Source organism: Indicator indicator, chromosome 4 (assembly GCF_027791375.1).
Source record: "Indicator indicator isolate 239-I01 chromosome 4, UM_Iind_1.1, whole genome shotgun sequence".
NCBI classification, from domain to species: domain Eukaryota; kingdom Metazoa; phylum Chordata; class Aves; order Piciformes; family Indicatoridae; genus Indicator; species Indicator indicator.
Window position 1 is genome coordinate 29,340,800 of NC_072013.1, and position 71,763 is coordinate 29,412,562.

A 71,763-nucleotide genomic window follows, 5' to 3' on the forward strand; every position below is an offset into this window, starting at 1 on the left:
CTGCAGGCTGCTAGGAGGGCAAAGGTGACTTTGAGTTACCCCAAATCCTGATGCAGAGCCAAACCCCAGTTCAGACCAGTGCCCACTGGTGCTACAGCCCCTCTGAGCAGTGGGGAAGGGGGAAGCCCAACCAGGCACGGTGAAACCCCCAGCCAGGCCTGGACTGTTTTCTTCCTTCAGTCACCTTTGGGCCCTGGCAGTAATCTCGAAGCATCTGCTCCAAATCATCCAGGATTACAGGAATTAAAAAAAAAAAAAAAAAAACCAATTAGAGGTCCAGGGTCCTATAAGCACAAATCCGTTTAACCTTAATCCAGGCTGCTGCCCCTTCCCAAAAGGCAAAGGGACCATCCCCACCTGCTGGTTTTTGTATGCTCCAGCACCACCTCCTCTCCTCAGACAGAATTTATGTATTTTTTCCGCAGAGGTAATGCCAGGGGACAAGTTCATGCTACTGGAGAAACGGCCTTGGGGTCTGAAATCAGCTGCACAGACACAGGAGTCAGTGCCAACCTCTTTCCTTGTTTACACTGTCAGAGGCTCCCAGATGACTGGAGATGCAAACAGGTGCAAACAAACCTAAATAATGTTATAGCACCCATCAGGCTCTATATGCTAGGCACTGATTTCTCTCCTTCTAGCTTACTATCATGTCTAGTCTCACCAAGACCATCTCAGGGCTTCTGCAGGCTCTGCACCAATGTGGACCAGGGTTTTTACAATTCCACTCTCACTTGCCCACTGTTTTGCTGGCAATTCAATGTGGAAATGAACCCTTCAGATACAGCACTGCAATGAGAGTATTTCTTTAGAGTGAGGGTAGAGATTGAAAATCCATTAAAGGAATCTTTTTCTTGTTTCAAAATCACCCCTGCTTTTTTCAGTCCTGCAACCCTGGTTTTTCAGTGTCATTAGGTTCTTCTTCAGGTAGCTCAGTCTTTCACCTGCAGCCCTAAGCCCCATAAAATTAAAATGCATTATCCATGAAGTGTGGCCAGTGTGAGTTACAAATTCTCTAGATAATGCATTTTAATCAACACTGGATGTCTCTCGTGTGATGGCCTTTGGATCTGCTGGTGTATTTTGCATCAAGCAGGCATTTATATTGAAAACAATCAGAGCTTTCACACAGCCACAGAATGGTGGGGGTCGGAAGTGAATCCTGAAGTTCTCCCCCTGCTAAAGTAGAGTCACCCAGACCAGGTTCCACAAGAAAGAGTCCAGGTATGCTTTGAATATCTCCAGAGAAGGAGACTCTACAACCTTTCTGGGCAGCCTGTGCCAGTGCTCTCTCACCCTCATAAAAGCTTTTTGTCATGTTCAGATGGAACTTTTTGTGTTTTGGTGTCTGCCTGTTGCTACTTGTCCTTTCACTGGGCACTGCTGAAGAGAATCTGACCCCATTCTCTCAACACTCATCTTTAGATATTGACCAGCAATGATAAGATCTCTTCTTAGTCTTCTTCTCTCCAGGCTGAACAGTACCAGGTCTCTCTGCCTTTCCTTGTCAGAGAGATGCTTCAGTTTAAGGGAAAAAATCTTGAATTAATATTCAAGAATTCATGGGGTTTATGTGATTCTTAGACATGGGTGATTTGTTATAGCAGAAGATAAACAACCCTTTGTTTGTTTGTTTTTCTTCTTAGACATGATGCAAAAAAAAAAAAAAAAGATAATCACAGCAGAGATGATCACCTTCCAGACAGGTGATGCTGTGACAATTAGCAGAGCTCAACCTGTTAGGATATAATCATTTCTGCAGTTACAGACACTGATTGGTCCAGAGTGTTTGTGAGCTCCACAAGAACTCATTGTGCTGAACATAAGCACCACATTCAGCTATGCTGAGATACTACACTTGGCAAAAGTTTCCACCATTGAAAGGAAGATTCACAGGAGAAAAATCCTCTTCTGGCTCAGAAAGTCCCTGCCTGAGGAGAGGCCTTGAAAGATCACAGTGATTTCCTGCTATTTTCTGGCATCTCTTCTGCTGCTGTCAGGTCATTCCATCCTCTGGGCTTAGTATGGATGAGGGCAGGCAGGGGGTGTGAAGAAGGTGTGTAGCTTTAGCAAGGGCATCTGCATGGCAGCAGCATGTTGGTGTCAGGTCTTTTTATGAGCCTGAAGAGTGATATGGGGAGAGGGGCTCTCAGTGGGTGATGAGAGGAGGTTGGGGAAGAAAGAGAAGAAAGGAGAGGCTGAAAGGCTGCTAAAGTGAGGAGCACATGGACAAGGAAGGGTTTGTCATGAGCAAATGGGCAGTCACTGCAGAGCACAGGATCCACCATGAAAACACTCGAGTGCTTCCCTCCATGCTTCAGACTTGCCCCAATTCCTGTTGGCTTTGGGGTCTGGCACCTCTAATGTCTCAGTGTCGCAGGGATCCCAGTGCCCTAGGGTGGGTGGCAGAGGCCACTAGGACACAGTTCAAACTGGGGTTATGGCAGGGACACGAGCATTCTGTGAGCATATTTAAGGCTAGGCCATCTGCATGCTTCATCCTTGAAGATAAAAGCTTTGTTTAACCCATCATGTCAATAAAACCCCCAGTTTACAGACTTCTGCAGACTGTTACTAAGAGCTTTGTAAGTCTGGTGTATCTCTGACTTAAAGGTCCAATCACATTCCTTGGAACCTGGAGGTTTTACCTTAGGCTATTAGGAAATGCCAGCTGGATATGATCAGTTTTGACTTGTGTGAACAGCATCCTTTGAAGGATTCTCCTTGTGAAAAAAATGAGACAGCTCATTTTAACAAGATGAGTTCCTGAAACCTCTCAGAGATAGAAATGAGATACAGAACTATGACCACAGAACACCCACAGGTGTGCACTGCTTCCATCATTCAAGATGTTAGCAGTTGAAAATGTTTCCAAACTTCTGCTTGATGGTTAATTTTTGTTTGAATGATATGCCACTTGGACAGAGAAATCTGGGTCAACACCTTTTCTTTTTGACATAGCAGAAGTCTTTTACTTTTTGATACTCATCATGAGATGGTTTCCTTCTACCTATTATGGGAAACCTCTATCCCATTTCACCAAGCTCCAGGGAAGTGAGGTACTCTCTGGGTTTTCTCATGCCTGGCAGCACAGAATCTTCTGGAATTACAATGCAAAACTGCAAAGGTTGAAAGATATTTCTCTTAGGCTGTTTGTGCAGATTGTCACAAAGATTTTAATGTCCAATTAATTAAGCCCCAGAAACTTGCAACATCATGTTGTTGTAGCAGAACGCAACCTAATGGCCACTGAAGTTAACAGGAATCTGTTTGCTAATGTTAAGATGTGTTTAGATCTGGCATGAATTGACAGCATGATGGAATGTAGAACAGCTAACGCCAAAGAAAAGAGCATTTAATTATGCAACAAATAATTAATGTAATTCTTTTAAAGAAATGAAAGAAGCATTTCATTAATTACACCTACTTTGCGAAGTAACAAAGGAGTCATTCTGCTCCATTGTTCTTTGTGTCTTCTGACACTTTGCTGACGTTCCCTGGTATTTCAGTTCTTCTCCAAGCCTCCATTGCTTAAATAAATATATGCAGTGAATGCAAATAGGATTGGCAGTGCCAGCACAAGTGACTGGGCCAAGGCACTGGGCCAACACACCATGCTCTCCTGTGCACCTGTTTGGAAGGTGAAACTTACAGACCTCATAATGGCTGAGTCAGTTTAGTAACAAAAACAAACCTGAACAGCCAACAAGTATATCTACATCCATATGTATTTACAGTGACATATAGAGGTGACATGTGAACAGCAAGCTATAATGCCTGGAAGGCCGTGAGAGCCTTGGCAAGGTGACTTATTCCTAACAAAGCAGAGGACACTGTTAAATAAAGGTAACAAATGAAAATCATGCTGCAGCACTGTTAAGAAGAGCTTTTCTTCTGCCCCCATCTCACACAATGTGGATGTGACCTCGCAGCCCATCTTCTTGGCACGAATACCGCATTGACTTCAGAAGGACCAAAGGAGAGGCTGGGAGCGCTGCTTATGAAGGTCATGATTTGCAGGATCAGGGTAGCACAGTCCTGCTTCCACACTGCAGGAGAGCACAAAAAAAAAAAAAATAAAAAAGGCATTTTTGCTGAAACAGTTGAAGCAGTGAGGATTTACTGAACCAGTGTTACACTGTCCATGCAGCTTGCTCAGTTTGCTGTTGCTAGCAATTCAGATATTGTCCAAGCTGTCCTGCTCATCGGTGCATGAACTCTGAAAACACTTAGCTGCTACCAGCTCTGTGCATTATTTCAGCTGGAAGAACCATGGTAGGTAAAGTAACAATGATGGATCTAAATGATGATAAAGTCTCCCTGTTGAAAATTTAAAGTGCTATACAACTATTTTTAGTGACCTCTCCAGCTGAGATAATGCAGAAGTCTAGCTAGATATGAAAATCCATCTTAGGTGAATTGATTCTTACAGTTTGCAAATCAAGGTGAATTGTAGGAGATTAATGTTCATGCTCCAATACAAGAGAGGTCATATATATAAAAAGATATGTTCTCTACATGTAAAGAAATTACTTATTCAATGTCTAATGTGAATGTAATGTTGGTGTTTTGGTCTGTTTGTTTGTTTGTTTTTTCCTTTGAGTACATTTAGTTCCCTAATGGACATTGAGCTTATATAGAACACTAAGAGATCCCTCCCTCATATTGTCCTCCCTCTCCTCCCTTCACATCTGTATATGTGTGTGTGGGCATGAGAGAGGGAGAAGACTTTTGTCTTTGATTTTGGAAAACAAACATTTCCTGACTGGGGCGTTCCAATCCCACACTGAGACAAAGCATTTAAATTTGATTTTTCTGAAATCAAAGACATTTTTTAAAAATGGGGTTTTTATAAACAGATTTTTTCCACTCTTTGAGCGTGCTGAGTTCTTGGGTCAGCACTTTCAAATTCAGTACTTCAAAATGAAGCAACTCTGTTTTTGTGGCTTCTTAAATAAAAGAGTTGAGCACCAGCAGCTCTTGCTTTGCAAGGAGATGCAGATCACTGGGGGCCTTTGCAAAATGCAGCACATATTCCAGGACTGCTACAGCAAATTCTTTACTTCTCAGAACTCATTTGTCTCAGAAGGGCTCCGCATCCAGCAATGCAGCTTGCTCCCTTTCTCATCCAAACCCTCAGATGGCTATTAGCAACATCAATAAGTAATAGAAAAAATACTTGTCTCTAAAAAAAACAAGCCACAGACAGAGCAGCTCATTCACTTTACTTTGAGGCTGCATTATAAACCTTAATTTTTTATATTTCTTCTGTCTAAAGCCCCAGTCTTACAAACACTTAGTTTTGAGATGAGACACTTGAAATTCAGCTAGTGATAAAGGATGGGTGAAAGGCAAGACCTAATGCTGCAGGAGCCCAGGGTGAAGAGCCATATCCATCAAGTCCTGCACACACGAAGGATGCCACCCTAAGGACGATTTTTAGCAAAGTTCCTGTGGGTCAGCTCTTTAGCAAAGAGCTTTTGGAACAGAGAAATGAGTCTGCTGACACGCAGCTTCTGGAGACAGTGAGTTCCCAACAGAAGCACAGTCAAAAGTAAATGGCAGAGACTGTAATAGGAATGTTCATTAAATTGTATAGTAATAAAGTGAAAAGTTACTGGGGAAAATAGCTTCTAAAAGTTGGAAACTGGTAAGATCCACCAAGGGGCCATGAACTGTGTGTTCCTAAGCATCACTGTGACTCCAGTATTGCTTCAAGAGCCATTGTCTGTAGGAGACATCCCATCACAGAAGCCCTGAAGCACTTCTGACCCACGAGTGACCCACCAAACAAATCTGCTGGGAAATACTCCAGCAGTTGAAGCTTAACAGCCAAATTAGTTAGGACCACTCCTTCAGCACTTGAGGATGTCAAGGGATAGAAAGAATCACCAACTGAGTGGGAGCAATACTCAGAAACTCAGCTGTGGCCTCAGGAATTTCAACCACCTGCAGTCAATAGTCAGAGACAAGCTTTTGCAGATGGTGAACTTGATTAGGGAGCTGATCTTGGTTAAAACTGCCTAGATCTTCTTGCTGCTAAGGATGGAGGGGGAGGAGAGTGGGACTGTCTCTCCAGGCAACAGAGCCAGATTAATGGTGCCAGATTATTGTGGTAGCATAACTAGAGTGGGATTAGGTGCTCTGAGTCACCTACTTGAGAACTTCTTGTTCCCACTGACAGTGCTGCCAGCCTGCAGAGATCAGCTTCCTTCATGTCAGTTTTGGGGACACCTGTCCCCATAGCAGCTCCAGGGACCAACTGCCAATCTGCATGGGAGCAGGCACATGAGAAAGTGATCGCAAGCCAAGGTCATTTTGAAGAACAACCCACGGGGCTTTCATACTGACTTAAGAGTGGTTTCCAGCATAAATGTCCTGACAGAGATGTTTATGAGAAGGCTTTTTTTCCCATCTTATAGAAACAGTTGCATGTCCTTGTATTTCTTTGAAGTGCCTGAAAAACGCTCTCCCTGTGTGTCTATGTGTGGCTGGCTTCACTGTACATTTATCATAGGAGAATTTTCCTACAATAGGATCTTCCAGAAAAAAAAGCTGTCATTCTGGCTACCCTGGTATTAGAACTATGCCATATGAAATCATTTTCAGAATTGCTTCTGAAGAAGCCACACATATATTTCAGTAGGTGAAACTGAGAGACATGGGGTGTCTCTCTTCTGAATGGAGCTACTAAAAGTCATTGAAAGAAGATTCAGCACAGCAAAAGTCATCCAGCTGAAAAAAAAATCATGTTCTGCTCTCCTGCTGTAGAACTTTCCACTGAAATCAACTGGTCTTGAAATAGAGAAAGTAGAAGTAGAAAAGAACTCCTCACTTGTCCTAGCAAAGCCCCAGATAGTGTGTCATTGCAGGTTACTATGGAGTTATCAAATAAAGGTCAAGAAGCTTGTTCTGCTGATCAATACCTCTGTGTGTGGATGCAGATGCAGACCTCAGTAGTGGCTGTCTCCTGGAGGCTTCCCTTCAAAACTTGTGAAACAATGCAAATAAGAGATGGGTGCTCAGGACAAATGGACTTTCCCTTTCTGCTCCTGCCACTTGGTTATGATAAACTCTCTTTTCACATCTTTGCTTTACATCAGATTATTAACAAATAACCACGGGGTGGGGGTGGGGGGTGGGGGGAAGTATCAGGAGGAACAGCTTTAAATGGAAATAAAGAGATGTGTCTAAATCCTTTAGGCTGTTTGGGATGTCTCAAGTGATTTAGTCCGGCTGTATCTGTACATTAAAACGTACGAGGGCACTGAGGTTCAGCACTTATCCTATTAAAACGTTAGAAGAGTCCCAGGGTTGCTTCAGACCAAGCAGAGCTGTCCCACATTGTCCCCAGGGAATGGCTCAATAGCTAACACACTGTGTGGAGCCTTTCCCATCAGCAGTGTAGACACAGACACCCTATTTGGAGGGTGAAAGGGCTGAGAAGCATGGAGCAGGGCTCCCAACCAGCAGGCAGCAGTGCTAGGATGGGTCATTTAATAGCACAGACATGGCAAAGTGCCTGCCTGCTCCATGGCAGGTCTTTGCTGTGACAACAAAGAGCTACAACCCTGCAAGATGTTTTCCAGTCAGAAGTCTGTGTTGGATGAAGACATGCTAGGGGAAAGACACCACCCTGTGAGTCTGGTCTTCATGTAGACACCCTCCTAACAAGGCTGTGCTGGTTGTCTGAGGGTGAGCTGCAAATTCAGATTGGAGAGACAGCAAGCTACCTGTCTTGTTTGATACCATCTCCACCTTTATTCAGCTTGGGATAGGCACACTGGGGATGGAGTCCTTGAGGACCCTCCAAGTCCCTCCTTGGGCATTGCTGGAGAGGACACACCTTACCTAGCCGTAAGGGGGGAATGTGCAGATCCCATCTCACCCACACCAGCCTGTCTGGGATAGAAACAGTGGAAATGGTGGTGAGCGCTAATGCCCTGGAGCTGACTCCAGTAGGATGGAGTAGCACCAGCTCTGCTAAAGTGTAAGGAGACAGCTAATGAAGTGTGTAGGGTTGTGGGTCCGTGGTTTTTCTCCCTCACCTCTGAGAAGAGGCAGGGAAGATAAATATGTGAACCCATTCTGCTTTTAGAAGGTTTGAAGCTGGAAACTTCCTTCCAAATCATATTTCTTGAAGGGCAAGATGTGTGCCAGAGGGGTCTGTGTCACAAATCAGAAGGTAGCAGAGTTAAAATGGGCTTTCCAGGGAATTTCTGCATTTTGGGGGGCCTTGGAGTAAGTGTGGCAAGTGATGAAGGGAGGGGAGCCATCACCTGGCCTTTTGCTGCACATCCTGTCCCGAAACAGAAGGAAACAGAAATCCAAGGGCTTTATTCATCACCCTGCTGCTGAGAATAAATGTCGACAGAGTGTAAAGTGCTGCATCCCTTGAGGAATCTAAAGATGACATGTTCCTTTCCTTGATTCCTTGAGGTCTCACCCTCTGGGCACCTTTGGGGCAGGCACACCAAGGTCATCCCAGGTTCTGAACTCTGTTGTGGGTGCTGGGGCTGCAAGGTGGCCTTGGGAAGGGGACAGGGGAAAGGACAGGTCAACATTTGGTATCTTCTGCACTCTATAGTGTCTTTTCTCTTTGGCTCCCACACCTCCATCCTCCCCTCCAGAAAATACACTTAGATCTTCTCCTGGAAAAGAAAGAAATAGCACAAAGATGGAAAAGCCAGCACCCAGCATTGCTGAGAGGCAGGTCCAGCCATTGCTGGGCAGTATTATGCTCTCTCTCAGGGTATTACCCTTGCATTGGCCAGGGGTAACTGGATCTGTGATAGAGTCTGATCCTTCCAAGCCTTTAATTGGATACGTGAAAGGTCCAAAATGCAGCTCACTGTCATGCTTCCCCCAGCTATGAGATGCACAATCTTCTTGTCACACAAGAGCACTTCTCAATGAACCCAGGCCCCTTTCTAACCTCTGATACCACCCAGCTCCCAGGCCAGCAAGTCAAAGCAGACCCTTTGCAAAGGAGCCCTCTCAGCTAAGCAGGGTGCTGGTGGAATATTGAATAGCTTTTCAGACATCTCCCCCCTTTTTCTGTTCTGCAAAGAGAATGCTGCCATTAGATGAGAGGCAAAAGGCAGTGGCAGAACAATTAAGGAACAGTCACTGCCTTCTGTGGGATGGAGCTGCGGGACAGGACTGGGATGAATGTTCTGCAGGGTTCATGCAAACTGGAGCGTGAACATGGGCATGTGGGGAGCACCTGTGTGTGCCAGGCAGCAGCTGGGGCAGTGCTCTTGGCCTGGAGAGGCTGGTGTATTTTTTCCAAGGTTCCTACAACTCCCACCCCTCCCTCTACCTCTGATTTGCACCGCAAACAGCAGCAGCCCTCCTCCGCAGCACTGGGGCTGGGACAATATGCCGTGGATAAGTGGGCCTTCTGTCTCCACCCCACCCAGCTGCACCGGCGCCAGGCTCTCTCCGACCTGCAAGGCTTTTGCTTTTTTTTTTTTTTTTTTTTTTTCCTCTCCCCTCTTGTAAAATCAATTTGCTGACAGCTCACTCATTTTTCCCCCTTGCAAACTTATTAGCTATTCAGCCCCGGCGAACACTCGTAAGCATCCTTTGTCCCAGGAAGGGCTGGAGACCCCTTCATTAGCAGTGATTACTCTGAGCAGTTTGACAGCCTCCCAGCCCGCTTACAAGACTTTCCCATTCAGCTCTGCCCGGGGCTGCCCCGCTTCTCAAAAGAAACGGAAATATTCAAACATTTCTTCCCTTCTCCCTCCCCACCCCCGCCTGCCACCAGCTGAAGAGAGGAAAAGCTGTTTCTCTTCTCCTCCCTCCCCATTCACTTCACTTTTGATACAATATTTTCCCTTCTTTATTAAACCAGAGAGAGAGGAATCAAGGCAGACTTATTAGCGACCTTTTTCTGAGCGTTTTGTTTAATGTAAATGCAAGCTCCTCCTCCTCTTCCCCTATTATTATTGTTGTTGCTGTTATTATTATTATTATTATTATTATTATTATTACCACTACTACTACTATTTTTAAACCAGACGAAGGCTCAGGAGAGTGACGCCTTGGGCTGATCTTCAGGTAAAAGAAATGCTGAAAATGCCAGAGGAAGGCTTTGCCTTTTGGTGCGAGGACGGAAAGGGCAGAAGAAAAAAAAAAAAAGGCCAGGGGGCTGGGGGGTGGGGAGAAGCACTTTTCTTCGTGGGTCTTATCGGTACAGCCAAAGGCGGCCGGCTCAGCCCCGCAGAGCTCCGGTGAATAGAAGGGCTGGGAGATGCTCAACTCCCCTGATCCTCCCTCACCATAAAGGCCCTCACACAGGGCTCCGTCTGGCTCGGAAGGGACTGGTTTGTCCTTTCGCCGCGGCTGGGGCACTGAGCATCCGCGGAGGGTCCCTTCACAGCCCACTCGAGAAATCTAGCATCCTTTATGTTACTTAAACCCTTTGTCGAAATACATAATATTCACGCAGCTGCTTATTGTCCAAATTCCTGCTTTTTTAGTTAGGAAAAAAAAAATAAATCCACGCTATCAGAGTCTGGGCGCGTATGTCTCCACCTTTCTCTAGGTCTTTTCCAAAGCTTTAATTTCCCACAAGAAGCATTGGCTACTCTGCTCGGAGAAAATTGCAGTCCGCTTCACTGATTCCCGAGGAAGGGAAGAAAGAATACGCTGTGTTTCAGACGATTCCATTCTGAGGGTGAAACCCGCTTTTGCTCCTCAAAAAAAAAAAACTCGTAGGCGGGAAGCACTGCTCGCCTGCAGACCCACCAACCTCAAAACCGAAGCAAAACTCCCCACCTCGTTTGAGGATCCTCTTGCACGGCTCTGTTGGGGACAAACCTGGTTTTAAGAGGCAACAAAACTAGCGTAGGGCTTGGGTACAAAGTGGCTGCTCCCTCAAGTGGGTACCCCTCAAAAAGGTCTGGAAACTGTCTCGTAGTGGATATCCCTCAAAGGAACTGGAAACCAGCCCGCAGGTGAGTACCCTTCAAAAGGAGCTGGAACCCCCCGCACTGCGCCCACACCGCTGCTCCTACACTCACAAAATACAACCTATTTACCTCTCTCACGACACCTACCCAGGGAAATAGTTGCTTGTAAACGAACTTAAAAAAAAATCAGGTAATAAATATCTGTTCCCTGACCCGTCACTGTGATGGTCTGTAAGGAAAACCAAGGCACAAGCACTGGGCAACGCAGCTCTAGAAATCCGTGGTGCGAAAGCCTTTCAGGCTTTAAATGTAAGCTTAGGCAGAGGGGGAGAAGCCACTGCTGAGATGGGAATATACATCCCGATAAAAGGCAGCACGACTGAATTAATGTCACGGAGCTGAGATGGGCCCCGTGCCCTCTCCGTGCCTTTGCAGGGGAGCTGGAGCCGAGCGGAGTCGGGGCGTTCCCCGGAGCCGCTGCGGGTGAGCTCTGTCCGGCTTCGCCTCTTAAATAAAACGAACCGAGCAATCAGCTTACTAAGGAGGCATCCGTCTGAGGACAGAGCAGTAAACGCGATGAGACCGAGTAGACAAAAAAAGCACAGCTCAGGCGATTTAAAGATCAATGTCAAATTGTATAATATAAAATCCTTCTGCTAGGGGAAAAAAGCTTAGCACGCTCCTTAGACCTGGTCTTTGGTCTCCTACAGCAAAACCGTCCCAAACAAAGAGAGGGAGGAGGATGATGAGGACAGACCCTGGCACATCGCAGGGGCAGAGATTTGAGGTTATTTTGCCCCCGATCCGCCCCTTGCCGGGTATGAAGGGCTCTTGATTCCCCGTCTTTGCATTTGTCCTAGCAGGAAGTAAATACTTTTTATTTTTTTTTAATTCGTCCGTGTCCGAAAATTCGCCGCTGGTAATCCCAAAAGCCCTTGAGAGAGAAGCTGCGGCGATGCTTTCTCTTTTCCTTCCCCTGGCACCCGCATCCTCCGCCAGCCTCGACCCTGTTCCCCTCGCCTCATCCCGACTCCACCCCGGCTCCCTGCCTAGCGAGAACATCACCCCCCAGTCCCGGGGACCCGGCTATTTCGGTTCCTGCCGAGCTGATGCTGAAATACCCGTAGCCTCGGAAATCTGCTCTGTGTAAACTGGTGGGCTTGAGACCGACACCGTCATTTCAACGCAGATGCGCGGGTCGTTCACCAAATATTTTATTATGGTTTTAGGTTGCTTCATACAGTTTCGTCCTGCACATGCTCTACAAGTCACCTGTGCACACAGAGAACAAGCCAATAATAATAATAATTAATAATAATAATAATAGAAAAAAATCTACGATAGCAATCCCTTAAATAAGTAAATAAACATTATATATATATATATAACCCCCAAACAAACAAAAACCCAAACAAACCCAAAACTTTAAAGTAAAAACAAAACCCAACCAAAAGAACAGCGTCTTTTCAACATTACAGACCCCGCAGGTAAGGGCAGTCTCTCAGACATTTTTCGACTTAGTATTGGGGGGTTTTGTCTATTTTTTTACGTTTTGTGGGCTTTTTTTTTTTGGTGGGCTTTTTGTTTGTTTGGTTTTGTTTTAAGCATCAATTTTGCAAATCCTTCGAAATGAAGGCGACAACCATTTTTATCACGTTTTTAAACACAGTCTGCTGCAGGCCCTGGAGGGAGGCGTGGGCGAGAGGCGTGTGGCTGGGAAGCGCCCAATACCTTGGGTTTGGGGACCGAGGTTGGACGATTACAAGCCCCACTATTCCGGCCGTGTGGGCAGGCAGGCACCGGTTAGCTGGACCTCCTGCTCCCCCCCAGTTTGTCATGGCGGTGGTGTCAGATGTCACATTCACTGTCGCTGGATGTGATGGAGATGGCAGAGGTGGCCGCTTTGCTGGAGAGGCTGGCTGCGGGGCTGGAGGCGACCCCCCCCGCCTCCCCGCCGCTTTCCTCCTCTGCTTGCAGCGACCGCACCGAGCCCTGCGTTAGGACCTGCTGCTGTAGCCTGCAAGGAACCGGCACACACAGCATCACCGGACCTGCCGAGAGCACCCCTCTTTCCCCCCACCGAAGGACTCCCACCGGCACCCCCACCTCCAGCTCACACCAGTAAGCCCAGTTTAGTGGCGCTGCCTGAGAAACTGGGTGCTCACCCCAGGGCTAGCCCCACTCCTGGGCCTGTGGGGAGAGAGCGTCTGTCCCCCCACTCTCAGCAGCCTGCCCCCAAACTGGGACTCATCCGAGGGGTCGGTAAATCGCTGTAGCATCCCCCGGCATAGGCTACCCTCCAGCAGGCTTTACATCTTCCCTCGCAGCCGATGAAAACGGGATGAGGGTGACAGCCCCATTCCGAGGCTACGGAGTGAGGAGTGGACACCTCCCCCCTCAAAGGTTTCTGGAGAGGAGATAGGGGAGGCTGTGCGCCCTTCCCCGCTTCCCGGGGCGTCTGCTAGAGTTGGGACAACCCTGCGCATTTAGAGATGAGATTTTGCGCCTTTGAAACGAAAAAAAAAAAAAAAGGGAGAAGAGAAATTAGAGAATTATTCCAGGAAGGGTTCCCGGCGGAGGTTCAGGACAAGGCAGCTCACTGCAAACGACCTGGGCCCCAGACGGGCATTGTAGTTTTTGCTTCAGCTGGACATATATGAAATAGGTATATATGTCCGGTCAGAACTTTGAAAGGAGAGGTTGTCTACTCTTAGCCACCGAACATGGCCTAGCCGTCGCCTGGTCCGGCCGGAGTCACGGCAGCTTCGCCAGCCGCGTTGCCCGCTCCTCCAAGAGCAGCCAAAGCGGAGCCCAGGAGAGGACCACCTCCGTATTGGGGGAAAAAAAAAAAAATCCCTGTGCTCCTACTTTATCTCGCTGCATTTCCCTGGCAGAAATTTACAGGGCTCGTTTCCCCGTCCCCCGAGGCGGGGCTGGCCACAGCGCCCATCCTCATACCGGCCTCCAAGGCCTGCGGGGCTCGGCAGCGCGGGAACAAGGCTCCCCAAATTGGGGGGAGAGGGGGAAGGAGGGGGCCCTGTGCCCCGATGGGACGGGCAGCACCTTACCTGTTCTTGGCGGCTGCTGCCCTGTCCCTTTGCCTGCGGTTTTTGAACCAGTTGCCCACCTGCGTGGGGGTAAGTCCCGTGGCCTGAGCCAGTTCCCGCTTTTTGCTGGGGTTTGGGTAAGGGTCCTGCAGGTACCACTCCCGCAGCAAATGCCTCGTCCGCTCCTTGAAGCAATGTGTCTTCTGCTCGCCGTCCCAGATGGTGCGGGGCAGCGGAAACTTCTTCCTCACCCGGTACTTGTCCACCGGCCCCAGGGGTCGGCCTCGCAGCTTCTCTGCCTCCTGGTAATGCGCTTCCAGCCAGAGGGCTTGCAGTTTGGCGTGGGACTCCTTGGTGAACTTGTGGTTCTCCAGAATGTGGTACAGCTCCCGGTAGTTCCCCGTGTGAAAGGCCACGATGGCCCGGGCTCTCAGCACCGACTCGTTCTTGTTGAGGGCCTCGCAGGCCGCCGGAGCCACGGGCAGGGACCAGAGGAAGCGCCCCAGGCGCTCGATGTCCCCGCTCTCCTCCAGGGTCTCGCATACCCCGGCCACCTGCTGCGGGCTGAAATTGAGGATGGGCAGCTGGAACATGGAGGCGGCGCCGAGCTCCGCTCCGCTCTCAGCGCACCCTCGGAGATGCCCGCCGCCGCCCCGCACACCCCCGCGGCGGGGAAGCGGGCAGCGGCCCCGGCGGCCGCCCCTCGCTCTGGTTCTGCTTTCTCCGGGGTCGGCGGAGCTGCCCCGGGAGGGACGGTGGAGGGCGGAGAGGCGATGGGGAGCGCTCGGCGGCTCCGGCGACTGGGGGCGGTAGGCAGGGGCGAGGCGGAGGAGGATGGAGCAAGGGGGGGAGGGCGGGTGTGGGGGGAGGGAGGGAAGGGAGGAGAAAAAAAAAAGAAAGGGGAAAAAAAAGAAAAAAAAAAAAACAAAATAAGAAAAAAAGACACTTGCCCAGCTCAGCGCCGCCACTGCGCTGCTGCGGGAGCGGCTGATTTGCTGCCGGGCTCGGCAGATTGGCTTTCGGGTTTCCATGGTGGGGCTGCCACTCATTGCCAGCCGCTGCCAATCACGGCGGCGGCTCCGCACCGCGGGACGGCGGCACCTCCCCACCCAGGTTCCCCGCCCCGGCTCCCCGTCCCGCTCCCCGGCGCGCCCTGGCCCTTTCCCCGCGGGACCGCGAACCCGCCGCCCTGCTCCTTCGCTCCGGGCAGGGTCAGAACTGCGACGCGGGGAAGGGGACACCCGGCACCCGCTGCCGTTCGCTGCCAGAAAGTTGGAGGGAGCGGCTCCGCTATGGGATGGCCGGGAGCCCCCTGCACCCTCCTTCGTAAAGCGATGGGATCCAAACAGGTGCTGCACACACAGAGCTCAGATCGCCCGGGGCTGGAGAGGGCGATAAAGCAGGGCTGAAAAATCAGATGAAAAACCGGCGGCAGCGCAGTGACTGTGGTGCTGGGAGTGACAGTGACAATGGATGCGGCAAGAGGACCGCAAGAAGAGCCGTGATATAGGGAAAAAATTCTCCCTCTTCCCCCTAGAGCTGACTTCCCATCTCTGTTAAGACGAGGAAGCCCAGCGCCCTACGCCGTTCAGCTTCAGCTTTATTATATATATATATATATATATATATATATATATATAAACATTTAAAACCTTATTGTTTTCGGCTGAGTGGTCCTGAGTAGACGCCGAGAATAGTCGCGGGGAGTGAGAAGTCATTCGTAGGTCAGGCCAGCGACTTAAAGCAGATTTGAGGAGTCTTTTGAAATATCGATCACCTAGTAGGAATCGTTCCCCATGGGTTTTTCCCCCTCTGCGCCCCGAAGTAGCAACCACAGGGCTGGGGACTAGGTGGGCGCACTGTTGCCCCTTCGGAGGAGCAGGGAAAGCTCCAGCCATCTCGGGGCAAGGATGGAGTCACTCTCTGGGCTGCGAGGATACCGTTTGCTTTCTAGAGAGAAGAGGTGGGGAGGGAAACCAAGAAGCTAATCTTTATTCTACATATTAGGTGCTCAGTGGCAATTTCTTCCTGGGAACATTAGAGACTACGCTCGAAAAGGCAGAATATATTTTGAATTAAGCTCAATACGTTCTCTCCTCTCCATTTCGCAATTTCAATTTTTTTTCCTAGAACGCTTGTCAAAGAAACGCTTTTCTTAATTTGATATATTGCTACTGTTTTTCATTTTCCTTTTCTTCCTTTTTTAAAAATTCCTTTTTCCTTCTTTTTTTTTTTTCTTTTAAAATTTCCTTTCTTCCCTTTTAAAGAAAGCTCCTTTGCTTTGCTCCTTTGCCCGTAGTCTGAAATTAAACAGATTTACATTTTCTCCAATCATTTCTCCACAGAAATGGAGCTGGACTGGGGCTTGCTGTCTTTTCTTTAGTATCAAGTACAATTTGTCTTTTGCTTGTGAAGATTTGGTAAATCAGAAGGCAGATAGATAGCGCAGATGGTCGGAGGTGTCGGGTCAGATTATGGTATGCCTCAGTACAGTGCTAAGCTCATTCTGACGGAAAACCCTGATATTATTTTCACAGATCTACACAGTTCACTTGAAAAAAACCCTTGGAGCCATTTACATCATTTATGTGAAGCTCACAGCTAGCGGGATGGAAAAGCTTTCAATACTGCTCATTTTCATAAAATCCGACAGAGCTGGGGAGATAGAAGCACAGGCAAAACTCACGGGTTCAGAGACACTCCACGGAAACTTAAAAAATGAAACAAGAGACTCTTCGGCTTCACTTTATAGACTCAGGTTTGATTTACCCATCCGCTTAGAAAAAAAAAAGAGGAATAAGAAAAAAAAAATCAAAGAAAATATAATCTGTAAATATTGCTGAGGAAGAGTCCTCTTACACTCCACCCCTGTCTTCTCTATCAAGGAAGAAACAGTAATTGGGGAAGATCAATGAAAAGCTCCCAAATAACCTTTCCGGGCAGGGATAAAGCCCCCAAACCTCCTCGATGTGAGCATCAGCCGTCCCCAGGGAGTGAGTGAGAAGGTGGGGACCCCGCGAGCAGGGGAGCTGCCACCCCGCAGCCCCCCTCGGAGGTCCCGCAATCCCGGGACAGGGGCCGATGGAGAACAACCTCTGCTTTGAAAGATGTTGAGAGGGGGAAAGCCTGTGTTAATGGCTAGTTAGCTAATTTAGACGGGCCCGATGATGGTGATGATGGCTAATATTATTGAAGGTCTTTTTCCCTTTAAAAAAAAAAAAAAAAGGCACACACAAAAAAAGCACGCACATGATCGGGAGAAGGGGTTACTGGGCTGCAGCCTAATGATCATGAACAGAGTGAGACAGGCTCCATAATGAAAGCCAGGACTGTAGGCTAAAGAAATGAATCCTCATTAAGAGCAGAGAGAGCAGCTCGCAGAGGCGAGGGCCTGTCCCCCAGGTCCCTAGCCTTTGTTCCTCAGAAACCGGCCCGGATGGGGAGATGCTGGCAGCTCTGCTAGAAGGGGAGAGGAAAAGAAAGAAAAAGCGACACCAAAATGGGCCCAAGAATTCTGTATTAGCCATTTCAAGGGTGACATGAGGCGGGAAATCAGCAGCTCTGTGCCATCTCCAGCTCTGAACATTGGGCTCTATATTTGGGAAAGTGGCACAGTCAAGGGAAAACAGCTTGTTCCTGGCTAGGAAAGGACATGGGGGCTCCTTGTTCTCTGACACCAGTGCAGAGACAGGAATCAGCTCCAACGGGGCCCCCGCGTACTTTCCCCACCCCCTCGGGAGCTTTATTCGTGGCCGAGAACCCGGCAGGTTCCCCGTCATTTCGTCGCTCCGGAGGAGCTTTGCCGGACGGGGCTTTACTTCCCCAGTACGGCCGGGAGAGATCCCCAGGATCGTCCCCTAGCCTGTGGGACCCAGGAGAGGCTTCCCAGGGATGTCCTGGGGTGTCCAGGTTCCTGAACTAGTACCTATGTCTCATCACAATTGCCTGCGAGCTTGGGTGTGCACTCGTGTGTCTCTGCTTCGTTTGTTTTTTTCCTCTTTTTAGTTCTTCGCCCCCCTCCCCCCCCTTCCCTCCTGCCCCAACCTCGTATATTAGTGACACTACTCGTGACATTAGTAACCTGCAATGATAACTACCTTAATTTAGGCGACGACTCTGAAGCTTGCTAACAGGTAGAATGAGGCGTTATCCCTGCAGAGGTGAACCCAATGGAGAGGGAGGAATGGTTTTTAGCACCTTAAAAACGATTAATCAGAAACGCTGTCAGGAATCCATGAGGGCTTGCATTGACATGGTGTGCATGGCCTAGGGACAGGACATCCCTCTCAGAGCCTTAAAGCACAAATACGCTGAGCAACATGTCCGTACACCTCTGTATCAGCAGTTATCAGCTCCCCTGAGTCTCACCGTCGTGGTCCCTGGAGATCATTTTATCCAGATGCAGTTTTCATGCACAACAGCAGTGTGGATACATTTTAAAAATCTTTGACTTGCGTTAAGTATTGCATTAATAAAAGACCCAGAAGTCCTAATTTAAAGGTTTCTCTAGGCTTGCCGGAGATGTGGGAGTTCACTAAGTGGTGCTAAGCGAGTCTGCAGCGGTGACCGGGGGAGGTGGAGGGCAGGCAGGCAGGTCCTCGGGTCGGTACCTGGGATTTTTGGCCTTGGATCGGTACGGGCAGCACCCAGCCTGATGTTGGGGAGCGCTCCGGGTCGGGCAGGACTTGAGGGGGCATTGGGGAGCGGCGCAGCTCCCCGCCTTCCTCCTGGCTCCCCCACGTCGTCCCAGGGATGCTCAGGAGGAGCAGAGTGCCCGCTCTCGCTTTTAGAATAGGTTACTGAAAATGTCACGCTTCCGGCAGCGTTTCCCACCAAGCCACCGGGAGCAGTGGTGAAGAGAGAACCTTAAACTCAGGGTGATGTGGTGGGGTATGCTTGGTAGGGAAATGACGCCCGTTTCGATGTATTCTGTCTGCTTGCATTTTGCATTCTTAAGAGTGTCGTAATTGTTGAAATAGCAGCTATTAATCCCTCCATTCCTTCCTAAAAAGTTATGCTTAAAGCGCAGGGTGGGTTCTCACTGAAATTGTTAATACCCATCGAAAGCACAGAAGAGTCCCTAAAACGCTGTCGAGCCAACACAAATGTTCACCCGCTTTCACTCTCAGAACATGTATTCATTGCATCTTAGTCCTTCGGCGTGTTATTTAAGTTAGCTCTAATACGAAGTATCAGATCATGGCTAGTATATTTCACGTTAGAACAAAGAAATACTGAAAACTAAATAATAATTAAAAAACAAACAAACAAACAAACAAACAGCACCGGAATTATTTTGATACTGGTAAGGAAAAACCTTCGTTGTACAGGGTCCTGCTCAAGGCCAGGGCTGCAGGGAGAAATGATTTACCACCCAAGATTTACCTTTAATTTTCTTCAGGGTAGCTGTGGGCCTGGTTTTAAAGTCCCCGATCCATCGGGATTTGTTTGGCTGCTGCTTTAACCTGTGGTTAAACACACATGGCATCAAACGTCCTTTTAAACTGAGGCGTGGTCATGTAAAATTTTCACTCTTCTCAAAACCCACAGTGTCCATCAGGGTTTTCACGGAAAATTCCAACAAGAGAAATCAAGCAGAACTCCAAAACATTTAAATAAATCTAGAAGTTTTTGTCCATTCAGATGTTCTTTTCCCCCAATAAGTTTTTATTTTCTCTCTCTTTTTTTTTTTTTTTTCCCCCCTGGGGTCTGCTTGTGGAGAGTGAGGGCTGCTTGGGAATTGTCTCTCTCTCTTCTTGTGAGGGACATTCTCCGCAGGTTTGGGTGCTCTCTGGGAGTCAGTAGCATCTCACCCAGACCAGTCCAGGTCCTGGTCCAGCTGCCTGGCACCACCTCGGTCTTAGAAACAGGATTAGGGCCACGGCTGAAGGTGAGCATCAGTCCCGGCTGGGCTCCAGCAACCACGTTGCTGCTTCAAGGAGCAAGTTTATCCCAGAGCAGCCGCATGAGCTCGGGAATCATCCATCCCTTACCCGAGAAAAGGCTATGATTTTTTTTCCTTTTCTCAAGTTAACACCTAGGAGGTCACTCAACCTTGCCAAGTTTTTGGCTAGTACTGAAACCACTCTGCTCATTGCCTTTCTGAGCCAAGACTTCAAGTCGAGAAGTAAAGCACTTGTCTGGGACACTTTTAGCCCGTCCCTGTCACTCTCCATCCGTGATCTCTCCCCGCCCCGTGACCACAAAACAGCGGAGGGACTCCGTTTCTAGCCGGTCGTTACCCCCAAGTGAGAGTTTAGGCAGCGGTCACTCTTCCTCTGGCGGGAGGACAAACGGGGAAGGCTCAAGGAGCACAGGATAGAGGCGCTTCCCTACTTTATTCAGGGGGAATTTGGCGCAGGTGCCTCTAGAGAGCTTCCCAACCCTCACCAGAGGTGCTGCTAGGGACGCCGGGGTCACAGGGTGCCCACGGGGCAAGTCCTGGGTTTCTTTGCCCTCTCCATCAGCTGGAGACGGAGGGTCTGAGGGGAGACAGCCAAACCAAAGGGGAGGAACATGGGGAAAGTGAAGACCACCAAGAAGGATGCCCGCTGCTGGCTTGGGAGTCTGCCAGCGGCTGGGAAGTGGGTTTTTGAGCTCTTGCTGAGCCCCGAATTTATCATCTATCTTTTCAGTGGTACGCAACCCGTTCATCATTGACTAGAGATGGTACTATGAAAGAGTTCTGCCTGCCTGCCGGCTGCTAAAGGAAGTAATTATTTATGACTTTGGGGTGCTGGGGTTTGTTTGTTGGTTTTGTTGTTTTTTGTTTGTTTTTATTTTTAAAAGGGATGCTATTGGCAAGCTATGCAAAACAAACAAGGCAGAAACTGCGGGGCACAAAGCTCTCCTTTTTGCAGACTCAGAAACCTTTTTTTTTTTGGGGTGGTGGTGGTAGATGCCACAGTGATAACCTCGGGTCGGGAGTCCTTGTAATAAATAGATGGGCTAAAGGAGCTCCCTGGTCGTGAAAAGCCCCAGTGGAGACCAGCTCTTGACAGTCCTTAGACAGAATTAACCGGGAAGTCCCTGCTGGCTTTAAACCAAAGCCTGCTGAAATGACTGACAACCTTCCGGGTGAGCTCGGGTCCCTCATCTGTGGGAACCTCAGACTCCCTTGACATTGCTTCTTAAATTACTGGGACACGGCGAGGTGTTAATGAGCATCATTGAAGTTATCTGCTACTTTGCTATTAAATTCCTATTTTTACATGTTCAGGGCTGTGGCGTCGTGCTTGTCTTTAGAAGAATTGCTTTAAAGCGACTTCTTCTTAGGTTTTGTTACGTTTTGGGAAGAGGGTTTGCGAACCTGCTTGTGGAGCCTCTCGGAATTAAAGTGTTCCTGGACAGGGAGAAGGCTCTCGCCCCACCAAGACAGGGAGATGCTATAGGAAAAGACAAAGCTGTCAGCGGGGTCCACAGAGCAGAGGCTGCAGACACGTGCCTTCCAAAAGAACATGCCGTTTTCCACTTAGCTCTCTCTTTTCTTTTCCCTCCTTCACTGCTGACCTGAAGCCAGGTAGGTCAGCTGTTTGTTTTTGAAGCTGCATTTCTTGTTGGTTGAACTGACTTGCATCACATCTGGCTGACACCGATGCTGTGAGTGGCAGAAATAGTTTTGTTTGTCTTTTCTATCCTGTTTCTATTTTCCCTGTCTTTTCTTCTTTCATCAGCCATGATGATGTTTTGGTTTTGTGGTGTTTTTTTGTTGTTGTTTTTGTTTGGTTTTGTCCTCCACTTTGTCCCACCCCCAATCTCATTTTGTTTTATTTATGGATAGTCTCAAATCCATCCTCTGCCTCAAATCATCTCAACAAATCAACTCTGTTGCTAGCGGAGTTTGGAGGCAAGTGTCATGTTCTACTTTCTGCCATGTCTGAGCTATGCATATTTTGCATTGTAATACTACACATCAATAAATAAATAAATTGAGACAACTTGTGCTCAGGTAAGCAGTGAGGCTGCCCTGCACATCCGAGCTGCCGGGGTTGGTGACGTCCCCCAGCATCTTCAATGAAAAGCACTGTTGCAGGATGTGAAGCCTGACACTTTAATGCGTTTTTAAAACTGCCAGAGGGCTGGGCCGCACCTTTAGACGTGAGCTAACGGAAGGCTAAAGCAATCACTAGTCCGGGGTCAACAACACGCGCGGGGCTCAGAGGGTGGATGAAGCAAGTTACATACTGCAGTGTCTTAATTTTGTGTGGCATCCTGGTGTATGTTTAACCCCCCAGGAGGTTTCCAGAAGCTACCCTTCTTCCACGGCCCCCTCTCCCGGCAGCTGTCCGGCTCCCGCCCGCCTGCGCCCTCTCCCCGGTAGATGGAGCATCCTCATCGCTTTTCACTCGCAGCCGGCGCCGCTGGCTCGACGCGAAACCCCGCAGCCCTCGGAAATCTTCATCGTCGCCTCCTAACTCTTACTACCACGACAAACGGGTGGGTTCCTGGGTGCAGGGGCACGCATCCCGCTGATACGCCCCCGAGGATGCAGAGAGTTGCGGCTTCTGGTGATGGGACCCGCCGGCCATTGCTGGTTGACCAGCTAGCAAAGCAGCCTCAACCCCTTCTCCCGGCAGATGAAACTGCTCCAGTTTTCACAGCGGAAAGCCCGGCCTCTGGCAGCTGCCACCCTCGCTCACAGCGGCTCACGGCAGGGAGGGCAGCGAGACGTCGGCTGGGAAGTGGCACCTGCCGGCCTCTCCGTGCCATTTGACGCGGCTCATTCCGCCACGCAGGAGGCCGGTGCTGCAGTCTGTGTTCGCATCCCCCTGCGTCCTTACCGCCACCTTTCCCCTCCCGACGCCAGGGGCGCGGGCGGCTTCTCAGCCATTTTCCCACCTTGCTGCAGTCAGGGGCGTGGGTCGTGGCTGGCGGTGGGGGAGAGCGACGAGGCGGTGATCACACACCCGAGGAGCCTGTAGGTGTGGAAGGCTCCTCCCGGGCTAGGTTGGGTGCTGCTGTAGGTTGCCCCTGTGCCTCTCCGGGACAGCGGGGACGAAGCTGAGGGAGCGGGGCGGGGCGGTGTCCGTGCTCTAGGCCACTCTGCTTGATGGCCTTGGGTGAGGTTCTCTTGGCGGCTGTCATGGCTCTCCTTGCCCACACACTTCTGTTAGCACATCAGGCGATGCAGAACCACCACACTCTGGTCACTTTCCCGGAGCTGATGGCCTCCCAGAATGCGAAGGGACCGCCTGGCTTCCCCGGTCCTGTTACCACTTTCGGCCGGGAGACCCTCACCCCTTTTTCTGTGCCGCCATTTTATGGCCCTCAGCTTCAGCCCTCTGGTGTCCCGCAGGATGGGCTCCCCGCTACTATTTTTATACAAATACTGTTTTATACAAATCTGTAATATACAAATTTATACAAATTTGTATTTTATACAAATTTATTACCTAAATTCCACGAATTTAGGTAATAATTTGCAGCAATATCCATTTGTTCAGAATGTGCCAATCCAGTACGTGTTTGACTTTCTGAGGACTTCAGAAACATCTTGGTAGCTAGTCATGAAGGCAGGGTACAAAATGTATGGTGGCAATATGCTTTAAAAGGAAAAAAAATATATATATAAGTGCGAGAAACAGGGACTTAATAAATGAAGAGCCCTACATTTTTTTTTTTTAACTCAGATGTAATAACCACAGTTTTCACTGGCCAGAAAGGCGGTTTGATGATGTTGGAAACAGTGAAAACAAAAACATGTCCTCACCTTCAAGGCAGCGTTCCAGTCTTTCCTCAGGGTTCCTAAAACTGTGGTGCAGAGGAGGGGCAGAGGAACATAAACCACACAATGAAAGGCACTTCTATATTTTTTTAACAGAAAAAAAAATTGCCTCTGCAAAATTTCAAGAAGAATCATATAACTGGTCACTTAAGAGAATCTTAAAACAGTAACAGATAGTACAAGAGAAATACAGCTTGCTCTCAAAAGAGCCCTGCTGGAAAGAAAATTATTTACATAATTTATATAAGACAGCAGAAATTAGTACTGTTGCACAGCTGACAGTGGGTAGAAATGAGGAAGAATTTTACCTCATAGATTAGGGGTACTTTTCACCTTTTCATGAAGAACACAGAAATGGCTGTTGGCAGATGGTATGTGAAGCTACTGCTGCAACTCTGCTAGGAGAAGTGGCATTAATGTCAGTGTTATGATAATGGCTAGAGACTCCATCAGACAGTTTGCTTGTGGTTTACACACTCAGTGCAGTCTTGTAATGCTTTATACCACAATTGAATTACATATAATTACATTAATGTACAAAAATGCAAGATGCTTAGTAATTCTTTTTCTTGTGGCAGCATTCAGGATAGCATCATTAGAAGTAATATATGAAGTCTGAAGCTCTTTTACCTATTGCTAAATATTATGTATTTCTCTTTTGCAAAAAATAACAGCCCCATATGAGAACAAACTCTGAATTTATCATCCAGAGTTGGCTAATGGTTGGATGCTACTTTTTTCTCCAGTAAGACCAAGAATCAGTCTTTACTACAGTCATATCCTGGAAGTTATCAACTGTCCAAAATGTAGAGCTCTTTTGTTTCAGACTGGTGTTAACTACTGTTTTAAAATCTAAACACCCTACAGATTATTAGTGCAATTGAATCTCTCAACGCTTTCTCCTAGTGACAGGCGTCCTTGTAATTGACAACACAGAATAGCATTCCTCCTAGTGACAGGTATTCTTGTAATTGACAACATAGAATAGCATTTGTCATTTGCAGTTATTTGCAGTTTACTTAATTTTAATTATCCATAATAGCAGGTATTCTACATGTGCATGATTTCAGAAGTGTTGCCATTTTCTGCAGCTTTACTGTTTACATAAACTGTATTGTAAAATTACAGCAAGAATTTAAACATTTACTTCAGTTCTGTTTCTCTTTCCTACAAAAGTGTTCAAAGGATAAAATTAGTCATAACTTAGTGGTTTGATGATAGTGTAGTTTGTATTTTTGCTGTACAGTCTGCTCTACTGCTAAACTTTATGTTGTGATATATAAACAATGAATAGATTTTTTTTGCAGTTTAGTGTTTGTGCTTTTTATTTTGCATTTGTGTGTCCTCTGTGTACTACCCAATATTTTGCATTTTTTATGGAAAACAACTACAAACATTGTTAAACTGTCTCTAGAGAACAGTTTTTTTAAAATATATGCTCCTAACTAATTCTTGCATCCAAGGGAATTACTTAGGATTTTCTTTCATACCATGTAAAAGCAAAAATATTCTGCATTGACCTGTGGCTTGATGTAGTATTTCTTAGTATTTTTCTTAGTGTTTCCAGAATCTGATTCTTTGCTATCTTAAGTGTTTCCAGACACTAGCAACTAGGGTTTTAAATACGTTTGGTAAAACTATTATCTTTCTCAGAGTTTTTATCAGAGCCTATACTAATCCAGTCACTTGGATTAGGTGTTCTGATCTTCACTTTACTGTTAGGCAATTTCATTTCTGTCAAACATCCAGCATTTTAAATGCTTTCCCCCGCCCCTCCTGTTTCCAGCCTCAATGCTATAGTATGTAGCCTTAATGCCACTTAAGTTAAATTCTGCAGTTGTTTTCTATTCCAGTTTATCCTGGATTAGGATTTTATCCTCATCACCAGTTTGTTGTGGCTTTACTTTTTTTTACACAGTAGTAAGGTTGTGAAGAAGCCGTTGTGGAACAGGTAAGTATCAGATAACTTTTCCTAATGTGGAGTGTATCTGAGTGAACAACATTTTGATTAAATGGTAATTGTATCCGTTTTAGTGGACTACATGACTCCCAAAGTGTTTAAAGGCCCATAACTAAATTTCTGCACATAGCAGCACTATCCAAACAGAAGAATGGATTTGGAATAATCTGCTTTCCGTTGTATGTGAGGTCTGTCTTTAATCTCAGTTAGACATCTGCAATCATAGAATCATTTAGGTTAGAAAAGATCTTTAAGTCATTGAGTCTAGCCATAAGATACACTTTCTGATTTAAATGTGCATTGCAGTTCCAATGGGAGGAGTGTACAGAATGAATAAGTAGCTTTTCCATTACCAGCATCATTGTCTATAAGCTTAGTAAACCAACTGGAGCAGAGGCTACACATTTTGTACACAAGCATCTTTTCTTTCCTTCTTCATGCCTTCTAAGAACACAAAGTGCTCCAGGAGCAAAGCTTTACCTAAATGATATACCTCCTTTTTGCTAACTTTGATTTGGAGTTTCAATGAGTCCACTACCACTGCCACTCAAAAATTTGTTTCCTCTAAAGTGGTTTGCATACTAATTCAAATGCAATTAAAACTTCTTTTTCTTCCTTTTATCTTGAAGTATATGGTATTCTCTTGCAATTTTGACTTGTTTATTGTATCAGTAAAGCTTTTGAGTGTGTAAATCCTCAAAGTGCATTTTTCTTTCATAGTTTACAGAATGAGTGACAGGCTTTTGAGCAACTTAGACAAACTTCTGCTTCAGTTTGGTAGGTCATTATATCAAAAATAATTACTAACAGTCCATAGAGTGATGTTTTCTGCTTTAAACAGTTGTATTAGCTTCAGATAAATATATGATGTTAAGGTTGTGATCTTAGTCTATGTTTTGTTAGCTGTGAGGTTATGGAGAGGTGTACTAATAGCTACTTAATAGTAAAAGTGCTGTTCTGTCAAACTCTTTGTTAATCAGTGCTTGTGCAATTAGTGCCATGAAACAAACATTTGTTTCACAGCTCAAATCACGTATATGTATATGTATGTGTGTGTGTGTGTATATATATATATATGAAAAAGTGTTTATTTTCTTCTTAGTTTTCCAGCTAGAGCAAACTTCTTATGCCAAGGAACATGTGACTCAACAGATAAATCGTGAGTAGTGATAAATTATCATTTTATTAGACTGCTTTTGTTTTGTTTGTCCTGGTATGTGTTCATGTTTCAGGAGCGGAAGTAAGTCTAATAATGGAAGCTGTCCTGTGTCCTGCTCTCACCCTATCTCATCTTTTGCCATCAATACTTATTCATTCTCTTGAGCAGACTTTGCTTTTGCTTGCTACTTGTTTTTGCTTTCTACTTTTAGCCAATGCTGCTCAGCTGTCTCCTGGACAGCCAGTTTCATGCTGCGCCATTTCCGCTCTTACTCTGTAGCTCCTCACAGTCACTGGCAGTCCTTTGATTCAGCTGTGCGTGCTCAATACATCTGCCACTTGCCTCTCTTTCTTTCTTCATGGTTTTTGTTCTATCCAGATTTGGACCTTTGCCTCATGGCTTCTCTCTTTCTGTTCTCTTAAAATAAAGAAGGTTCTCTCAGTTGCTACTACCTACTCAAGCCTCGTTCTTCTTTTTTTGCAATCAAGCAGCTGGTGATTTTATTTGACAATAAAAATAGTGGACCCAATGAGAAAGCCTTGCTCCACATCAAATTCTTTCTCCCCCTGCCAAGACTTACAGATAGCATAATACTATTGAATTGAGGCTGGACAGATTTTTTTTTTTTAAAATGATGTTACTATGTGGAATCACTCACAAGAATGATTATGGTAAAGAAATTACACAGTCTGAGGACATCTGTGCTCATCACTGGTACTTCCTAGGTAGATATTGAAGCTTCAGGAAAAAGAAGGAGAGAGAATTCTGGTCTGATTGGTGTTCCTTTTAATGGCAGCATTTTTAATAATCTTGGCTGAGATGTCCAAGCTGGTACTTATTAATTAAGAAGATTATCAATAATAGGTCTTAATCATGAAAACATCTGTAACGCTAAGTCTGGTACACCTAGATTTCTATTTTAACTCTTCAATCATATAATTCAACTAAGAGTTGATTTTTTTGTTAACATTTATGCAAGCTTATGGTAAATGAGCATGCTTTCAGAGAAAATCCAAAGCCTGTGTATTCATGTTTCACAGCCATTTGTGTGTTCAGCTCAGAGATTTCTAAATATATGTGAACTCACTGCCAACGCTCCGAATTTTAAAAGTTTTGGTTCTTTCAAAAATTTGCCCAGAAAGTGTATTACTTGGCAGAACAGTTGTAGCATTCAGCCTTGGACTTTTAGTATGAGATTGATCGGTGTTTTTGGCTAGAGTCCCTTTTTATAATCAGTGGAGGGAAATAGGGACTTTGAGGGTGTGATTTGTTTTACCCTGAAGAAAGAGTTTAAAGTAGGTTAGATAAAGTAAGCTGTAAAAAAATGTCTGTGTGTGCTGAGTGTAGTTGTAGCCTCAAGTGTCTAGTTCTGAAGCAAGTGCCAGCCTTGTAAAGTTGGGTGAGATAGATCTCATCCTCAGGGTCCTTGAGAAAGCAAAGGGTGAGTAGAGTAGCTCACACCTCTCACAGAAGTGTTCATTTATAGAAAACACTAAGTCAAATGTTAAGGGTATAGCTTTGCTTAAGTAATAGATGTTTTGATAATACAGTTATCTTATACCTTGCTAAATCTCAAACTGTCATCTGCAGTATCCTTCCAAATACATCTGCTTTTTTACAGAAAATTAACCATATGCCGGTTGTACCATAGTTAGGCTTCATGCTAAGTAAAAGCAAGTTATTGACTTAAAATATGGAAAATATTAAGATATGGAAAATATTAATTGAAGCTATTGAGATAACTCAAGCTACTAAAATACATTGAGAACATTTTGTTTTTCATGGATTGGTATTTTTCTCAGAAATGTTTTTTTCTGGTACAGATGCATGTGGCATTTAAAATTAATATATAGCAAGTTCTGCAAAACCAGACCCAAACTTCAGGATGACCTGAAGCTCTATAGCAGTAATTCAAACAAGACATCTTGCATAAGTAAGATGCCCTTCCTGGCTCAGCAGATGAGCTTGGTGTCTGTGACTGACTTGTGTTTAGCCAACAGGGTAGCAGTGATGTCAAGGTGTGGTTTTGCACTAATAAATCTGAAACCTTGTATGAAAAAAATCAGAAATAAACAGTACAGAGGAGAAAAAAAAGTCCACATAGTTTTGCTCATGGCATTGCAAGGTGAGCCTGCACGATGGCTCTCACAGTTTCTAGTTGTGAAAGAGAACACTGATCATGTTCAACAACATGGATTCTCCACTATCACTCATTTGGAAAACATTAGCATCTGTCTGCTGCTAGAAAAAGTAGAATTAAGTATCTGCCTTAAGAATCTCTGCAGGTATCATAGTGCCTAAGGATTTGTCATTATAACATGTTTTTTTCATTAATTAACCTCTGTCTCCTATGTTAATTTACCATGGATTGCACATTCCCACCTTGAGTAAATTTCCTTTTTCTTTTAATTTCTCTATTTCTGTGTCTAGTAATAATTTGTTTATATGCCTCTAGTGATGTTCTTATTTCTCCTGGTTTTGTAGTCAGCTTTCCCACTCAAAATATTTGTGTTTCTGGACTTCTGTAAAAGAAACCAAATGTTTAAAAGAGAATTTTATTTCAAACAACTTTTGTACTGCAGTCTCCCCAGTTGTGAACAGGGGCGAAGTGGATTATACTCTGTTTTCCCTGTACACTACTTGTAGTCTGCAAACACTGTGGACTTCAAACCAAAAAAAAAAACAACCGAAGTTCAGCTCTAGCTGTTAAGAGTGTTTTGCTTTCTACCACTAAGAGTTACTTTGGTTTTGTATAGGCTAGGATGCAGAAACAGCACAAATAATCTTCCAAAGTTAGTCTCACAATAATAAATGATAATTGCTGTACTACATAGTCAAAACTAATTTTTTGACTCGATTGTTGCTTTGCTCAGTTGCACACTGTTCACTCATCTGGCAGTCTCAAGATAAAGTATTTTGGGTGAAATTTTTAATAATTCTGAATGCAGACTTTTATTTCACAGATGTGTTGAAAATACATATTCTTATTTTTGTATTTATTTTTAATTCTAGTGCATACTGCCAAAATAATGGAAAAAAAGAATGAAATTTCTAGGTTGGAGGAAAATATAAATAACAGCAATGATGCAATTGCTGATTTGCACAAGCAAAATAAGAGTAGTAAGGAGAGCTGCAAGGCGTAAGTATAATATAGCCTGAACTTTCAGTTATGGATGGCATTAACAAAGTCAGTGAGGGAGTAATGTAAAATTATGTGTGTGTGCTAGCAAGAGTGATGTTAAAGAAAACATCAGTATTCTATTTTTTTCAAGCTGCAAATCATCAGGTACAAAAATAGCAGTATTACCTATCCCCTGAAAAAGTAAATTACAGAAAACCAGGATACAGTGAAATTTTGGGTTTTTTAAAATTAGAATCAACAGGTCGCAGAGACCGCAGGTACTGTCTTTGCAGCATGCAAAGTAGTGAGGTGATAGAAACGTAACTTTTCTATATTTGGATGCATCTGAGTTCTGTTGAATTTGGACATTATTAAGAATACTGTCTGAAAAAAGTTAATTTTTGTTAACTAAAACAAGTTAGTAACTACTGGTGAATGTAAGTCTCCATTGTGTTCGTTGTTTAATTCTGAATTTGGCTTCCTGAAATGGAAGCATCTTTCTATTGTTAATTGACAATGTGTTTTGCATTACTTTTTGCCTTATACATATTCTCTCCTAAGATTTTTGTTGTTGTTGTTGTTCTATACATACTCTCTCTCATAACTGTCTCCATGCACAGATATATCTGCACTTCTAATAGCAGATTTTGGTGTAATTTTTACTGCAGATTGCCAAATACTTCGTCTAGTGACACTGTGCTGGCGAAGGCAATGGGCTGCAGTTCACAGATTATAGAAAATTTTCTGTGAGATTATTAGTGCAAGTTTCAAATGCAGATCACTTTTGGATCTTAGTAAGTTTCTCAAGCAAGAATTTGTCTACAAGGAGTTTTTTCTTACTGACATGGAATATCTAATGTTTACAAATGACAGTCTCAGCTGTTGCAAGGGTAGCTAAAAAGGCAAATCCATATTTGACAATACAGAGAGTTTGGCCCAAATGATACAGTCCTGCCCTTTCACTGTGTTGCAGCCTTTGTCTCTCCACAAACTGTCTAGTTCTTTGGCAGATGAAGTGACAAATTGCTAGTAAATTCTGTCTTCTGTTTTCTTGCAATTCTATACCTGGGGATAAGGAATAATAAAATATAAAGAATTGAATAAAAATATCTGTAACATAAATTTTAATTTTTTTAAGATGTGAATGGAGAGTGTGGGTTTTCTAAGAATAAAAAGAGAGGTAAAGATAGCACTGGGGGCCCGTCTAGGTTTATTGTGAACTCTCTGAAAACAGAAGAATGAGTGGAATCATTAGTGATTTAAGTGGGTATAGTGGCTGGCTGCTTGCATCAATTGCCATCCCATACTGATCTGTAACTTTAACATAAAAAGAGTTAGAAAAATATTTGACTTTGACAAGAAAATTCCAATTTTTCCTTTGCATTAAATTCTTGCCTCCATTGCAGTATAAAATAAAAATGTCTGTAAGTTTCTGAAACCTTTCACGCTGCTTCCTTATATACCTTTTGAAGTTGCAAATCTATTTGTAAATGACAAGCTGTTAAGTGATGCAAATAAAGAAATAAAAAATGAAGGGTAGAACTAAGGATCTGCTCTAAATTTTTATCGTTGAATTCAATGGGGTTTGGCTCAGGTCCTACAAAGAATAATTAATGGCATTAGTGTAAAGAGACTGAAAATGAGAAGTGACTCATTAATGAATACATGTATTCATAGAAGGACAATGCTTACAGAAGAGAAGAATCTGTGTCTTAAATTATTGAAAATGTCATTTAACGACGTACTGAAAACTGTGATAAACAGGCCCGAGATATAAGAACAGACAATTAGAGCAGTTAGGTACTAGAATCATCTTAAACTTCTAAAATTTATTGTAGTTGATACTCCATATATACTGACCATGGTTCTAATGTTGGTTTTGCAAATTCAAATATGATTTTTGAAGTCACACTCACCCTCATAGTTTACAAATTGCTACTACTGCCCAATAGAGCTCTCAGGGAAGCAACTTTTCATCTGGATCACTAGACATTGTAAGTATATTGAAGTATCTCTGAAGCCTTTGAACAAAATGTGGGGGTTTTATATTCAACAAGTCTACAGAAAATATGATAGATGAGGCAAGTGAAGTGGGATGCTACTGTGTTTTTATCTATGTAATAAAGAACCAAAGGCACAACATGACCAAAAAGAAATGTGTATTATTAGATAAGTGATGACATTTTCCTAGTATTTAGTTTCTTGAATGATTCAAACTAGAAACCTGATTCCAGAACAATAAGTGGTGGAGAAACAATTGTATTGTTTCTCTTCTGTTTTTAAAATTTGGATTCAAGGATGGTGAGATTTCTAGGGAATAAAAATAAAAGCCAGATGAATTTGGAATGTTGCTAATTTGAAAAGGAAATTGTTGTCTTGTCCTACTAGCTTTCAGAAAAGTGAGGATAAAGATTTTTTTTATATACCCTAGCTAATGAAAGAAAGGACAAATAAATGTGATAGCTACCATGAACATCTATGAAACACTGATGTGTAGAGCAAACTTTTAGATGAGCTACTTGAATCCTGTGTACCCTGTGTTTACAAAAGTGTTCTTGTACTACCTGTTTCTTTCATGTCTGCAGAATAGATGTTAACACAAAATGCAACACACAACACAGTTTGTACATTGATTAAGAGAAGCTCTGTAACTTTTACATTGCCTGTTTTTTTCTCTTCCAAAGAAAGGCACTGCGTATTCTGAGTAGAAAAGTTTGTGTGCCAGTAGATTTTCATGTTTGTTTCCACTTTACAAAACCTGAGCCTTTAAAAATTCAGCTTTCTACTGAATTTGCAGTAGATCTGGTGAAGCAGCCTTTTTCTATCTAGATTTTTAATCACCAGTAATGTAAAACAATTTGTGCCAACAGTGCTAAATTTTCTGAATGGATGCTGCAATTTCTCATTCAGCTGTTTATGTTAACCATCATTACTGATGTTATAGATGTTGATTCTTTATTATGTTGTCTCAGCACCTGAAATACATACTTTTCTTGTTCAAGGTTTTTTGACTTCAGTTTAATACATTAATTATCATGTCTTTGTTCTTTATTTATTTCCTTGATGGAATTACATTAAATTAGCTGTTACTGAAGCCTCTATTTTATTCTACCTTTGGAGTGATTGTCTAAATGCATGTTCATACTTTGTGTTATTGCATACTACGAACCCTTCTGTTTTGAATCATAGGGCATACGTATTCACATCCAAAAATGCCCTTCGTTTACTCTCGTCATGAACACGCAGTGCAAAGTGAGCCATATACACCCTGAGTTGCTCTCACGTCTCCAGTGATGAATTACGTGCTTTGCTTGATTGCAACTTTGTTCTGTATTGCCATTTCTCCCCTCCTTCTTGTTGAGGTAACTCATTAAATCTCTCTCTACTGTTCCATTTAGCCTCTGCAGTCCGTATGGATTTTTCCTTGTATTTCTACAATGTTTAGCTTTAATAGTATCTATATACACATTCCTAAAATTGGGGGTTGTATGTATGTCTCCTAGGACAGACAGATCCACTCAAACTTCATTGCAGGTGTGTGTTGGCTTAGGGTATCTTGTGTTCTAGACAAAAGCTGCTTTTATCAATCAATTTAAGCCCTGACTGGAGACAAGGTGTGTATGTGCTATTTTTTTTCTATGGGAGGTGCCCTTGGAGGAAACGGGATCTCTGTCCTGCACTAGCCCAGTCTGTTAGATGATTCATCCATCATCTGAATCTCAGTTCCCAGAACCTCAGAAAATGCCTGCTGACAACCTGTCAATACAGAGGTTATTTCCTCTGAATGAGCAGAGTATTTGTCAGCAGCACATATGCCTATTTAGCTCAGTAGACTTAAGTAATTTTTCTGTCCTTTCCCTTACCTCAAAACACTTTGGTGTCTGTTAAGTGTTATTAAGGTGCTAATGGCTGTTTGGAAGCTCCATGCACCAGAGGTGTTTGACTTTGTTTATTACCATCTTAAGTGAGTAACATCCTGGCCATTTGTCAAGTTACAGCTTTCTGTGCAGATACAGTTCTGTTATCTTACCTGAGAGGGTAGGATATGTCCAGGCCTGGATGGCTCGTGCTCCTAACAATAACATTTTCAGGCAGAATGCTTTCTTTTTAAAGAGCCATTATATGCTTCTCCTAATGATCACATCTGAATCAGAAAGTTTATTTGCCTGATTTTCTGGAGTTCCCACATCCAAGGAAGTGCTATCTCTTAATATCTGAATGCTGTTAAGTACTATTAGTTTACTAGTCATGTGCCCTTCATGCATTTCCTCACATTGCTGTACTTTTCAGTACAGTCTATACCATCCTGCAGTAAGAAAGTCACTTTGGTCAACTGAATCATAGCTGTTACATTATAGGAGACTCCTGGAATAAGAAGTAAAACCAAAAATGGATTAATTGTATTTCAAGGCTTTTATGGCAGCCACACTAGACGAGACCTGAAATAAAAATTACAGAATGTGGAGCCGTATTTGCTCTAGAGGCATTTAGTTATGAGCTTGGTATGAGCCATTCAGCAGCTTGTGTCTGGAGACACGTTTCTGGAACAGATACATTTAGCTGTGTAGACATCTTATACAGCCAGATGCCTGGTTCAATAGGGACAGGGATCTACTTGAGAGAGTCCAACAGAGGGCTACAAGGCTGGTTAAGGGACTGGAGCACTGCCTTATGAGGAAAGGCTGAGAGACCTGGGGATTTTTAGTCTGGAGAGAAGACTGAGAGGGAATCTAATAAATATATAGAAATATATGAGGGCTGAGTGTCAAGAAAGAAGAGACAGCCTCTTCTCACTTGTGCCCTGTGTTAGGACAAGGGGCAGTAAACTACAGCACCAGAAGTTCCACCTCAGCATGAGGAAGAACTTCTTTATTGTAACTATCACAGAGCACTGGAACAGGCTCCCCAGAGAGATTGTGGAGTCTCCTTCTCTGGAGACTTTCAAGACCCAACTGGATGTGTTACTGTGCCACCTGTGCTAGATTCTATGGTCCTGCTCTGGCAGAGGGGTTGGACTCAAAGACCTCCAGAGGTCTCCTGACATCCTGTGATCCTCTGAACTGCGTGGAATATGAAAATATATGTGGATGAGGTGGAAAATATGTGGACTTAGAGGTGAAAAAGAATGTTGCTTGACAGAAACAAAGTTCAGCTTTCGTCGCTAATTTATTATTAATTATTAGCTGGCGTGTTTTCCTGTAGGGGCTGAATATGAGTTCAGATCTAGTCAATAAGAGGTGGTAGGTATGTGGATCTGTAACTCCGCACTGCTAGGTCAGTTCTCCCAGTGTCTGGACTGAGGAACTGAAAGACAAAGTCTCTTTCTGTACATATCTAAAGGATTTACCCATGGCACAGCTCTGAATACCTAACATAGGAATTTAGATGCCTAACTGCTTAGCATTAGGGTCCAAAAAATTTGGGAAGCTGACTGTCTTTGTTCCTTGAAAAAGTGCTTCATAATCTTTAGTGGCTTTATAATCTTCAGTGGCAGAACAAGAGGACACAGTCTCAAGCTGTGCCAGGGGAAGTTTAGGCTCGAGGTGAGGAGAAAGTTCTTCACAGAAAGAGTAATTGGCCATTGGAACGGGCTGCTCAGGGAGGTGGTGGAGTCACCATCCCTGGAGGTGTTAAAAAAAAAAGATTGGATGTGGCACTTGGAGCCATGGTTTAGTTATCATGAAGTGTTAGGTAATAGGTTGGACTTGATGATCTCTGAGGTCTTTTCCAACCTGGTTGATTCTGTGGTTCTGTGATTCTGTGGTTTATTAACTGTATATTCTTGAATTTGCACCTTTAAAATCTTAAGAAAATAAATGTGCATATAAAAGCTTTCTGTGCTAAACCCGTTTATGCTTGACTTTGAAAACATCAGAAAAAGCAGTTATTCTAGTAAGCTAGCTGAAATAACCTGATGTCTTCATTTCCAAATGGCTTTTGCTTGGGGAAAGACCACTTACATGCCTTCTTTTTTATACTTTCTCCACAGCTGGAAGCCTACCTATGTCATTCTTAGCAAGCATGAAGAATATTTGAAAAATGAACTTGAATCTTTACAAGAAGCTGTAGAAAAAGAGAGGTATCTGTTTTTATGTGGGACGAGGGTTCTGGCAGTAGTACTTTTTTACCCTGTCTAAACTGATCAGCAAAGATAGCACAGTCTGCGTCAAAAAGTTGTAAACTTTTCAGGACAATATAATTGGCTGAGTTAAAAGAAATGTCAGTTTACATTAATATGAGGTCATGTGTTATATTCTAGGGTAGAATAAAATACGGCTTCTTCAAATTCAATTGCTTTCCAAATGCTGATTACAATTTTTTAGCATGTTCTTCAATTCCCTAGAATTTCACAAAAAAATCTAAAATTAAAAAAACCCCAAAACCGGCAATTAATACTTTGGCTTTGGCAGAATATGAAATATCAGAGCGTATTTACCAGAACATAGACAGGTTTTATCTATGAATTATTTTTTTTGCCATTATTATGAAATATCTTCATGTACACTGTGATTTTGTGAGTTTCAGATATTCAGGTTTGGGAAGACTTTTAAAAAAAAATTATGATTTTGCAGTTTCTTTCTTTTTCAGAAGTATCATTTAATTGAACCTAAGTCTTTAAATTTATATATGGGCTAAGTAAGATAACAATTAGAAGCATTCCAATAATTTTATACTTAATTTGTGAATATGAATTGCATATGATTATTAGAATATACACATCAAGTTTTTGTATACTGTTCCATATTCTTCAGATTAACCACACAGCATGCAAATCCAATATTAAATCCTGAAAAATAGGTTGAGTGGCTCAGGAAAGCCTGGTCTAAAACGACTTCAAGACTAGTTGTGGGCAAGATTGTAGTCAGTATTAATTGCAAATTCATTTCTCTTTAGTAAGTGGCATTTAAGTTGTTTCATCTTCATTAATTAGATTCAGCATTTTAAAGAAATAATTAGTTGTGCAGCATAGCTGCCTGGATTCAATAGAATAAGGAACAGTCCATGGGTGTTTTCACTGATACGAAATTTTCTCAGGTAAAACAGATTTTAGTTTTAGAGGAGTTGCTCACCTTCACTGATCTGCTTGTGAAGGGGAAAAGGTTGGTCAGCCCTATGGTGAAAAAATCATGGTAGACCCGTCTTGAAATCTAAATACCAATGTAGATGTGTAACTTGGGGTAATTTAAAATGTTGTCCTTGATTCTTTTGTAAGTGTTCTTTTTGCCAGTTGTCCGAGAGAGCAGAAATAGCATGCCTGATAGCCTTTAATGAACTCAGTTAGTAGCTTATCTGTCTTCTTCCTGTTCAGAGCTCTATATTTGGCGAAAAATCAGGCTAAACTGGCTTTCTATGAGTATATGATTAAGCCATTTTGGCTTTAACTAATTTGAGCTGACAAGCCAAAGAAGCATTACTTTTAAATTGCTTCTTTAGATAACTAGTTTTGATTCCAGCATAAAAGTGTTTGATCTGTTTTCCTGAGCTTAATTATAAGACATCATGAACATAAATCATAAAATAAATTTTACAAAAGTGGTATCTCAAACAGAGTCCTTCTGTACTGAAGCATTTGATGATGCGTGCGGATTAGTGAGATGTACGTTCAGCAAATTCTAAATATTTAAGTTAGGAAGAAAAATAAGTGCATTTAGAACTTTGTATGTGAATGAGCTTTTTAGCCTGGCTTTTGGGGACACTGAGTCCGTGCTGCTTGAGATCGGAAGATGTTTTAAAAAGATGGGCAGATCAGTTTACGTTTAATTAGGCACTTATGGAGAGTTTAAAAGCCCTCCCTATTTTTTTGTTATTATTGGTTTCAAGAACATAGAAGAAAGCATATATGAATTGGAGGTTCATGCTGAACATAAGGGATATGAAGAATGGAAGAGAAATAAACAACTGTCCCTGTAATGTTCAGGGGTTTTGTGGGTGCTGTCCTTTTCCCGTTGTCATTAGATTAAAATGTGTCCTAGTTCTGAATTCTAAAGAGCCTCTGTTTAACTAGAGGATATGAGCTAGAGGATGTGAATTACTTAGGAAAAATATTAAAAATAGTGAAAAGTCCTCAAGACCACTATACAATATACGGCCATAGATATGAATCTGTGAAAAATACATTTTGGAAACAGAATATAATGTTTGAGGATTATGTTGAAAAGCTTGGAATGCACCTGCTACAACAAATAATATTACTTATTTATATTTTTTTAAAAATGTATTTGTAATACATCTTTAATTGTACATGAGGAAATTTGCTTGTTGCTCAGTTATCATTCATATCATCTAATAACTAAATTAAATAGAACTGAAGATTTTCCATCTTTCCTACCTGGGAAATTTTGTACAGCATGCACAAATATTGAGTGAATCAAGAAACTTAAGATTTCTAAGACCATTCTTGTAGAAAAATAAATAAACGAATGAGTGTAATTTTCCACCTGAAATTTGGGAAGTGTCAGTTCCTGGATTTCAGAGTGTTGATCTAGAGTTTCTTTCCTCTTAACAGGTGTATTGAACTTCAGTCCATATAATAGGAACTAGTGTCTGCAGCATAGCTTTACCTGAAAATTAAGAGTGACTTTTCCTTTAGTAAGAGCAAGAGCTTCCACTACTGAATCTAGACACATTTTTTTAACTCCCTTGCATTGCCTGGCTGATCCTGTGGGCAGACAGGAGTATCTGCCTTTCAGTCATACCATGTGAAATGATGAATAGCAGTTTGAAATAAAACTTATTCTTTAAAGCGGAATACTGTGTGCTTTGCAAGCAGTGAGAACTGCTCTTTAATGCAGGCTTGATTCATGGTGCAGGTAAACAAGTGGATCTCTGGCTTTAGTTGCTATTATGCACCATAATTTGTTTCACAAAGGAATTTATGGCTAATCTACAGGAGTACTAATAACTTAGCATTTTAAAATTTGCCTCTCTCTGCTGTTTGTATAACCATATTCTAGAGGACGACATTTCTTTCACATTCTGTGATTTTATACTGGCATAGTCTAATACCAAGCAACTTTATGTATATTTCTTTCTCAGATGAAGGACTGATCCATGTTAATGGTGCATGCTGAGTGTCTGTAGCTGGGATATCTCTTTATAAACATCTGCCATCTGCATAAGCACCATCAAATTCTTGTTATGTATTTTGCATATGACTAAATCTGTTTTTTATTTTTCAGGCATAAGGGGCATAGAATGTAGAAATAAAAAAAAAAAACAGGACATTTTAATTTATTAAGCACTTATTAAATATTTGCTTTCAATGCAGAAAGAAATGTAGTTATTTGGCTCTGGGTATTATTATTCATAATTTTAAATCTATTAATAATTAACTGTTGCCTGTGTGGGAAATAGAGACTTCTTGCAGGTCTTACCTTAGACCTGTATGACATTAAGAACCAGAACTAGTTCCCTGATTGCATTCTTAATTATTCAGCTTTCCCAAACGATGCCACTTTTGTACTGAAAATTACCTGTAATAAAAATTATGCCTAGCAGCATTGTTGGTATAATAAATGACTCATCCCAATGATATAGTTGAACATTTGATCTGTCATTAGCAATCTATCCTGTAAATTCCACGCATGAATGAGAAAACCTGACTTAAAAATAAAAAGTCTTTTTCAGTGTAGTCATTGTCATTGATTTAACACTAGAGGACAGCTGTTCTGTGGAACAGCACTTTTCTTTCTCTTTTTTCCAAATATAATGTTGATCAATTTTCAGCTTTATTTGTTATGGCATTTGTTTGTTTGTTTGTTTGGGTTTGTTTGTTTGTTTTTGTAGTACAGTCTTTTCAAAAGCTGTTTAAAGTCTTAAAGATGCCATGAACATTAATTGCTGCTACTCACTTTAATAATATGTAGCTGTATGCTCACATGATGTCAGTGAAATTATATTAGTGTAACATTAATTTAAAGGGCAGTTGTACAAGAAGCTGAGCATTCTGGCTCTTTGCCAATTAAATATTGAAGTGCTTGCTTAACCTTAAGCATGAATAGTCCTATTATTTTAGTGTGACTAATATGTGCATTTAAGGCTTCTCTGAGTCAGATTACTCAGCATCTCTTTGGAGGCAGCTCTTAGTCCAGTGATGCATCATCAGACTGCTCTAGATATGGGATGTTATGCCAAGTTCCCTCTTACTGTAAGTTTGATACAGCTTCAGTGAAACCAGTGGAGTTGTGCCAATACACAAAAGCAGATAATTTGGCCTGCAGTGAGTTTCATGAGGTTTACACAGGGAAAAACAATTTCTCTTCTGCTGGGCTGCCTTTAAATGTGTTATGTTCTACATTTCTTTCAGAACAATGAGATTTACCTGTTTTCTGCATCATGAGTGTAGTCTTTATTACATATGGCACAGTCATCCTTGAAAATATTTGGAAGAGGCAGAGAGCCAAATAATCATATATTAATTCTAATCCATATTGTTTCAGGACAGCAGCAAGTCTAAATGAGCTAATTCCATAAATTAATATTATTTTTCCTTACAAACAATGGTTTCATGTGGAGAAAACTAAATCTCTTGTATTTCTGTAGGAAAATGTATCAAGATTACATAACTCAATATAAAGAGGTTTTGAAGCAACACCGTGAAAAATATGCAGAAAGTGCCCTTGCACAGGAGTATTATAAAAAAAAGAAAGAGGTTGAAGAAATCCAAAGCAGAATTTTGAAACAGTATGAAAAATATAAATGGAAAGAAGATGCTTGTTTGGATATTCTGGGTACTACTTTAATCAATGCTTTTATGGTAGAGCCTACTGGCAGTACACTGTGTGTTAAAAGTGCTGTACAGAAATCCTCTGGTTAATTTTCCCCAGTTTCTTTTATGCCAGTAAAAAATGTATTTGTTTTGTTACACCATTTAAGGGAAAACAGTCTGTAGCAAAAAAAAAAAAAATCTTTGAAGAAGAATTTGGAGTATGCATACCAATACTCATTCCTTGAACCCATGAATGTAATGGGGAGAGGTTTGCTGTTGGGGTTCTCAGGGTAAAAAAAGTGCTAAAGTTACTTAAAACTAGTCTCTCAACATTTTAAATTAATTTATTACATTTTTAGTGCTGTTTTTAATGGCATTATTCTCAGTTACACTGCTATTTCTGTTACATACACACACATAAGTGCTCCTGAACTATTAATTTATCTTATATTTGTAATGAAAATTATATTTCTGAATTAATGATCCAAAATTAAATTTTATTTCTGCAGATCCTGTTCCTTTTAAATCCCTAAATGACTGGGCTTTACAGATGTATCCTTGATTTGTAGCGTTCGTACAGCTTACAGGCAAGAAAGTTTATATTTACATTTCACAACTTTATGTTGAAAAATAGAGTAATTATTTATATATTTGTGTTTAGAGGGGCAGCATTGACGTTCCTCTGTGGGAAAATTGAAGGTCACTGCTATACTTCAGTTTAAATTTATGGGAGAATTTTGAGGAAAGAAAATAAAATTTCACTTTATGACATCTGTCAAAATGCTTCATGAAGGGAGTGAGATTTGAAGATTTGTCCAGGAAATATAGATTTGCCAGAACTTTCTATTACTGCACATTTGAGCTCATGGCATAGCAGGGTGAAGGACCTTACAAAGGGTCAGGGTCTCCTTGATAAAGGAATGAATGTTGCAATCTATATTCCATAACATGAAAGTGCTTCTTCGAGGCAAAAAACACAGGAAATGTTAAAGCTTGCTGCAACTGCTACACAAGAAGCCACTGAACTAGAAAAAGAAGCAGAGGAATTAGAAATGAAAATTAAGTATTTAAAAAAGGTAACTGTATTTTAATTTTATGTATGTCATTATATATGCCACCATTATATTTTCAGAAACATGAAAAAGTGGTGTATATTCAAGCACCCAGACCAACAGGATGATTCCAGTATTAGTAATTACCTGTCTATAGTATCACATCTGTTTTCTTACAGAAGAGGATCCATGAAAGTAAAGGCTCTTAAGTCTTGCTTTCTCTTGACCTCGGTTTACACCATGTCCGTCAAGGCACCGAGTCATCATGCTAGCTCAAGAGGGCCAGAGAATACACTTCAAAATAAAGCAGGGTCATTCCTTAGTGAGCCCCAGGGCTTGAGTATACAGATTTCACAGGTCCTACTGATTTTAAAGGTTTTGCTAAGACAAATGTGTTTATCTAAATATGCTTTACAAAAAGAATCATGTAACTTTATTTCCCTGCACTCCCCTAAATAAATGTGTGGTTAAATAAAACTCAGAAGTAAAACTGACTGGTTTTAGACAGGAGATCACTACAGTTCCAATGACTGGAAGAAGCACTGATTCAAAGTGATGGTCTTTCAAAAAACAAACAAAAAAAGATTTTGTCAGGACAGCATTTTGATCTGTGCCTCTGCTAGGAAGTAAAAGGTCTCTCCTAAGCCTGAGTAGCCCAATCTTGTGAAGAGTTGTAAGCTTTTATAGTATTGTGTCAGGACACTTTTACCTCTCTGAACCAGATGATTGGAGACTGCATTTACTGCTGTCAGCAGTCCACTTCAGCTAGCCCCATCCTGCACAGGTGCTGTTTGCTATTGATATTTTGTGGTACTGTTTGACAACTCACATATGTGGTATGTGCCATATCAATGTACAGTAAGAAGGGATGTACTTAATTTCTTTGTAACTATTGAAGAAGACCAGGTAAGGAGCTCCTTGTTCTGAATAGATCTTTAGAGTCTGTGCTCAAAAACATCTGTGTATTCAGTTGTCACAGTTAGTCCAACAAAAAATATTGCCTCTATTTAACCCCGTTCTGTTTATTCCTTCAGACTGTCATTCCTGCAAAACCTCTTCATCAGGTTAGGAAAATATTTGTAGTATATATCTATAATTTTTCAAATTTAAAAAAAAAAATTGTTGTTTATCTTTTAAGACATTTGAAGAGACTACAGAAGATCAAAATAATTGCAAAATAATTGAAGGAAAAAAGCAGAAAAGACTAGAGAAGATGAAGGAGTTTAAAGAAAGGTACACTTAAAAATAATTTCTTCCCTTGCTTTCATCCAGAGCTCTATCTCAGCATTTGCACACAAACCACAAATTCTTGTTAAGTGATGACTGGCAAGCTTCTCTAACCCTGGTCATATGATTTACTCATGTAATTCAAAAACTTCCACATTTCTTGTGTCAAACTTTCATTCTTGGAAGCTAAACGTTTCTGCAAGCTTACTATTCAAAAGTATTTTGTAGAAACCTTTGGTCCTCACAGCCACTGCTGATAGATCTATGTGAATATAGTTTTGAATACAGCTACAGTGACTGTGCAACCACAGATAAAATACATTAACTCTACTAAAAACACATTTGGGGAAAAGGAGTCAGGGTTCCACATGTCATTTGTCTTCAGCTCTGAAGTACTTAAGAAATTTAAACCTTAATACCAAGCATGAATGAAAGTTTCATACACAGGATTAATGGCTTAACAAATTAGTTGGTGATCATTTACAAGTGGGACTCACTTTAATTTAAGCTCAAATTAGAATGACTGAAAATCATGATCAGGACTATGTTGCACTTATCTGTAGTTCTTGCAGGTCTCAAAAATACCACCCCTAGAGCTGACACTTTTAGTCCAAAATCCATCTTGAAATACGTCCAAAAGACTTTGTCCAAGTGGTTTTATATTGTGGAATCATTAGAGTCATAGAATGATGAAAGTTGGAAAAGACCTCCAAGGTTGTTCGGTCCAATTATTAACCCAACCAAGTCCACCACTAAACCATGTCCCCAAGCTACATGTATACAAGTTGTTTGAATACTTCCAGGGTTGATGATTTTACCACTTCCCTGGGCAGCCTGTTCCAGTGTTTAGCCACTCTTTCAGTAAATAAATTGTTCCCAATATCCAACCCAAGCACAACTTGAGGCTGTGTCCTCTCATCCCGTTGCTCATTACTTGGGAGAAGAAACCAACCCCCACCTAACTACAACCTCCTTTCTGGGGGTTGTAGCGAGAGATAAGGTCTCCTCTCAGCCTTCTTTTCTCCAGACTTAACAACTGCAGTTCCTTCAGCCACTCCTCGTAACACTTGTGCTCTAGACCCTTCACCACCGTTGCTGACCTTTGGACACACTGCAGCAACTCAGTGTCATTTTTGTAGTAAGGGGCTTGTAGTGTGCTTGAAAAAGAAGGTTTTTTAAGGCTTTAAATATTTGTGTTTAGTGGACTCCATAGAAATGTGTCATTTTAATCATACCTAAGATGCTTCACGCAGGGACGTTTTAGGTCTTCAATATCTGCTTACAGACCTGTAAACTATGCTATCTTCTTATGTAAGATTGTAATTGGCAAGACTTCAGAAACAAGGCAACAGTAAATCCACTTAGTTTTAAGATTGATTGAAAAAAAGATGGGAAACAATTCCTTTGAGTTTTTAAAGAAACCCATGCCTGTTAAGTCTGTAGATAGAAAAATGCCAATTAAAGACCTATCATAAAAGGCAGAGATCTGTGCTCTGTGTACAGACATGTAAGAAGCACTCAGTCAGGCTCCTCATAGAGAGGAATTCACAGGGTGCATTGCTGGACATGCTATTTGTCTCCATGTCATCAAGTCTTCAGGTGCTTGTAGCCTCACCTGAAGTTGCATAGATTTTTTTTTTTGCTACTTTTATTGAAGCAATAATTCCATGGCTTGCATCATAATTAAAAGATGTTGTAAACATTTTACACCTTTGGACCTCCATGTGCATTTATGTGGTATAGCATATGGTATCAGGCCATTACCAGATTAATTGATATATTTTTCCTAGAGTAAATTTCAAAGCTTATTTATGTCAAAGATATTAATTACACAGAGGTTTGTAGAAAATGGCATAAAAATAGTTTTAAAAATCCCTATTTAACAGTAGGGTATTTGAAAAGAATGTCTTCACTAGAAAGCATAGAAGCATCTGATTGAGTAACTTCTGATGTTGAAAATAGGTGTACTATGAATCTGTGATTATTAACGTAGTGAAAAAACGACAAGCAGCAAACCTGCTGAGATAATGACTTGTAGAAATGAAAACCTTTGCAGACACAAGGCAGTACACAAAAATGTAATGGCAGAATTTGGGTACTAAAGGCAGTAGTTTCTTGTGAGCTGTTGGGTCACTACAACTTTACTGCTGAGCAAAGGAGTTTGGTGAAGAAAAAGGAGATACCTTCATCTTCTGCCACAAAAGAAGGAGGAAACAAAAGAGTTATACTGTGAATCTCCATGAACTGATGCAGACCAGCATGAAGAGGAACCAGCAGCATCAAGGGAATGAACTATCCAGAGCAATGAAAGCACTGAGCAGAGCAATGTACAAATTAATAGCTGTGAAATGCTTTAGAGGGCTGTAGGACAAGAAATCAACTTACAAGTTAATTAATAGCTACTGATAACAGATGTTACCCTTTGGGCAGGAGGATGGCAGTGGTAACTGTTCTTTTAAAAGGCTTGGAACATTTTCTTTTAAATGCCTTATGGCTGGCCAGCTAGTCATTGATTAGGTTGACTGCAAAACAGATTCCTCTTCTCATACTGGCTGTTTTCTCTGATCAGTGTACTTTCCTACTTCATCAGTTACACAGACAAGTACAGTGGTTAAAATTTCCAAATTAAGAGATCTCACCAGTCACCAAATTATTTTGAAGCCCTGGTCTCAATTAGAGATGATATTTATTCTATAGGAAGGCTTACATCTTGAACCATGCTGTGGCATGTATCATGTTCATTCTCTTTGCTCTTATAAAATACTTGAGAGAGTTTTATTTCCATTATTCTGTAATCCTGAGTTGGTTATTTTTCAATTTAATTATGTATTAATTCCACCTCTGAAAAATAAAATATATGATGTTTCAAATGAGATATTTTTTTGCTAAAACTGCTTGTAAAGGATACGGCATGGTGCATTAGTGCAGTTCTTTCAGTATCTTTGCAGCACAAATGATGAGCTAGTTATTAAAAGTGCTGTTTGCAAAAGAACTTTCTGGCATGAGCCTGATTAGAATACTGAACATGGCTTCAATAGACAGTCCTGGTAAATTCCACAGTGGCAAGTCTGATTCTTCATATGTATAACCAAATACACTTGCTTCCTGTAGTGGAGATACAGTCACACTAATCTTTGAGCTTCATTATTCTGCACAGAATAAAACAATGCTAAGGAAATGAGATTTTTTTTTTTTGAGTTAAGAATATCTGTTTTTTCATTGCACTTTACTAAAAAAAATACGTTATCTGTTTCACAATATGGATCTAGATTTTATATCTTGTCAGGTGTCTACTAACAATGAAGTAGAGAAAGAAGACAAATGACCTTTCTTGTTGTTGCAGTTTGTACTATTTGGAGCTTCAGTATGCAGTTTGGTTTTCCTCTCAATGGTTATTAATTATGCCAGAGTAGGTGCATGTGGGGTTTTATCAGTAGCATTTTTGGGGAGGGAAGGGAGCAGGTGTATTGCATATACATAAAGTTAAAATGTGGGTTCTTTTGTAAAGTTTTTTGACTTAAACCCCACATTTTTAAGAGCTTCTGAGTCCTGTTTATAACTCTGTCATCTGTACATTTTCCTGGATAGAAATTCCTGCATTGTAAAAGAATGCTTTATTTCATGGAGAGTGAATTTTTAGAAATATCAAGGTGTCTATTAGGAACATGGAAACTGACTCCAAGAATTTTTAAAACTACAATTTGACATCCTAAGTTCTGGGAGGAAAAAAAAATGTTTATAGCAGTCTAACTCAGGACCTCATCAGGAGCAGCCTTGTACAATTAATTTTTGAATAACAGTTCTGGTAAAGCAGTAAAATAATCCATGCTGGATAAAGTGGATAAAGTGATGCTGTTATAGCAAGAGTTCTGTGCTTATTTCTGGGTTTATTTCTCCTTGTTTTTGTGCTTTCTGCATCTGAATTTAAAGATACACCAGCCACATACATATCTTATTTCCTGTAGTACTCATTCTACTCATACAACATGGAAACTAACTCCAAGAATTTTTAAAACTACAATTTGACATCCTAAGTTCTGGGAGGAAAAAAAAATGTTTATAGCAGTCTAACTCAGGACCTCATCAGGAGCAGCCTTGTGCAATTAATTTTTGAATAACAGTTCTGGTAAAGCAGTCAAATAATCCATGCTGGATAAAGTGATGCTGTTTTAGCCAGAGAGTTCTGTGCTTATCTCTGGGTTTATTTCTCCTTGTTTCTGTGCTTTCTGCATCTGAATTTAAAGATACACCAGCCACATACATATCTTATTTCCCGTAGTACTCATTCTTCACACAGGTAATATCTACAATTACTGTAACGGAAAGAAATTTTTAATGTTTTTAAAAGTATTATTCCCATTGATTGTTTTTAACTGATGCATTGTGGCATATGTTTTATATAGATTCTTAGGTCTTAGTCCAGCAGAACACTAAATGTATATAGAACAGAACTACAGAATCATTTATGTTGGACAAAATCTTTAGGATATATAGCTGAAGATAGTGTTTTTATCACTTATTTGACCAAGGTGCATTCATGGTTTTATGTGGTCACTGTTGTGCATGTGTATTAGTTTAATGTGTTCTTAGGTCCATTTATCTTAACCAGAGTTTCTAGTTTGGCATTTTCTTAGCAGTGTCACTGATTTTACTCCACACTACTACAAGTCCATCCTACATTTGATCTTATTTTAATTCATGGAAAATTTCCAGAAGAACAAAATGACTGACTCAATTCTTCATTTATTCTGAAGAGCATTGTTTAGTCAGCTCTAAACCAGATGTTGTAGCTAGAAGCACAGAGGTTCTAAGCAGGAATGCCAGAGAGAAAATAAAATAGAACTCATTATTGAAAAAAATGATAAATGCTTCTATGCCAAACAACCACTTTAGCCTTCATTGTTCTGCTAGCTTTTATCTTTCTACACTGTAAAAAAGGCTATTTACCCCACACACATAATTACCCCACAAGTAACTTGGTGCAGTTTTCTCTTTTGTCTGTGTAGCTTGTGAGTATTCCAGACAATTGCAAGGAGAGAAAAAGTGTTTCTAAATGTGAAAAATGTGCTTTCAGAACAACAATAATGAAGTACTTTGACTAAAGTGTAAAACTCCGAACTAGTTATACTTGTCTTTGATACTGACAAAATTTGAGTCAGCAGTGCTCTTATGATTGCCTTATTACTACTTCATGTTGTCTTCTTTTCGTGATATTCTCTGTCTGACATTGTTTAAAGAAAACACCAGTTTTTACTATCTGCTGGAGCTGAAAGAGGTAAACCTCCCTGGCAGCATTCATCTCCCTGGAAAACTACACTTACTTGAAGCAGTTATATTTTGTGTTTTCCTTTCTTTTGCAATTGCTAACTTTTTTTTTTTTTTTTGTGGTAGGGTATTTGAAGAAAGTGAACATACATCTTTGTTAAATGAGAAACATCAGCTGTGTAAGCCATTGCGTGTCCCATGTGCTCCTTGGAAATTAGTCCAGTCTGTACAGAGTGTTCGGTTCTCAAAGCAACAAACAGAAACAGGTATGGTGTGTTTAATGGTCTTTCTGGGAGGATTTGGGATTGTTTTTGTAAAAATGCATGGAAACCATAACAGATCTGGTGAACTGCTCCTGCTGTGATAGCTGAAGCCAGGCTTTCAGTGGAAGTTGGGGTTTATCTGTCTGTATGTTCTGAAAAATCTATGAGTTCCCTCTTATCAATGCAATGAGTAAAGTAACATAACAGGTATAGCTGATGCATAGTGTCAGAAAAAGCTGAAGCATACTTTTAGCACTGTTGGCATGAATACAGTAAATATTAGTAAATATTTGCAGTAAATGGATATTTCCATATATTGTAATAGTTTTTTTTATTAGTTACTAACAGAAAAATACGTGAGCTTTGTTCCAAAGTTCTGTTTAACAGTGCTGAAGTGGTTGGGGCCCCATCCCTGGAGATACTCAAAGTGAGGCTTGACAGGGCTCTGGGCAACCTGATCTAGTTGAGGATGCCCCTGCTCACTGCAGAGGGTGTTGGACTAGATGACCTTTGGAGGTCCCTTCCAACCCACATCATTCTACGATTCTATGATATGAAGTAATACTTGCTAATTTAGGGAGAGAAGGAAAAGAAAAACCTGTGAAACCTCCAGTGACCACTAGCAGTTCCTCCAACCTTGCAGACGGCTCACCACAGGTATGCAGCTCTCCCTCTAGTAAAAACATCAGAGTGTCAAGTCTATTTTATGTGGTTGTTTAAATTTAAAACACTTCAGATATACTTAGTGCTATTATATCTAACACAAAACTTGTTGCATGGTAACCAAGATGCTAATCTTGACAATGTGCTGCTACTTGGTAATCATAATTTTTTTTCTTTGTCATAATTTCTATCTCAACTGAAAATGTATCTGTTCTTACAAATTGGAGCTGGTAATCATGGTAAGCATTCTAATGTCAAACTTATGGTGGATCATATATCCAATTAATTTTGTGTAGTTTTTGAAATTTAGAATAATCTTTTTAGATTCATGTGGTTATATGTAGTGTATTTTTGGAATTCTAAAGAAGGAATGCAATCTTCTGTAACTGATTTGGTATCAGGTAGTGATAGGACTAGGAAGAATGGAGCAAAAATAGAAATGGGTAGATTCAGATTGGTTGTTAGGAAGAAATTCTTCATCATGAGAGTGGTAAGACACTGGAAGAGGTTGCCCAGGTAGGTGGTAGAAGCCCCATCCCTGGAGGTTTTTAAGGCCAGGCTGGATGTGGCTCTGAGCAACCTGATCTAGTGTGAAGTGTCTCTGTCCATGGCAGGGGGGTTGGAACTAGATGATCCTTGAGGTCCCTTTCAACCCTAACAATTCTATGATTAATGGTAAGACATCTACTCCATAATGAGGAATTTCACAGAATAACACAGAATTTCATAATGCACTGGGTTGGAAGGGTGCTTTAGAGATCATCTAGTCCAACCCCCATGTAGTAAGCAGGGACATCCCCAATTAGATCAGGCTGATTTCATAAAGGACCAAATGTGCAAGGTGCTGTACAGGATTGCCTGCAGTTGTGCTGTATGTGACTGCCTGCAGTTAACAGCTCAGTTCCAAGATTTAACCAGGATCAAAAATCTGAGAGGAATAAAACCATGAGTAGTGTTTCTTTGTACACTTGAGGAATCCACAACTACGTTTTCAATCTCTGACATATAAAGAAATAATTCCTGTGGCACTATTTTTGAGAAGGGCAAGTTTACTACAGCTGGAGTGAGTGCAGAGAAGGGCAACAAAGCTGGTAAAGGGCCTGGAGAATAAATCTGATGAAGACCAACTGAGGGAGCTGGGGCTGTTGAGTTTGGAAAAGAGGAGGCTGAGGGGAGACCTCATTGCTCTCTACAACTACCTGAAAGGACGTTGTAGAGAGGCTGGTGCTGGTCTCTTCTCACAGGTAATTAGTGATAGAACAAGAGGGAATGGCCTCAAGCTATGACTGGGTAGGTTTAGACTGGACATTAGGAAAAAATTTGTCACGGGAAGAGTGGTCAGGCATTGGGATGGGCTGTCCAGGGAGCTGGTTGACTCACCAACTTTGGATGTGTTTAAATGTTGTTTGGCTGTAGTGCTTGGGGATTTGGTTTAGGCGTAAACTTTGTAGAGTAGGGTTATGGGTTGGACTTGGTGATCCTGAGGGTCTTTTCCAACCTGAATGTTTCTGTGATTCTGTGATTCTGTAGTGTCTTAAATATTCAAGAACAATAAATCAATCCAGAAAAAAGTTGAAGGAACAACTTGCACAGTTATGAAGACCACAAATAAGATCTCTAGAAGTGCAAGAACATTCACAGAACAAATAGATTGTTAAAGAATAAAAGGAGTATTCACAGAAAGTAAGACCACAGGAAAGAAGTAGTTCGCAACTGTGTTTTCTGTGCAGGAGCTTGGGGAAGTTTCTGTACTAAACCTTTTCTTTATAAGGGACATCTCATTGGATCTATTTAAAACTAAATTTTAAAGAACCACAAAAATCATCAAGTAAAAAGTTAACAGAATCAGTTGTGGTTTACTTAAGAATGTCAAGAGAACTGAAGGACAAAGAGAGAATTACTAAATAGTTTAAAGTGGAGCCTGTGGTAGAAGCAGCAGCTTTCATTAGATAAGACAACATGAAGAGAATGGCTAGATTGAGTAGAACAAGACAAGAAGAAATTTCAAGCAATTCTGATTTGTGACTGGCTGAAGGAGTTGGACATGATGAACTGCGCTTCAAGATTAGTCAAGGGAATTTTAAGAGTGATGGCAACAAGGAAAAGAAGATGGAGTGTGAGGAAATATAAAAAGATTAGAAGAAAGAAGGTTGCTGTGCTTGAGAAGAGGTGTGCTGTAAACTACAAAAATGAAGTGGTGCACGGCTTCTTCATAACCAGCACTTTTGTCCCCCACCTGGATTGGATTCAGTTTGATATATTTTACAACTAAAAACCAAGCTAAAACTAGCAGCTCCCTGTGAAATAATGTGTTATCTAACTGAGGCATAGATTCCTATTGCTACTCTGCCCTCAAGGCACAACTACATGCTACATGTCAGAGTAAGGGCTTCTGCTTTGATGAAGATCTGTGAGGCAGGGGTATTTCCATGTTTTCTGCATTTTTTTAGTGTACCCAGGAGACTTTCACTAAGGCACAAACTCAAGTTTGGCCTTTGGAGGTGGAAACAGGCCAGGCTCCAGCCCTTTCTGTGTTGTCAAGCAGGAGCAACATCTCTGCAGTAGTAGAAAACCTGGATAAAGTTCATAAATTATGTAATGCTATTTGTGTAACAGAATAGTTAATTATTCACTTATTATCAGTGCTGTGAATACAACTTTATAGAAAAATATAGAAATGGTTTTGGGTATCATTCTGTTAAAATGCAGGCAAGGCAAAGACAGTAAACAAGAGTTTGTTGCCTGATCTCTAAAGAGTGGTTTAAAGAATGGATTTGCACAGTCTAAGGAGAAATCAGACTGATACTATTGAAGTGACAATTTCCTATGCTGCCTCATTTGAATTTTTTGCTATGTTTTAGATGGTTATTGAAACTGCAGGGAATAGTAATCCACAAATTTCCCAAGTTCCACCAATAACGAGTTTACAAAACCAAATGCAGTTCAGGTAACTTTTCTTTAACAAAGTAATTTGCATTCTTGTGATTGAGTTTTATGGAAACAATCCATATTTAGACAGACAGTGTTTTTTGTCTTTTAGACTAGTACTTCCTCCAAAGCAGATGACTTCCAATCAACAGTTTGAGAGTGAAAATACAGCTATAGGTAAAAGTACCACTCTTGTATTTTTTATAGGTTGTGCTGTTACTGCATGCTAGACCACATAATTATATCAGACTCTAGGGGCCAGATTTTTATTCTGGTATTAAGTGGGCCACCATTTGTATTCATTTTCCACCTCAATTATTTAGTTCAAACTTAGAATATAACAGACAGGCAGTGTCCTAATTTAATTGACTGAACTGCTCAAAATGTGAGATTCATTCAGCACTGACTGTTGCTGATGAGAGGAATCTTTCAGCATCTCTTGTAAATCCTCTCTCTTATAGTCTCAAATTACTTGAGTAAAATGAAATCCAGTCCGAAAATCTTCCCAGAAGGCATGAGAAAAATGAACAGAAAAGGGATACAAAAATCTCGGTAATTTTAGAATATTAGTGCATCAGGTTAAGATTATTTAAAAATAAAATTAGCTTGAGAAACACATACAGAATAATTACAGAAACAAACCAGGAGTTACGAATGCACCTATTGTTTTGCAATCACAAGGCACTGAGCTTCAGTTTAAATATATTTTTCTAATTGTAGTGCCAATTTAGATGCATGTCAGAAAATATAGTCTATTTTTTTTAATTAATAGGATCCTAATTATGTGTCCTGAAACACAGGATCTTACCCCATAGTGCCTGAAATGTTTCACTGAGAACCGATACTCTGATACCATTCTTCTCATGACTCGTTGTGGCTTTTGCCCAGTTCTTTAAGATATGCTTTATTTGTGTCATATGGGTGGGCTTTTTGGATTGTTTCCACCTGTTTTCTGTTAACTCGTGTTAGCACTCTCAGAGGACAATGGTCAGATTAGACAAACAGCACTCTTGGGGAGAAGTAACTAGGCTTGAAGAACACACCAAACCATATGAAGCAGCCCAATCATTGCTTTAAGGATAGTGCATAAGGTGCAGAAGAATGGCTATGGACATAGCCACAAAGTGGGTTATTATGAAAACTACAGTTAGAACACTTCTTAACCAACAGCAACGTCAAGTTAGTAAACCTTTCTCAAAGATTCTTTCTGACAACATAATTTTGATTTATCTGTTTAAAATGCTGTTATAATACAGGCATTGCTGTCTTTTTTGTGTAGCAAATCAAGAGGCCAAATGTGTTAATAAAGAGGCAGAAGATGAACCAAAGGATTCTTCATATATACCTCAAGTACGGAAATAATTTCTTATAAGTTATTATTTTATTTAGAAGAGTTGCAGTATCTTGATGTTTTTGGATCTATTGGCAAGACATAAGTCTCAGAATTGGCAAAGTGACTCATGATAAGGCACCCAAGAGATGAGAAGCAAATCAATGCCTTCTGATTATTAATATGGTGATTGTGGTTCTTAATCATGTCAGCGCTCTGGAGGTTTTTATGCTACCTTAACAGTAGGCTATTTAGGATGACTGTCCTGTGGGCAGCGTGGGTTTTGTGTAAATTGGTGTGGGATAGGGAAGAGCATCAGAAGGGCAAAGATGCAAAAACTTGTGGGTTGAAATGAAGACAGTTTAACAGGTATAGCAAAAGCTGTGCACACCTACATTCCTTTTTTGGGAATGTAGGACTTCATCACATGTAGTGGTTACTTGGAAAGACAAATGTCATAACTCTAATTATCTCCTCCTCCCTCCTTCTTCACTGCAGCTTTTATTGCTGAGTGTGATATCATATGGTGTGGAATACCCCTTTGGTCAGCTGGGGTCAGCTGTCCCAGCTGTGTCCCATTCCAACTTCTTGTGCACCACCAACTTACCAGCAGGGCAACATAAGAAGTAGAAAATTCTTTGACATTGTGTCAGCACCCTTCAGCAACAACTATAGAGGACCCCCATGTTATTAATGCTGTTCTCACCACAACTCCAAAATAAAGCCACATATGAGCTATGAACTCTCAGCCAAAACCAGTATAAAAAAAACCTTTGGTATACTCCTCATCTTCTGGCTGGCTCACCATAGGCTGATGCCAGCAGAGAAGTGCTGAATCTGATGGAAATCAATAGCACGCAAGTGTACATTGTCATTTATCATTTTCTGAGGAAGAGGAAATACCTCAATCAGCTGACATATATTCTGATGGCAATGTTTCTTTATTTCACTGGGGCATGTCAAGAGGATTCCAGTGTTACTTTAAGCATTATTCTAAGACTTTAGAGTGAAATAGTGTTTTCATTCAAAATTAATGTTTTCAGTCAGTTCATGAGTTTGTTTTTTTTTTTTAATTGAAACTTTCATACATAGTTTCATTCACGAGAAGTCCATTTAAAATTAGGTAAGATTACAGATTTAAGTATGGTAAATACATCACTGTAAATATTTTATTAAAACCTTTTTATTTTTCATGAGAATAAAAATAACTAACCCTAAACCAGATGTGGAAGATATTTATAGATAAATGGACTAACGATACTTTGGGAAATATTATGTGCCATAAACATTATTGTCTATTTCTTTTCACTAGGACATACACACATGTTTTAAGTCAAATGAAGATAATTCTGACACAGCAGAAGAAAGTGCAGAACATTTCTTGAGGCCACCTAAAACACCTGAGTCAAAGGAGAAGGAACCTCAGTTTTCTAAAACACCTCCATTTGACTTGTATGATTTCAGCTTTGATTTTGAGCAAACTTGTATTGATTGTTATTGTATAAGCATTTCCACTGGTTTTGAAAGATACTATAGAAAAACTTCTCCAGAAAGCTCTTCTGAAAATATTTTTTTTCTGACTTAACACTAGATAATTGATAAGATTTTCTTCTTCTGCATCATTTCTACTTGGAGTTCTTTTCAAAGAGGGAGACTCTGCTTAGAAATAGGAGACAGGCTTTTTGTAGCTCCTTAGTTACAACTGTTGTCTTTTCCTGCAATAACATTTCTGTCTTTAAAGAGTCTTTTTGGTAAAAGGGTAAGGAATTAGTAGTAACACTACCTCATTTTTCTTTAACTACTTGTGTTAGCAGCTTTATATGGGAAGAAAAAATTATTGTCAGAAACTATGGGAATCTAGAAAAGTCACCAAAAAAAAAGAAAAAGAAAAAATAGAACAAAATATCCATCTATGCTATTTTAAAAAAATCTTAGTGTAGTTTCTTCCTTTCTGTCTACAGTATTCACAATTTAGGTTGTGAAGAAGGAACATCAAAATCTCCTGCCTTCTTTTCTCTCATGAACTTCTCCCAGAAGTCACCTGGCTTTAATTTGTTTGATTCCTCTGTGTTTGGGGCAGAAAATTCATCTGATGAGGTAAAAATGAATATTTGAAGATATTAAATTTCCAGAATGCAAAATGTGATAAAAAACCAGCATAGACAATGGATGAGGTTTTTCAGCTTGATTATCTTTGTAGCAAATAATATTTTACTAGTTTGCTTAATTTTACATTTGACATCCTTTGCAAATGCTTATCTCCTTTTCTGGCAGTCCCACTGTGAAGATTTCTGATCAAGTATGATGCTTTCCAATAAGGGCAAGATTGGATCTTGAGCAAATATATAGGTGACTAGATTCACAAAAAGGCTTCTGATTCAGCATTGCAACCCAGAACTTTAGTTTCTCTGGCAGAACTCAGAACTCATACACCTATCTTGTGTGCTTTTGTATTGCTGAAGTAGAGATCAGGTACTTAAAGTATTATTCCCCCTACATTTTTCACAAAATGCAGAACACTGAGAAAAGGAAGAAAGGATTATCTGTTAGGGATATTGAAGAGCAAATATGGATTAGCTGTACTTAACTGAGGGGAGAAAGGTAGGAAACTGATTGGAACAGGGAGCGGAATCCAGGTTTTTATTTTCCTTTGCTGGTTCATCAGCTTCAGTGCTCTAGAGTAATTTTCACTGGGCTAGATAATTGGGTTCTGAGGATGTGTATCAGTAAGTAGTGCAGTGGTTAGGTGTCATTGCTAGCAATGCACATTCAAACCCTGTTATGCAAACAAGGGATTTGAAACCAGGTATCTCTTATTTTAGTGGCTGTGCTCAGTCTTGATTTTGCTAGATAAAAGCTGAAGGAAGGAACAGGGAAAACACCATTTTATTTCGTGTTAGCAAGATACATTTCATTGACAGCTCCTAGCATCTGCTCTGTGTAGGTCACACAGACCTGGTCAGTGGCAGAAATTTACCAGCCTGTAGCAGTCATGTGAGATTCTGCTAATGGGAGTTTTGAAGGACTTAAGCATCTATTATAAATCTAGCCTAAGAACTCTTCTCAAGAGTCCTGAGGGGTTATTCTGCTACTCCTTCTGACTCAATAGGCAGTAATTGCAGTTGTTGCTTAGAGGTTTTTCTAAAATATTGCAAAATTAAATAATGTTGAAACTTTTCAGTTTACAAACCAGCAGCAAAATAGACCAGATTTTGGTCTATTCTTAATCTGATGCTTTTTTTTTCCTGGAAGAACAGAAACAGTGTGTTTTCAAATGTAAGCAAACATCATGAAACCTGTCTCACTGAAGAATTTACCTTGCAACTCTATGGACTGATGTATACATTTAAATGTAGATTTTGTGAAGGCTACTGACATTCGTTGGAACAGTGTCTTTCTCACCAAAAGTGGAGTAACTTATTACATATCAGTGCTAGAGCTTATCTTTTGTCTTGCTTATTTGTTAAACAAAATGACTGTTGTATATTTCAGACAGAGGAAGGTTATCCTGTGGGCAGTTTGAACCCTCTGTCTCCACAGAAAGATATTGGTAAGTCTGAAACTCAGACATACCTGTGTATACCAGCTGTGTTGTGCTTGTGTGACTGACAAGCTTGTGATCCTGCTTAACAAGGCACTTTTGATTGTCTAAAAGGATGTTCAGCTGTGATACTGAAGTTCAGTGGTTTATTGAGTTCATTTGTGCTTTGACTAGCTTAAATCTTACTTAGCATGTTTGAATTCAAATATATCAAATGCCTTGAAATAAGAGGTATGAGAAGGAAAGAAAGTGGGATAGGGTTAGGTGGGCTTGAAGCAGACTAAGAGGAGCTGTGAGGGTGAAAAATGAAGTGTCAAAGCTTTTTCACTGATGAGAAGAACTTTTTTTTAACGTAAAAACTGTAGTACTTGGTAAATACTACTTTTTAACTTAGGGCTATCAGCTTGGTGCTGGAAAGAGTACATGTGTGGGGTTTTTTTTCCTTCCCTCAGCTAAAATGAAAATAGTTCTGTTCGTCTCAGAGCACAATTGTGAGAGAGGAGAATCAGACTTAAACAGGATCTTTCGCTCATGCTAAGTGAGCCGCACACGTACGCATTCTGTGTAACGAAAGGCTAATTTTTCCTGGTATCATTTGGATCAAAACTTACTTTTGATCACACGTCTTTCTGAAAGAAACTGTGATCTACCTTTTTTGTGGAGGTGCTGCAAGTGCAAAGCTACTTTTTTGAAGTGTATGAATGTATGATTGTATGCATATATCTAACTATTATAAAGAGGGCGAATTTTATGTTACTAAATATAAAACTCAAGTGTTCTTCCATCTGTACCTTTGTTTCTCCTAGAATTTCAGTGCTTGATTGCATTATTCTCTAGAGGAGAAAGGATCTGCTAATATCTAACAGTTTACAAATACCCCTGTTGCTTGGGATTCAAAATATTTTACCCATTACCTTATGCAGAAGTGTTTTGTTTTTCCAAGTCCTTCAAGTACTTCACATTTAATTCTATGTAGATTCTAGTAATGCTGTTCTGGAAGTACCATTTCTAGTGCAGAAATAAACACACAGCAGAGGCTGACATTCAGTGGGAGTAGAACATTATTAAAGCAGCACATCATGCTGTATGCAGTATTTATTCAGTAAGATTTAATCTAATTATTAATATGTATTCCATATAGGAAGCTTGTTTGGGAAATCAGAAAGTGAGGATGCATTTGCCTTTCCCTTCCCCTCGGAATCGACTTCGCATGCATTTGGAGATGGAAAAGATGACTTTAGTTTTCCATTTACATTTGGACAGGATCAGAGATCATCACAGTCTTCTTCTGTGAAAGGTTTTCATTCTTCCTTACAAAATACAAAACCATTTACATTCTTTTGAATACCTTTGACTTCCTTTTAAATTCTTTTCCTGCTTAGCCTTGACAAATGTTTTCAATTTCTTTAGTTAAAGCATTTCATCTTTCATTTCTTGTAAGAATATGCCATTGCAATTGCTGCAAGAGCATGAGTATGTTCATCAGGCATATGTGCTTTGACATGCACCTTTCATTTTTCTTACCTGTTTTCTAAATATCTTGTTTTTATAAAAATGTTACAATACATTCCTGTTAAATTGGCACTTACGAGAATCTTGTGGTAGTATGTTGAGTTAATTAAATACCTGTGAAAGCTTCTAAACTACTAGATGAGTACTTTCAGCCTTGTGATATAAACTAGTGTTAGTAAGAGTGACTGTTTACGAGTTAAAGCTGAATTTGAGTTAATGACAATGTTCTTAAATTAGCTGTTGTGCACAAAATATTTGTCAAATGTTTAAAATAAACATTTTGTTAATTTTGTGCAACATTTTGTAGGTATTAATATCTGAATTGAAACAATATTAGAGTTATAATACTTAACATTTCACCTTCTGTTCCTTCCCATTGATCTGGTATCTTTCATAAAAAGGCACAAAAGCAGGCAGTCCCCAAAAACTAACTGTGGTCAGTACAAGTATATCCACAGGTTCTCCACAAATAGTTTTCCTTATACAATGTTTGGTTGTGAAGAGAGTATCAGGGCTACTCATTAAGGAATGCTGACTGTTGTGAGCCACCACAGCACTGTGCCTTGTGAATCCCTCCTAACCATCTTCTCTAGAACCAGCAGTTTCATATTTATGGGTTTTGAAGGAAATACCAGATCACTTTTGAGTTTGGTTTTTTTTTTTTTGTTACATGTGAAATGTAGATTAATGATTTTTAAAACTCCTAATAAATGTATAAGGGAAACCTAATACCTACCTAAGTACTAAGACATAAAAAAAAAAACTACCTGAGAGCAAGCGAGATGCTGAAATGGAAACAAAGCAAATAATGGCGAGACCACATCATCCAGCAGACTTCAGAGAAGGTATTGCAAATGTACAATCTAGTCACATGGACTAAGTGAAGAAGTTGACAAAAAGCATTCTACCAGTATAGTTTGCACAGTCTGCCAATAGTGTCAAGAAAGTCCAAAGAGGAGTAGGGTCCTCTTCCCTCTGCTGAACTGCAAAGCCCTAAATGACCAAAAACTTGGTTATCTATGCCACCACTTCTTTTCAGCGAAACTGCTAAATGTCTTAGGACTACTTTTGTGCAGCTCAGCTTCTCCTTTAAGTACTTGTGCCTAGAGATTGTGAAAGTGTTTTTTACTAGAGAGGGATTCAGGAGCTTTTAGTGCAGTGCTGCTGAGATCTTGCTAATAGGAAGTAAGAGAGATGGATTTGGTGGTCTTTATGCTCCCCAAATGCAGGTTTCCTTGTTAGTCTGTTATAAACATATTTTTTGAATCTACTGCATAACTCACAATCTGAAAAAACCCCATGACCTAGTAGGTGAGTTTAAGAGAATTTCTGTGCTATTTGGGGTAACATTATAGGGTACAGTACTGGCAGATATTCTGAAATCATTTAGAAAGCTGAAAAGTACAATTTTGTTAGCTCTGTTACTCCACAACTGAAGCTTGCTTTCCTGCCTTCTGATGAATTCTGCCATCCATGTCTCTGACATTACATTCTGGAAGTCAAGGTTGCTGGCTGAAGTGGGAGAAACCATTGTTCTAGGTCTTCCTGGATGTTTACTTACACAAATTGGATAGGCTGATTATAACATAAAGGAGAGAGCTACTCCAGAAGAGGCAACTACTCAGTATTTGGGATACTTTTCTGAAATACAAGAGCATGAACTGCTTATAAACATGCACTGAGATTTTTCATTAGTATCTGTCAAATTCTGCCTAAAAATGATCCCTTGATCTTATGCCTATAAAATCAACAGCAGTTATGCTGCTGAATTGCTGACACTAGTTCTTTGTTCCTCAATGCAGAGTCAGTAAGTTTAATTTTTGTCAGTATTAAAGGTGTGGAAAGCTAACTTAAGGTGACTGTGGCCTTCTGTAAACCAGAATCAGGTATTAAGCACGTGACTCCAAGTTATCTAAAGACCAGGAACATCCAGCAGTAGTATAGCAGTAGCATCTGGGAGCAGTAATCTCTTAAAGACAGTGCAACTGTCTGTGGAGTAGTAATACTGTGTGCTCTTACCTGCTACTAGCAGGAGGAAGACACAGGTGTCTCAGTTTTCTTTTTCCCAGAGAAAAATTACCTGTATGAGATGTCATTTTTCTCATCAGAAAAACACAAAAATCATTTCTCCACATTTGCCTTCCTGTGCAAAGTGAGCTTCCAGTAAGAAAAAAAATTGTTACAATTTGTAAGGTGATGTAAGATTTTAACTGGAGTCCCATCTACTATGTTACTGTTAATTTTACTGATTCCTAAATGCAAAACATGCTTATAAAAGGTCTGGAATGTCTGGCTAACAAATAAGCAACAACTTATTTTTAAGTTGTTAAGAACTATTAATTTAGAAATTGGAAGGTAAAGACTGATGGAATGATGCTAAAAAAATTAATTTAGAAATTGGGAGGTAAAGACTGATGGAATGACTTCCAGCAGCTGTGGGATGTGACATTTGTTTTAATGGAATGCTATGGCTTCACACACCAGCTTTGGTAGAAAATGAGACACTATTAAAACTGTTCCCTCCCAAAAATCAGGTTTTCAATTAAAAGGAGATTATTCATTTTCTGTAACTTCAATCTAAGTCTATCAATATAAAGTATATACTTACAGCATAACATTCTTTGGGACAAATTTCATTCTGTTATTATATATAATGCTTAAAGTAATATACTCACAAGAGTTCCTTAATTTGATGTCAGAAAAATGTTCAGTGTTCAAGTATGAAAGTGGCATATGAGAATTTTTAAGACTGGTTCTTTACCATACTAAATTTTTACTGAAAACATTGTGTGAATGCTTTGAGGGGAGATAAAAAAAAAAGTATATTACATCACGCTATGGCTTCGTATCACTGGTCAGTTGTTGTATGTGTAATATAGCCAGGGCAACCAGAATTCTGGGCTGGAAAAATGGCAATGATGTAAATTGGTATAACCAAACCACAGTGTTGGTTAGAGAACATGAAACACAAATAGTGGCTCTATTTCTTGATACCTGTTAAAAATTAATAGTAGAGTGCAAAAAATATCACCCAGATATTGAATTAATTGAACCTTTGGCTTCGACTGCAGCTGTTTACAGTCAGAATTGCAGCTTTTCCACACAATTGAATAAAATCACTGCACTGAGCCCCACGGAAATTCTGTATGTGGTTGCCTGCCCAGTTTGGACCCTACAAAACCCCAAACCAATTATTTCCTCTTTCATTTCATGATTATGAACATAACTAAAACTTGACCGTGGAAGTAAAGGTGCATCAGTGCACACGTGTAGGTAACTGTAAACTTTGGGGGCAGGGCCAGGAAAATCACTGCATCATAAGAAAAGTCTTGCACTATAGCATTAATACGCTTAAGCATTTCAAGGAAATAAGCTTTAAGTGCTACTTACTGTAACAGATTGGAATGTGTAGACTTACAGTATTAGATGGCAGTAATCTCCCCAGTGCAGGGCTGATTGCATGGGTAGCAAGAGTTGACTAATCCTTTCCAGCCAATGGCATAAAACAAGGATTAGTTTTTCATTTACTGCAACTGAGTGGGTCATTAGGATCCAAAGACGCTAATGAGCCTGAACAGGCAATTGGATTCTGGTTTCAAAGTTATGGGCTAGTTTAAAAGGAGATGATCTAACGTTTCAGTGACCTTCTTCCTGGAAAAAAAAAAAAAGTGAATGAAGGATATAACCATGGAATACAAATCTGGAATGTTGACTTTTTCTCTTGGAACTTGAGTTGTTGCCAGATTCATTGCCTTAGAGCCTGAATGGCTCATTTAGAAATATCTCTGTTGCCTTGCTTTTATGTTCTGCTCTTGATGTCTCCGGAGTTGACACAAGTCACATGCAATCAAGTCTGTATTCCTGGTGGACAGGCACTGTCCTAATATTCTCTGACTCACACCCAGGTTGTTTGCAGCTCAGCAATTCTGCTTCCAGACACATCACTTTGTGTTCTGATGCTAACATCTTGCTGAGAAATTGCCTCTTGGCACGTTGTTTCTTGAGTCCTGAACTTTGCTTGATTTGATGTGAAGATGATGCTCTTTTTAGCGCTTGCAACACATTACCTTTGGAAAGGTAAATGTTTTTTCCCCCCAACTGGCAATATTCCAGAAGGTCTTATTTTCAGTAGAAACATCATAAGATGCTGCCAAAAAGCTATAAAAGAAGATATCAAAAGGTAGGCATTTCCATGTTAATAGAATATTAAAACATATACAAAAGGCAAATACTTTGACTGTTATGATTCCCCAGGAGAAAAAAACATTAAGTGCTTTAATAACATGAACTTATTTTCTGGATTGTACCACAATCCACAAAGCAGCCACAAAATTATTTCATGCGGCACAGGACTTGCTCCATAATCTTTTGAGACTTGGCTTGGGGAAAATCAGGGAAGTACAAGGCTAAGTATAAAAAGTTCTCGCTAGTGGGGAACCAGCTGTTGTGACTGGTGGGAAGCTTGGTAGCTGACAGTCTGTGAAGCTTGGTAGTTGACAGTCCATACTGAAACTCAGTTTGGAGCTTGCAGTTCTTGTCTGCTCCCTTCTGCTGGTGCAGGACTGCCTTGAGCTAAGTGTGGTCTCTTGCTGCTTTTTTCTTTTTCTTGAGGCACATGTTTGGCTAATTTTACTATTTCCACAAAATACATGATGCTGTGATTGGTGATGTCATTCACTGCAATGGCTGCAAAGGGCTCATGTCCAGAAGCTATGGGTATCAGAAGTGATTAAAAATGTTTCTTAACAATTATCCACAAAATCCTCCACTTCATTTCAGGGCTGTGCCAAGCCTTTGAAGCACTCTAGCAGTTACCCAAGCAGGTCTGGTGTGCACCACAACTTCAAATCCTGCTACGTGGGTTGATGAATGTTGCCAGATACAATACATACTTAAAGGTGATTTTTTTGCCTTGGGAATCTCACCCTAAACACTTGACCAGTCAAGTCTCTCACTACTACAAGTGTTGGAAGAGCTGTTGTATGCAGCTGCCTGTTTCTTTTTCTCCCTCACAGTTGGAAGAGGCTCTCAGAAATATGCCAGTGATTACCAATGCAATCTTAGGGGTGAGGTTCTACACTAAGGCCCTGATCACCTATACTCACTGGAGACCCATTGCTTGACACTGCTGCTGTTTTATTGTAAGAAGAGTGATGCAGATGTTGGCTTCTCAGATTATTTTTTCTCCCATCTTGAACTAATACTTGTGACTCCTCATCAGAAGACAAAGGGCATCAGAGTTCTCATAAAAAAGATACAAATCACAGATTATGTGGAAACCAGCACTGAATTTCAGAGGTGCTTTTAAACTCATGTTGGTCATCCATCCAGAGTACTTCAAAGAAGCTGGTTCCTTGAAGTAGGTATTGAGTTCATGTAAACTTCCACTTTACCTTGGATTGTGCTCTTACCAGATTTCAAAAAAACAGACAGTTTTATTGTTAGTGAAGGGGAAGGATTCTGATTGCCAGACCAGTGCAGAAATTGTTGGGTAGATTATTCTGCTTTAGCCTCACTTCATAGACCTAAGAGCCATGAGAGTGGCTCTACACAGTGAGGTTTTGCAGGGATTGAGGTTGTTGCTGCATAAATTTGTAATTCTTGTTTACCAATTGCAAATGGATGTAATCACAGAATCATAGAATACATCTGGTTGGAAGAGACCTGAAAGATGATGCATCCAGTCTAACCTTCAACCCAGTACTGAATGGTCAACACTAAACTATGTCCCTAGTGCAGTAATGACTAAGAATTGGAATCATCTGTGTGTGGTGCCACATATGAAAAGAATGTAGTGGCATTATCACTTGTAGACAGAGTTGTACCCAAATTATCAGATGTAGTGATGATTTTTTAAAGAATTGTTAAAAAAAGCAATAATTTGATGGACAGAAGAGATTGTCCAGATCATTCTTCTAAGTAGTCCTGAGATATAGGTGCTTGTCAGTAGGACACTTGGATTCTTGGATTACTCATCTTGTGTGGCATTGGAATTATAGATCTGCCTTAGGTGATCATACTGACACATTATTAGTCACTGGACAGCTCACAGTTTCCAGTAACATCACAAGGGAGTGAGACTGGGGTCAGACTGTTGAGGGACATTGGATAGTTGCAGTCTTTCCACAGGAAGGACCACAAGCAAGAGTATTAGCTCAGATCTTCTGAAATTGTTGCTACTGCCTGAACTGCTGGACCATCTGGGTATGTAAAGCACATTTGTCTCTGTGGCTGTCAAGAGTCCAGCAGCTACACATCCACATAAAAGAATGAAAAATATTAATGATAGGCAAGAGGTTTCTCTGGTAGTATCAATGGACTGTAAGAGTTTATTTTTCTGAGAAATCAGAAATACTGTATCAGAATGGTGAGACACAGATGGGTAAAACACCTGTGAGGTTGGCCTAAAGTCTACCTGCTGCTTGTGTAGTTATGACATCCACAGTTTGCTGGGGTATGGAAGATCCACCCATACAATCTGCTCTTATCTTCCTACTGAATTTGGTGGAGGAGGAAGGCACAGATGATCTAAACCAGAAGAATTCCAGTGCTGCCAAAACTGCTTTAGCATTACCTTGGGCTCTGTGATCCACAGCAAAAGCAAAGGGGTGAGGCCTAAGTCTTTTTCAGGATGGAAATGTCATGTTCACAGCAGCATAAGGCTGTCAGCAGTGTGAGATGCTTTGTTCATGTACTGCAAGTGTCAGTGTTTTACGCAGAACATTTTACATCACAAATAGAAAAAAAAAAAAAAGAAAGGTACTCCAGCAGCTACTCTGTGTATTTCAGTTCCTTTTGTGGAGTTTTATCTGACAGTGCTAGAATAAAGTATCACAGTATATCAGAGGCTGGAAGGGACCTCAAGAGATCATCAGGTCCAACCCCCCTGCCAAATCAGGATCACTTATGGGTAGTCTGCACAGGAACGCATCCAGGTGGGTTTTGAAAGTCTCCAGAGAAGGAGACTCCAACACCCCGCCAGGCAGCCTGTTCAGTGCTCTGTCACCCTCACTGTAAAGAAGTTTCTCCTCATGTTGAGGTGAAATCTTCTATGTTCAAGTTTGAACCCATTGTTCCTTGTCTTATCACTGTGAACCACCAAAAAGAGCCTGGCCCCCTCCACTTGACAACCACCCCTCACATATTTATACACATTTATGAGATCCCCTCTCAGTTTTCTCCAGACTAAACAGCCCCAGGGCTCTCAGTCTCTTCACAGGGGAGATGCTCAAGTCCCCTAATCATTCTTGTGGCTCTCCATTGGATTCTCTCCAGCAGTTCTCTGTCTCTCTTAAATTGGGGAGCCCAAAACTGGACACAGTATTCCAGGTGTGGTCTCACCAGGGCAGAGTAGAGGTAGAAGAACTTCCCTAGACCTGCTGGACACACCTTTCTTGATGCATCCCAGGATCCTATTGGCTCCCTTGGGTACATTGTTGTTCCATGGAGAACTTGCTGTCCACCAGCACTCCAAGGTCTCTCTGTGGAGCTGCTTTCCAGCAGAGCAGCCCCTAACCTGTACTGGTGCCTCTTGTTATTCCTCCCCAGATGTAGGACCCTGCACTTGTCCTTATTAAACTTCATGAGGTTTGCCTGCACCCAGCTCTCCAGTCTGTCCAGGTCACATTGGATGGCTGCACAGCCTGACAGGTGTCAGCCAACCCCCCCAGTTTTGTATCATCAGTGAACTTGCTGAGGGTACTCTCAATGCCCTCATCCAGGTCACTGATAAAGATATTGAACAAAACTGGACCCAATACTGATCCACTTGCCACAGGCCTCCAAGCTGACTCTGTGCCACTGATGATGACCCTCTGAACTATGTTGTGGAGCCAGTTTGCAATCCACCTCACTGACGAACCATCTATGCCACATCTCCTGAGCTTTTCTAAGAGAATGTTATGGGAGACTGTATCAAAAGCTTTACTGAAGTCAAGATATATGACATCCACTGCTCTTCCCTCATCTACCCATTTAGTCGTAATTTTATAGAAGGCTATCAGATTAGTTAGACAGGATCTCCCCTTGGTAAATCCACATTGGCTACTCCTGATGACCATGTGGTTAGAGCTGACCTCCAGAATGAGCTGCTCCATCATCTTTCCAGGGATGGAGGTGAGGCTGACTGGTCTGCAGTTGCCTGGGTCCTCCTTCTTGCCTTTTTTGAAGACCAGAGTGACATTTGCTTTCTTCCAGTCATCAGGCACCTCTCCTGTTCTCCATGACTTTTCAAGATGATGGAGAGAGGTTCAGCAACACTATCAGCCAGCTGTCTCAGCACTCATGGATGCATCCCATCGGGGCCCATGGATTTGTGTGTCTTGAGATGGTATAAGAGATCTCTAACCCTGTCCTGACTGACCAGTGGAATGTCCACATCTCTCCAGTTCTGCTCCCTTGCTTCTAGAGATTGAGGTTCCTGAGGGCTGGTGTTAGGAGTAAAGACTGAGGCAAAAGAAGGCATTCAGCAACTCTGCCATCTCTGCATCATCAGTTACTGTATCTCCCCTCTCATTCAGCAGTGGGCCCACCTTGTCCCTGCTCTTCCTTTTATCATTGATGTATTTGAAAAAACTCTTCTTGTTCTCTTTCACCCCTCTGGCAAGATTCAGTTCTAGGAGGGCCTTGGCCTTCCTTGTTGCATCTCTACATTCTCTATAATATCTATAATATTATATCTCTATAATCCTCCCAATTAACTAGTCCTTTTTCCACATATGGTAAACCTCCTTTTTATTTTTGAGTTTTACTAAGAGTTCCTTGCTTATCCATGCAGGTCTTCTGCTTGCCTTACTTGATTTTTTTTTTCCAAGGGAATACATTTGTCTTGAGCTTGGAGGAGGTAATGTTTGAATATTAAGTAGCTCTCTTGGCCTCCCCTTCCTTCCAGAGCCCTAGTCAACTGGATATTTCTCAGTAGAGTCTTGAAGAGGGGAAAGTAGATTGTCAGAAGCTGGACAGAGCACTTTCATCATCTGCAAGTATTGGCATAAAGTAAAACAACGATTTGAATTTCTGTTTTCTGTCTTTCATGGGTTACGTTGTCAGTTATAGTGATGTTTTTGACAAGGGAGTGCTGCTGGCTTAGTGATTTCTTCCAGAGCTTCAGAAACAGTTAAGTTATCTGTTATTATCATCATATCAGGACTGACAGCTGATACATTGTCTTTGCAAATTAAAAAACTAAGTTAAGAGCAGCAAATGCATCTCTTCACTTTCATAAGGTTAATTCCACAGGATTATTTCTCATGTACTTATGTTCAGACTTGGTAAAATTCTTGGTACTTGTTAAATTGTGCAGCACAACTCCAAAGAACAGGGATTTTTCTTCTGTAATGAAGCAGGGGAAATATCAATCCTATGCTGAGCACGTCTCTTGAAAACTTGTAGTGTTTTGGAAATATTTAGGCCTCTGCAAGTTCCTGAGTGGAAGGTTTTATCAGAGTGAATGTGTTTCCATTAGCTGATTCTGTCATGTGTTACAGGGCAGTGACTCTAACACTGTTGTAGTTCTGTAACCTAATGATCTGCACATGTAACATTTACTATGTGTTATATTTCCCCAGCTGAATCTAGTCCTTATAAATTACAAAGTTCTGTCATTGAGGATTTTAATATGAATACAGTTTAATTAATGTACCAGGATATTAAAAAAAAGAAAAAGACAAAATTTAAATGTTGAACCAAAAAATAACTCTTCACTCATAGGACTAAATGATAAGTATCAAAACACATAGCTGCATTGTAGTGTAATTGCAGTGTAGGTGCATGGATTTATGAAGTACAACCAGTGTGACTATGAAACTGGCAAATCAATAATCACTGCTAAATCTTTTTGATAAATATGCCTGAATGTTCAGGAACTGTGTAATAAATGAACTCAGAAAACTGAGCTTTATGTAAACAGTTACTCCTAAATAAAAAATAGCTTGATTTTCTCACTCAGTTTATGTGAGAACTGGATAAACTGCATAAGCATTCCTAGTTGGGAAAATTTGCTGTGATTAGAACTCCAAAGACTGATGGAGCAATCCTTCCTATCCTCCCTCCATCAGTGAAAGCAAGCATGTGTCTGAATTACTTTGTAGTTATAGCTGGGAGAGTTATCTAGCAATTACCACAGGGTACAGCTTCATTTAGGGCCACATTATTTTAGTGAGAGAGAGTCCAAGCTTTCAACGTTTGACAATTTAAAAAGGCTGGGCAGACAATGATGGGCTGCATGATAAAACACCAAGTGCTTCCCACAAGTGTTGAGCACCTTTGGTTTCCAGGGGAGCTGATGCAAATTAAGGGTGCTTAGCTCTTCTCAGTACCAGTCAGCCTGCTCCCTCAAACCTATATAACACATTAAGAAGAAAATATCAACTGAAAAAATAAAAAATAAACAGTTCTCTCTAGTTTCATAGCATTTCAGAAGGGAAAAAACCCTTAACATTAGGCTTTTGGAAAATGTGATAGTTGGAAATAAAACAAAACTCCTCTCACTGGCCAGGTTTTGTTAGGATGACTTGAGAAGGTGTCATGCACCAGATTGAAACTGGGCCATTTCCACTAGATCAATATTACTGACAAGCTGTGCTCTGAGCAGAGTTGTCATCAAGAACTTAAGCTGGGAGAAATTTATAAAATCTGAAAAACAGCAGCTTTCAAAGTGTTGAATGTCCTTTCAAGTGCCTCTTAGTCTAGAAAGAGCAAATCTGATGAAGCGAGGCAAATAACAAGGAGAAAGTCATGGGGGAAGATAAGTCAGGCTGGTAATTAGTGCCAGAGATGCAACATAATTATTCCTTCCTACCCCCAAATTGTAATGAGACTATAGCTAAAATGTCTGCATGCTCCAGCGCTTTCAGAGCTACATTCAAGCAGAGTGAGGTAGATCTGCAGCTCAAGTGTGCACAGCCCAGCATTTTGCATGTTTCACTGCAGCACAGCACTGGTCAGCATAAAGATCCTGCACTCAACAGCCAGGGAAGTGGCCTGGGAAGCTGGCCTTATTTTTCTTTCAATAAATACTGTCTCTGTGAGGGTTATCTTTATTGCCATTACTACAGTCAGTATTACATCTTCTGGCAGCTGTTGTGGGAGGCAAAATGAAGGGTGTCCATATGGCACTGTGCATTGCATCAAAGGTGTCTTCTGCTCAGGAAGATTCTTACAAATGTCAGGGGTGGGTCATGTAAGGCCTAATTTTGTTTCAACAAAGTCAATGCGGATTTTGGCATTTATTAGTAGGAGCAGAAACAAAGCCTTAATCCCTGGCAATTGTTTTTGTATTACATTATACACAAAGTGTCACAGATGTGCACAGCATACTGTGGAAAACACAGGGTCATATGCTGCTGTCGCCTGCTGTCCTGGAACCATGGAAGTGAAGCCACGACAGACCTGCTTCCTGGCAGGCTTAGGCCACTAATTTAGTTTTTTCTATCCCTTGTAAGGGAAAATAGATTTTGGGGAAGTAGATGCGATTCATTAAACTCACTTATGCCACTTCCAGTGTGAGGGCTGGTGAACTCTCAAGAGGCTGAGAGTGTCACTTGGCCAGATGCAATGTTAGTTACTGTGTTTGTCTCATAAGATCTGGAGCAGAATGACAGGCACAAAGTGAAAGGCAGGGCATTCAAGCAGAGGTTGAAGCAGGGAGGGACAAGTAGAAAAAACAGAAAATAAGCATGAAACAGAATATCAGAAAAAGAACAGGATCATGAAGCGCGAAGAAGAAATATTGGGTGGGAAAAGATCCCAAAATGGGTCCTGTTAAATTCTGGCTGAGTTGCTTTTCTTTGACCCAAATATTTTATCTCCTCAGTGTCTCCTCCCTGCTGTGAACTGGCTCCAGTGAGCACTGGGCACTACTCTGAGGACATGGCCAACTACTGCTGGGCAGGGACCTCTGCTTCTTACTGCTTCTATAGCTTTTTGTCAGACCCTGAATAGCTGATTACATCAACTTAGATGGACAGTGATCTGAGGAGATGCTGAAGTAAAGACATAGCTAGTAAAACCATTGCTGAGACTGGCAGTAACAAAGAAACGAGGAAATCCTGATGCAGAAATGCCACAGAGGACTCTGTGTGCTCCCACTTACATAACTCCCCTGCTGTACAAAGTGCCAGCACTGGCACTCGATGCTGCCACACTGGCCTGATTTGACCATAGCATAAAGTACCTTTTCGTCTGGTGTTCGCTTACAACATGCCTCCTTGTTTTGCAGTGCTGACCTGAGCATGCCAAAGAGGTCACTCTTCATTTGTGAAGTGGGCTGCACTTAATCCAGGCACTGCTCCAGCATAACAGCCTCTGCTAAAATTGATTTCTGCATCTGAGCTGCTTGCGTGCTGTGAGAATGTGACTTGAGTCTGGTCAGCTTCTTGGATATACTGTCAGGAATGCAAGAACACCCAGACCATCACTGGGGTAGGATTTTTGTGACAGAGACAGCCAACCCCCTGAACTGAGTTCACTTCCTTCTCTGTCTCCTTGAGACAGCTAGAGCTACCAGCTGATTTCCACAAATGAATTTGTTGACAGTTATCCAAAAATAGCAATACTGATCATATGATAGAGCTGTTCCATCTGATGAGTTTGTTAATAAGCCAAGCGTTAGCTGAGTCTGAGTTCACTGATACTTTCTCTGAGCTTTGGAAAACAGAGCAAGGGCAAAGCACGTGCTGGTTTTCATCTTTGTTCCTCTTGCCAGTACTTACAGCATGGTATAAGTACCACTGATGTTCTGTGGCTGGTAGATCTGGCTGTTCATGTGTTCATGATCAGCAAGAGCATTGTCTTCATAAACTGAGTATGTGCAAGCAGACATGTGTACCCCAACAAGCAGCAGCATGGTCTGTGTGCCACACACACTTCTGTTGTCAGCTTCTTGCTTCCTGAAGCACATGTGGATGTAGGCAGGTGTGGTGCTAGTGCAGGGTCTAAATAAACTGCTGAGTGAATAGAAAGGCACTGACAGCCTGTGCTTTAGTGCCATTAAAGAAATTACTAACAAGAACAACTATAAATGCTGTGTCACCATTTCTGGGGCCAGTCCTGTTTTATTAAGGTCAGTGGCCAAGTTCCAAATTTATTTGTTGCATTTAGCCTCTGGAGAGCTGGGTCCGTCACTGGGCCAGTCACTAGTCTTCTTGCATCTCTCAATAGGTTCTCAATGGGTACAAATTAACATGTTAATAATGCCATTATTATCTTTATGTGCCACAAGGTCTGTAAGAAGAGAAAATGTCTTTCATCAGACTGATAAAGTGGGGGCAAAGCTAACGGTTAGTTTGTCTCTGCTTCAATCATGCTGGTGTCTCTTCTGTTTAGCCTGCAAGTTGAACAGGGCAT

At 41.2% G+C, this 71,763-nt stretch overlaps 2 protein-coding genes across 2 annotated transcripts; one reads left to right on the forward strand and one right to left on the reverse strand.

The window, feature by feature from the left end:
• Positions 1-12,767: 12,767 nt before the first annotated feature.
• Positions 12,768-14,559, reverse strand: SIX6 (SIX homeobox 6). The gene is made up of 2 exons (XM_054400385.1): positions 13,988-14,559; positions 12,768-12,936 (listed from the first exon to the last, which is right to left on the reverse strand). The coding sequence occupies exons 1-2, from the start codon at positions 14,557-14,559 to the stop codon at positions 12,768-12,770; spliced, it is 741 nt and encodes a 246-aa protein (XP_054256360.1).
• Positions 14,560-23,090: 8,531 nt separating this feature from the next.
• C4H14orf39 (chromosome 4 C14orf39 homolog) lies at positions 23,091-58,251 on the forward strand. Its single transcript, XM_054400672.1, has 18 exons — positions 23,091-23,250; positions 26,371-26,427; positions 26,753-26,809; positions 29,822-29,948; positions 35,920-36,009; positions 40,473-40,660; positions 41,148-41,190; positions 41,594-41,714; positions 42,829-42,923; positions 48,309-48,448; positions 49,023-49,102; positions 51,970-52,055; positions 52,149-52,213; positions 53,316-53,386; positions 54,679-54,818; positions 55,328-55,463; positions 56,859-56,916; positions 58,049-58,251. The coding sequence occupies exons 1-18, from the start codon at positions 23,091-23,093 to the stop codon at positions 58,249-58,251; spliced, it is 1,917 nt and encodes a 638-aa protein (XP_054256647.1).
• The last annotated feature ends 13,512 nt before the right edge of the window (positions 58,252-71,763 follow it).

Coding starts and splice junctions, on each gene's coding strand:
- SIX6 (XM_054400385.1), bottom strand. CDS start 14,559: ATGTTCCAGCTGCCCATCCTCAATTTCAGCCCGCAGCAGGTGGCCGGG. Junction 12,937..13,987: donor GCAGCAGCCGCCAAGAACAG/GTAAGGTGCTGC, acceptor GGTTCCTTGCAG/GCTACAGCAGCAGGTCCTAA.
- C4H14orf39 (XM_054400672.1), top strand. CDS start 23,091: ATGCAGAACCACCACACTCTGGTCACTTTCCCGGAGCTGATGGCCTCC. Junction 40,661..41,147: donor TGCTTGTTTGGATATTCTGG/GTACTACTTTAA, acceptor TTATTTCTGCAG/ATCCTGTTCCTTTTAAATCC. Junction 56,917..58,048: donor GTCTCCACAGAAAGATATTG/GTAAGTCTGAAA, acceptor TATTCCATATAG/GAAGCTTGTTTGGGAAATCA.